Consider the following 72,089-nt stretch of genomic DNA (forward strand, 5'->3'; position numbering starts at 1 on the left):
TTATAAATGTTCGCCTAGGGCGCCAGATCTGTGGAGGCGCTGCGCTGACAGCTCTGGGAGAAAAAATAAATGTTTTGACCGTTGGTGCTCATCCTAATTTTCGGCCTTAATGTAACAACATTCATAATTAAGTAAATGTAACACCCTTTTCATCCCGGTTACACTTTTCATTTGCCCTGTACGATGGGCGCTGCAAGTGATGAAAATGGGGGATGTTGGCTTATCTGGCAACCGCAGCTCACGAGGGTGCACTGGAACCGGCGCTGTTGTTATTAGCATCTGGTGCTAGCTGCTCTTACGGAAGAAGAAGATGTTTCTACAATGATGTGGAGGGAGAGTCCTCTCCAGTCAGACTGAGAGGCTGATAACTTCAGCTCAGTGAGGTAAAGGACTCTCAGTGTTTAGATAGTTCACTTTAGTCTAAGTTATCTCAGTGGGTCTCAAACGTTTTGATCACAATTTATGTAAACACATATTTCCAAGGCACTCTTTTATAATTATTGGGATAAAACAGGTTTGAAATCATTCCAATGTATACTATAGGACAGTAAACCAGACATATCGTTTTAAACTGGAGATAAAAAAATATGCATAAATAAAATAGTATGGAAGCCCATTTCCGCCACTTGAAAAAAATAAAATCCCCATGAAAAGTCATTATGAGATAAAAAAGTCGAAATAATGAGATAAAAAGTCATAATTATGAGATAAGAAAGTCGAAATTATGAGATAAAAAGTCATAATGAGATAAAAAGTCATAATGAGATAAAAAGTCATAATGAGATAAGAAAGTCGAAATAATGAGATAAAAAGTCATGAGATAAAAAGTCATGAGATAAGAAAGTCGAAATAATGAGATAAAAAGTCATAATGAGATAAAAAGTCATAATGAGATAAAAAGTCATAATTATGAGATAAGAAGTGCGCATGCGCTGCAGTGGCGCTGTCTTCAAAGGTCCCTTCATCACCTTGCTGCTCTCCACCATGCAAACGGCATCTAGTAGAGATGTTAAGATTCACCGATTCGCATCGGCATAAAGGTTCAAGATGCGAGTGCACCGGTTGAAAGAGTGCACATCGGCTACAGTTTGGGTTGAACCGGGTTGAACTCGCGATGCATCGATTGCGTAGCGTCTTTGCATCGGTAAAAAACCGATTCATTCATATAAAATCCCCTCATCCTGTCAACGCTCAGCAGAGACGATCTTTGATTTGGATATTTGCTTCGCCCGAGGCCGAGAGTCTCAGTTATCAACACACACGGAAGTTGAGGAGAAAGAGAAACACAGCGCACCGAAAAATACCTACAAATCAAACGTTTGGCAACACTTCGGATTGTTCAAGAAAGACGGTGTAATAGTCCTTTTATGCTATATAGCTGACCGCAGGTCATGGAGAGTAATAAGGTATCCGTAGACCTTTGTATGAGGTATCTTTATTACTCAACAGGTCTACAGCCATGATACATAGATCCGTCCTAGATGCGGGCTTGCATACACACAGTATCACTCCGCAGCCGCACCCCATCAGTAACGTCCTGATGGTATATGTGCGCGGCACTATATACTACAGTCAACTTGAAAAATCGCTCGCAAATTGTAAACGATGCCGAGCCGCTTTAAAGTACACACGTAGTACGAGGAACTTAGCGACGCACATAAAGAGGCGACATGGGGTCTGCGGCTGAAAAGAGAAACCTGAAAGTTAGACATATGAGTTAAATCACTCAGTGAGGTGTTCGGTCAGAGAGAGTGGTGTTTAGTTTACAGCAGCCTGTGACGGTCAATAATAATTTAAATGTCTTCCTTACTGTAAGCAGTTATGAAATACCTGTTTGTGAAAGGTTATTTGTATTCTTTATTGTTCCTATAGAACCCACTGCTTTCTGCTCACTGGTGAGTCAGCCTATGAATGAGTGTTAAGCACATCAGGCTGGCAGCTGTATGGGCATTGCACTATGGTAGCTGTTATTTGCACATTGTTAATCATGAGCAATGCATCCTTACATTGTTTAACTGTGAGGTGTTATACAATTGTACTGTAGCCTACTCTGGAGAGCTTTTAAAGTTAAAAAAATAAACGGCATGATGGGATGTGCAGTACCAAATATGTAAAGCACTTTTTTGTTAATGTATGATTTGCTGCATATAAGGAATAAAACAAAAATCCTCTGTCGTACCAAATTGAAGTATCATTATTTTTGCATTGTGTTGAATCGCATCGTATCGCATAATATTGAATCAAATCGTATCGAACTGTATCGCAACAGGGGTGAATCGTATCGTATCGTATCACCTGGTGTTTCAAATGTATCGTTAATGTATCGTATCGTGGCAACGTATCGAGATGCGCATCGCATCGGCCTCAGTGATGGAGATGCACATCCCTAGCATCTAGTCCTAAATAAGGTAACTATTACAGGTGACTTTTGTAAATGTTAGATGTTAAATATAGCCTATATTGCAGCTACACTACACTACAACAATGCAGTTCATAGCTTTGACATTACCTGTTATGAATATAATATATATGCCTATAGTTTTGTGGTAACGTTCACGGGTTAGAGTTAGAGCAACTCACAGCAGCAGTATGCTTACACTATTGTCATTAGTGGCGTGAACGTTACCACAAAACTATAGGCATATATATTATAGTTCATAACAGGTAATGTCAAAGCTATGAACTGCATTGTTGTAGTTTAGCTGCAATATAGGCTATATGTAACATCTAACATTTACAAAAGTCACCTGTAATAGTTACCTTATTTAGGACTAGATAGATGCTGTTTGCATGGTGGAGAGCAGCAAGGTGATGAAGGGACCTTTAAAGATAGCGCCACTGCAGCGCATACGCACTTCTTATCTCATAATTATGACTTTTTATCTCATTATTTCGACTTTCTTATCTCATTATTATGACTTTTTATCTCATAATTATGACTTTTTATCTCATAATTATGACTTTTTATCTCATTATTTCGACTTTCTTATCTCATAATTATGACTTTTTATCTCATTATTTCGACTTTCTTATCTCATAATTATGACTTTTTATCTCATAATTTCGACTTTTTTATCTCATAATTATGACTTTTCATGGGGATTTTATTTTTTTCAAGTGGCGGAAATGGGCTTCCATAAAATAAGATATGAATGAACAACAAAAATAAAATGCATTACATGTAGGCTATTTGTTATTTAATTATTCAAATGTAAACCGATCTTTTTCATATGGGTGTTTGGAGTTGTACCCCCTAGATCTAGTCTCTAGTAATTCTGCGTGTGCACCAGATTGAAGCATTTTACTTCAAAATGTTCAAACATTTCTTCCCGGTATGCCTGAGAGGCAGATATGCTTGTTTTTCTCAACAAGAACTGTTTTTAAAAGTTGGACTGTTGCACTGTTGTAGCTTCAGTGGTTCTCAGGTTAAAGTTACATAGCAGTGAATATAAACAGACTGATTAATGTGAATATTACTTTAAACTAACCTGTGTAAAAGTTTCTCGAATAAATGTAATTTTTTTGGTGGAAGAAGCATGTATCATTTTTTTACCCTGCCCCTCAAAGAATCGGAATCGAGAACCGTTAAGAACCGGAATCGAAAAGTAGAATCGGAATCGGAATCGTGGAAATTCAAACGATACCCAACCCTACTTGTAAGTGAGCTTCAGATTGAGGATAGTGGTGTTGCCTAATATGTCCTTTGGGGCGTATTAGCCTGTTGCACACATGTACCTGAGCTTGTCACATCCTTGAAATGCGGTACAGCAAGATGTGTTGAAGGCCACTCTCCTGAGTGATTCATGTAGTGGAAGGTGATGTAAGCTCAGAGAAACTCAACATAGATATTTGGCTTTGTGTAATTTTAGATGTGTTTTATAAACACAATACAATACAAAGGTGTCAGTGCCAACACCCACATATCTGTTTATAATTTCTTACTTTAACCCTTTTTTCACTTGACAACATGCTTACAGTTGTCTCAACACAAGAAAACGTTGCCTGCAGCATTATAATACAAGTAATTTTACTATATAAGCCTATAGTAAGTATTAGTATTGAAGTTTGACCCAAGCATCAATTGAAAAACTATTTGTGATTGTGATTGAGAGATGGGCTAACCAAATTAGCAAACATGTATTGTTTACTTGTGTCCTCTGAAAAGACTTAGAACTGCATAAAGTGGGACTATAATAATACAATATAATGATCTTGTAGAAATGTCAACAGATTTGTTGTTAGTTAACTGAATCTTTTCCTTTGACCATTTGTTTTTACTCATGCAAAAAGAGGTTTGCTCTTCAGAAATGGGAAATAAGATGTCTTTGTTTACTGTCTAGCTCTCCCTAACTTCCCATTTGTTTCATCAGGAGACCCCTATCCTCCAGATGTCCGGCAGGGACTCCTTCGATTTCAGTTTTGAACAATGACTCACTGATATCATGGGTATTTTCCAAGAAAGGACCTCTGAGCCTTCCTCCCCTGCAGCTGTTTACTTGCTTTCAGAGCACAAGGGCATAATATGGGGGCTAGGGTTACACACAGTAGAGGGAACAGGATGCAACGTATCATATATAATTATATATTACAGTATCTGTAACAAAATCATAAGATCTTGCTTGAAATGGACATTGAAAGGACATTTTTGTTGTTGGTTCACTTTGAGACAGAAACACTCATATTAATAACATGAATGTTGCTGCTGCGTTTGCTGTATACACCTGAATAGGTGATCAACTGAATTTAAGTCCCATCTATTTCTGGTCATGACATTACTGACACTGAATAGACGATGCATTTTGAAGCTCAATAAGAAGCCATGTGGCTGGCTGAATTAAACAAGAGAGGTCTCACCACAGCCCGTGGTGTGAATACAAATCATTTTTACTCAAAATACAGTGGCTGGAGTCAAACTGCAGCGAGTATTAACCGTGGTATTAACAGCAGCAACACACACTGCTGCTGCTGAGTGCAACCACACTCACAACTCGCGTGATTCCACAAGCGGGCGTCACGCACATTATCCGGTTAATTTACATACAAAACACCGCCCATGGGGACGAACATGATAATCTACCATCGACTGAAAGCGAACCGTGCGGAGGGGAGAAAAAAACAGCTCAAAAAAAGTTTGTACGGGAGAGGGCTGTTTTAAACCAGAGTGTTTCGACACAGACAACAGACGCTCGTCGGGCTCTTTGCCCCACTTTGGATTACGATATGGACGCTTTGAAATCCGCTGGAAGGGCAATTATACGGAGCCCCAGTATCGCCAAACAGTCGTGGGCAGCGGGGAGACATAAAAGTGAGTATACTCTGTTATTTTATACATGTCCACGAAGGCGTTAACTGGTGCTCATTTGGCTAAATGGACGCTAAATCAAGCTAGCCTCGACATGGAGCTAACATTACACCCAACGTTTACTTTACAACTCAGCTACAGTTGTTCGGGAGATAATAGCTGTCAGTGTAGGGGTGTTTCGCCACCATTACGAACAGTTTAACATTAGACTAGTGGTAAAGGAGAGTATTCAAAGTCTGAAATGTGTGTTGTGCTTTTGAACTTGACACTTATTATGACAGTATAGACACGCAGCTCGTCGTAAACTGACTCCTGTTGAAGCAGAAACTAGTTAAACTGCTGCTACGCACATCTAACAAGTCCATTGAGCTGAAGGGTTTTAACCACTCCGACCAGAAGCGGACACTGAAGTTTGCGAAACCCTTGTCTGCCACGTCACTCTGCCAACTGACACGGTTGTAAAATTACAACAGAGGCTCAGCAGCTCAGCGTGGAGATACAACACAGCGCCGTGTACCTCGAGAAAGCAGCAGGGGAGTCACGGGAGTGGACAGCCATGGACGGATGACGGATGAGTCTCTCTGGCTCTCCCTGGCAAGGCTGTACAATCCTAGCAACGCACTGTTGCTAGGCGATACACTATAGTGAAAAATAGGCTGTATGAGAGGAGTGGTTGCAGGGATCTTATAGGGGAGTCTAGTTCATACGACTGCGAAGCTTGATTTAGGGGTCTAATGAGCATTAAAGCCATGATAGGTGTTACTTGTATTTTTCCATATGATGCCAGGCTTCAACTGAGTATCATCACACTCACTGTGCTAGCTTGGTTTGCATACACAAAAAGGGAATGTCCCCTGCTCCCCTCCTCCCTTTTTCATTTCATAGACAATGGAGCACTTGGCAGCAAGATGTCACACGTGCCAGACAGTGCAATCGATGCTTTGTTTTGGTCCACCCCTCTCTTGGGGGTCTGATGCACAATCAGCATGGTCCCCTTTCCACATCAGACGGTGCGCTATAACGACCAATCAGTCCCTGCTGCTGGAAGCTCAGGCTCATGGTGAGCTTTGCCATGACTACACATCACAGAATATATGAAGCTAGCTACTCATTCAATCTGTGGCAATAATCACTTCCTCTCCTCTCTCTGATGCTGCAGAATAGCAGAGAGAAGCTGGTCCTGTCAATCACTTAACATCAATCATATCATTTATTCCCTCTCATTGCTTATTTATTGCAGTTTCCTGTTTCGTCTGCTTGTGTAACTGTTCATCTTCCTAGTTTTTGTTCAAAATGTTGAGATGATAACAGTATTTTATTTGGCACCAGTGAACTACACAGTCATGAATAAGAAGGCATACAGTTTTAATCTTGAAGTGTCAGTCGGTTTCTGTTACAATGTCAGCTTCTGTTTTCTACATTATATGTCTATACATACTTTTTTAGGAAATACAAATTGTGGTTATTCATCTTCTAGTGTGCCTTCTGGCTTTGGTTGTATTTGTATGGGTCTAGATTTTGACAGGTCCATAATGAGAGTCAGTTTTGTTCTCCTGTGTGTAGGCATGGCTTTGTCAAAGCAGCCTATTCACTTCTTTGGCATCTATCAGCACTGCATTCCTTTTCCCCCACTGTCAGTGTTGGATTGTGACAGGTTCCAGCATTGTTTTCATAAAACTTGCCTCTTTAATCATCACTGCATGTCAACGTATAAAGCGGACTGACATTAGCTTTGCCCTGTTTTCCTCCTTTTTGCAGTCTCGGGCCTCTTCACGAGGAAGAATGTGTCCGTGATGTCATTTCCTGCCTGGTTTTAAACAACACGGTTCCTTTTTGGCAGTCTGCTGAGCTGACAAATTCAAATAGATTCCATTTTAATGGTTGGAAATGGAATGTAACATCAACCATCTTTTTAAGTCATAAATGCCCTGGTTTATTTTTTGCTAATCTGACAGTGGGAGGCAGACAATCCCTGTCTGCATTGAAGAGAGACAGTTTCCTCCCACGTCCCCGGTCAAGGAGCTGTCTTCTGAGGGGTTGTCAATATTGAAGCAGCTCCGTACCTGTTGACCCAGGCAGATGGCTAATGGGAAGGAGGGCGTTTTGATCTTATACCATTTTTGATGTCATCATAATAACACCTGCAATGTTGTCCTCGGGTGGTGGTAGTTGCCACAGCTGTTGACTAATTTGCATTTGGTACATTATTCAGATAGCGCCACTGCAGCGACATAAGTTGGGGTTGCTGTAAATTATACATCTGTAGCTATCATTTAAATGCCATAATGGGTAATGACAGACACAGTAGTCCTTTAATTGCCTTTTTAGTAAGCCCCTGTTTGTTCTACCACAGACAGTGTGTGGTCTGCCCCTCTGGCCCCATTCAGCGCTACAGCCCCTGCAAAAAGTCACCCAAAGGGGTCTGCCAGGCTCTAATGGAGATTGCTTCTTGCAGGATTCCTTTATGGAGTTGTAAAGCTCTTACTGATTTATAGCCCTGTTAGATCTTCTGTATCTGTAAGCCTCTGTGTGTGTGTGAGTCATGTGTGGATAGGACTGCGCAATCATGCTCTGTCACTGTTTCTCCTAGAGGACCATTTTTAATCCTGCGGGGAAATGGATGTTTGACTTTCTCTTGTTTCAGCTGACACAGCAGGGAAACTAGGATACTTTAAGCGTCAGTAACTGTTATTATCACACCAGTAACTGGCACAGGCTGAGTTGAGCGCTAAATTGCAGTATGATGAATTTGTGAGGCAATCTATTTCCATCTGTTATTCACTGCGCTATATTGCATTCAGTTGCCTGCCTGTGATTAGAGCAATTGTACATCTATTCCCATATGTTATTATACCAGATTAAACATGATTTCCAATCTTGTGTAAACTGCATAAATAGTTCTGAAAAAACTCCTATTATTTTGTGGCAGATGCAGAATTAGAAAACCAAGTCTCAACAAAGATTGTTTATTTTTCTTATTTAAGTAAACGTCTCTTATTGGCCCAACTTTTCACAGTATAGGGATTACTTTGAAAGACTTTGCCATTCTGAGAAGCCAGAAGGCAAGTCTGTGTAGGAGGTACAGTGACTAACCGCTTCACCTTCCTGGTAAGAAATAATTCATGTAATCTCCTTCAGCCATATGCGAAGACATATGGTCAGTGTGGTAATGTAGTTCAGTTCTTAATCTTCATAGGAGATCTAGTTGACTAAGTACCTGCCATTTGAGTCTTTTCACAGCATGGGGACAGCACCGAAATCCCAATTTAAGAATCTTGAGGGGTTCTTTTTTTGGTCATTGGGTGTTTTCAACCATTTATTTCCCTTAATCAGTTGTGAACAAAGAAGAAAAACAGCAATGCTCTCCAAGTCTGAACTGAAGCATTGAAAAGTCATTCTTGGGCACCTTCAGCAGTAAAAAGCTTCCTCTTCTCGAACTTGTTAGTCAAGCTGTGGAGGTTTATGTGTGTCTTTCAGGGTGTTTGGTCAGTTGACATGTAGGAAACTCAACATTGTTTGTCGAGATTCCCCCTCCCACTGAAGTGAGCCCGTAATTCAGGTCAAACTTGCTCTTTTTGAGCACCAAAACTGTGTTCTGTTGTCTTACTAAACCTGACACACCCGTTACCCTTAACTTAGCCCAAACAAATCCTTTATAAAAATCCATATGAATGCAAGAGGGATTGTTTTTAATTTAATGTACCTGTCTTCCGCAACTGCTGCCAAAAATAAACGTTGAAACATGTCCCTGCAAATATTGAAGGAAGGGTGCGGAGAAGAGATTTGCAGAGCTGACAAGCACACCTCTTAATTCTCAGGGAGACATAACGTAAATCTGTGGACCTGTGTGTCAAACTGGTTCAACAAGAACTCATCAGCCCTTGGGGCAATCGGTGACTTAACAGAGAGTAACAAAGTCAACGGAATGGTTTATTCATTTTCATTATATATAATGAAAATTATATTTTTACATTTTGCTACTTTGTAACTGAGACTTCATTCTGGACCTCAGTCAGACCGTGTTCAAATTACCTTCAGTTTAATTCTGTCCCATTACGGTCCTTTTCTGTGACTGCAGGTCTCTGATTCTTTATGTGTCGGTATGTCTTATACCTGACCAGACTCAGCTCTGATCACACCTCCGCACCATAATCATTGCAGATAGGACCATTGACTTGGCTTTTTGATGGCATGTCTGTATTTGAGTTTTTTTGAACACCATTACCCAGTTTACAATTCTGTTGCCCCATATGAATCAAGCAGTTGGCGTGGCTGAGCACAAGGTGCTTTTAAGGATCAGTTTCATAACCCTGCTTCTTGTGGAGAGTACATTCTGGCCTCAGCTGGTCATCAGCTGTAATCCCTGACTGGCATGACTACTCATTTCTCCTCTCTCTCTCTCTCTCTCTCTCTCTACCTCTCCCTCTCTCTATCCTTGATTCCCATGTTTGAGTGGATTTAGCCAATACTGAAAGACACGTGTCTCAATGTTATGAATATAAGACTCTTATCCTCTGCAAATCCTTTCCTCTACCCAACTGGAATTGTTTTGTAATGGTCGTCTAATGAAATACTGATAGCTACACTTCCTTTGTATTATGCTCCAACAGAGGTATTATAATATCTTAAGCCTGCTGGAGTGGAAGATGAAAGAACCCAAGGACATAGAGAAAAGAGGTCACAGCAGGCTGCTGGACATAGCGGTTCCCCACTGACTCTTCATCTTACTTACTGTGTATCGATTGCTCCTTTTAGTCAACTGGCCTTTAGTTGATGTCTCTGTGGTAGTTTGTTTCTAATGCCGTTTGTGTGTTTGTGTAAGGCAGAGAGGCTTTGACCTGGTTTTCTGATAATATGTAAGACATTTCCTGTATCCTTTCTGCACAAGCTGGAGTTAAGAGGGGGTAACAATGGTACTGGATCAGTCTTTGTACCAAGCCGGGAACAGACAGTGACAATCCCCCCTGCGTATAGAAACACTCTTTTTCCCTTTGACTAACACTTGGTCTTTCTCTTCTTAACAATACTCTATTTCAGCCTTTTTCCGTCTTTTAGAGGTGGTGAAGATGGGGCTCTGACTTCCACAGCCTCAACATAAGATAACGTTACATTTACATACAGTTCATACCATTGTTATACAAGAGTCAAGACTAAACCACAGAAGATAGTTTGCAATAAAAATGTAACAAACAACTTTACTTTGTTCGCATAGTTGGAGTTTGTCCAAGGTTGTCAACAAGCTCAGTTCTGTGTCTCTGTATCCCTGAAGGCATCTTTCATCATCTGAGTCGGCAGTTCCTAAATTAGCCTAAAGTGTCCTGATTGGAACCTAATAATGCTGGAATCGGCAAATGTTTTGTTGCTGTAAGATTAGAAGAGGTAGCCGATAGGTCAGCTGAGGCCTTACTTACATAGCTGAAGACACAGAGCAACATTTCTTTTGGTGGCTTGTTACAGTTGAGTAATATGGTAGTTATTTGGAGCTATTGATCTTTTTGACACTCCCTTTGTTTACAAAGGTTGCTTGTGATTTGTTTTAGCACAAGTAGTAATCTATATTTTTCTTGTCAACAAATTCCATGAAAAAGAACACAACAAACCCAGGATTTATTCTGAAGATTGTGAATGTGTGCCGTAGACAAATATAAATCCTTCTGGCTGACATGTTCCTTTATTATGATGAAAACCATATGCATTCCTATCGATTCCGAATACCAATACAGTGCTTAGCTGTCGATGTAAATTCTTAAGATTTTTAAGAGCTTATTGTTCTGCCTTTGCACCAAAACTGATCTTTTCCATCAGATTGTTTCCTCCTATTCTGATTTACTTTATTTAAGAATTGCAAGGACACACAGAGCTGCTCTAGAGATCAGTTACCAAAGTGTCCATAGTTTAACCCTGATCCTCAGGGAGGAGCGCACTAAAGACAGCCAGAGTCCACACCTTTTCCCAATATCCCATAGTGACTCACAACTCAAACCAAAGCCAGACCCTGTGGTTTGCCAGGTTGTTGTGCTTGTATCCCTCTGCTAATGTGTGTAAGAACAACAGGAACCCCGGCTGGAGATGTATACACTAATCTTGTTCGGCAGCAGGTGGGCAGCCAGACACTAGGGCTGAACGATTTAATCGAAATCGCGATTTTAAATGATGCACTTATCAAATCGCAAAGCCTATGATTTTGTTTTAGTTTTTTGTAGTTTAAAAAACTAAAATAGTTCTTCTTGTGTGTCAGTCATCCACACCAATCAGAAGTGCTGTGCTCCACATGTACCAGTCATTGTTAACCAATCAGAAGTGGCCCATGATAGAAGGTGATAGACAGATTGATCCAATCACCTATTTTTGAAATACTTTTCCAAATGGCTTCCAATGGAGCTTTGGTTTGGTGAATCAAACCATCTGAGTCAGGTTAGTAATGCTCCATCACATGTTTTACATCTATTACAGGGTGAATCTTAAACTGAAGCTTGACTTTAAAGGAACCCAACGGAGGTTTCATGTAAGTTTAGTTCTTTCACTCGTAGCTCGGGCTGCGGGGGTGCTAGAGACGGGAGCACGTTAATACAACCTTCCTAACCGGAGATATTCCTAATCGGATCGCAATATCTGTCAGAAAAATCACAATTACATTATTTCCCCCAATCGTGCAGCCCTACCAGACACATTGGGACACACATTGGGACACACATTGGGACACAGAGGGCTCAGATGAATGCGCTGGGATTCTGTTCTCCCGCTCATTAACTGATGTGACACCACGCGGAGAGCTCTCAATGCTCACAAGCTCCTTTCAAACCACCACAAAGGGGAAATTGTTGATGCAGCAGGCTCGGCTCGTGGAGCCTGCCGGTGCTGTGGAGTGGAGGCTTTGCCTGTTGACCTGAAAGACTTTAGTTGTCTTTGTTTGTAAGGGAGGGCCACAAAGTCTCCCCTCCGTTTTTCCTAGAATCCCAAATAATCGTTCATGACAGACTCCGTTGAATATATAACTGGCTTACTCATGTTCTCACAGCTTTATTGAAATAATCTGGAATCACTTAGAATGATGTCAATAACAAGGATGTTTTTCCCAGATACTGTTAGAACATGAACTCCTAGCGATGCGAAAGTTAATCACTGTAGGAGTGACTCAGTCACGCCATGTCACCTTTTTAGCTCTGTTGCCTCCAATTTGGTTTTGAGTGAGAAATGTGTCACTGACTGCGACGATGAAGAGGGCATTTTTAACCTTTCTCTGTCCTCAACTGTTGGGATTGTATTCAGATAAAGATTTTCTTTAGGGCTGGACAATATACTGTGTCAGCATCCACATTGCAATGTATCGCAGGACAACGGCAACTATCTCTGCTGCTTAATACAAAAGGCACATTTACACGGCCATTTTCCATGACAAGAATACAAGAGACGTTTCTCTGATGCCACATTATTTACTTGTGGATACATAACGTTTGTTGCGTGTGTTTTACAGTCCTCATCCAGGCCAAAATGAGCTTGAAGGAGATGGCAAAACACTGACATTTTGTTGAAAAAATCAAGGCAACATCAGTTGAACAGAAATATTTTGTCTACTGAAAGAATGATGTTGTAAGTACTTTGTCATCTGGTGGAAAATCCCCACGGTTTTTACATATCAAAGAAAGTACGGAGGGGTGTGGCGCAGTGGATAGAGACTTGGTGTTGGGATCAGGGGGTCACAGGTTCAAACCCCACTGCAGTCAGCATGTCGTTGTGTCCCTGGGCAAGACACTTCACCCCAAATTGCTCCTGTGGGGATTGTCCACAGTATTGAGAGTATGTAAGTCGCTTTGGATAAAAGCGTCGAACAAGTCTAATGTAATGTAAAAGTAACTTTTGCCATTATGCTGGAGCCTTAATTTCCATCCATTTCCAAGCAGTTAAACACTACTTATGTTAGATGAAGCAAGTAAGATGGTGATAAAAAGACTGAAGTTGTCAGGATGGCTCTGTGATTATTTGTGTTTGAATGTGCGTATCGCTGCTCGTGCATCTCCCTCTCTGCCAGCCCCTTAACTTAGCTACATCGTGTAGCCGGCACTCGGCATAGGGGAGCGTTCCTGCTGTTTCCAAAGTGATTCAAGTGTTGCTTCTCTCTAAATGAACATTATATTTGTTGGGTGTACATATGTGAATGTATGATCGGCAAGTTGACTCACTGCCTTATTTTGCATATTCCTCTTTCTCTTTTATCTGCTTGTTCTTCAGTAATGAATGTCTCTCCGCCTTTATTCGTCTTGTCTCTGTGCGTCCGGCTGTCCGTCTGTCCTCTGGACGTCTTTAGGCTGAGGCAGATCTTCTTTTCTCATTACTGTTGCTGGCTGTTGACAGAGAGAGCGATATCTAGTGATCTTCTTTGACCCTCCCTTTCCCGCCGGCTTCATTTCCTCCGTGTTGGCTTTGACCAAAACACCCATCCCCACCACCTCTCCTTCTCATGATCCAATGGCGCACAGGCTCAGCATTCAAATCCCTTTGTTTATAATTCCAAAAACCTCTGCTGGGTTGCCTCTCCAGATCTCTTGTTGTGCCAAAAGGGCCTGACTGCCTCCGTGCTTTTAGCTTCATTCAAATTTAATGAAAAGCCTCGGCTCGTGCTTGAATGATTGGATCTTAAAGAAGAGGCTAAGACCTTTTTCTAGAGCGTTTTTCTTCCAACAGTCTTGTGTAACCACCAGAGGAGTCTGATGAACCCAGCCTGGCCTGAACAGACGGACAATCTGTCTGGATTTGTGACCACAGGTTCATTGAACCCCACAGCTTCAATAACCTGATGGAATTCTGGAAACTGTTGTTAGTCAAAGCAGATGTAGCAAAACACGTATGGGAAAAGATTGGATGATATGGCGCAGGCTTGAATCAATCTTTTCGTTTTTTAGATGTTTGTTTTCTAATATGCGTGCACTCTCATTTTGCTTGGAGTGGTCATAAAGTTTAAAAGCACAGTTTCTTAGAACTTGAAAAGTGGGTTTTGTGATATTCTCACATAATCTAAATTCTACGTGACATATTCACTTTGAATTAGGGCTGCTCAATTAATCGTATTTTAATCGCGATTACGAAAACAACGTAATCGAAATTAAAAAAAAATTTTTTTTTTTTTTAAAAGATTTATTATTTTTTCAGTTGAATTATACTTAAAGTTCAGGTTGAAAACATACTGTTCAATTTTCTTTCAATAAATTGATTTTTTCAAAGTAAATGGATAATTGTTTTTAATAATCGAGATTATGATTTGTGCCATAATCAAGCAGCCCTACTTTGAATAATCCTTTTTTGATCTCTTAACACTTATTTACATTTGTACTAGAGGTCTGATGTTGGTGTATGTCATTAAACCTGTCTGCTTTTTACACCGTGCTCAGTTTTAAAGAGAGATGTTAAAGGTTTGTAGACTTGCACTAAAGTTCAGATGAGGTGTACTGCAGGTGCTGCATGTGTTTTTCTTTGCGACATCTTCTCTGCTCTTGGCTCAGCCTTGTCTGGTGAAGTGTTGATACTTGTCTGAAGCAGGAGGAGACGGAGGGGATGGAAGCAGGTTTCCATCTGACTGGAAGAGTGGACTTCACATTGGCTGTGTGATTACAGGCTGACAGCACTTCGGAGAGTGTTGGCAAACGTTTGTTTCTTTAAAGGTTATGAGAATGGCAAACTGCTACTTCAACTGTTATCAGGTTAAGAACTAGCTAGCCTTAAGATAGTTGTACAATTAGACGAGGTCAGATAACTAAGATATGGTTAGAGTCCTAAACATGAAACACAACTTCTTATTCTGTCATGTAAGAATTTCCCCATTCTCCTTTTATGCTAAAGTTTGGTGGTGCTTTAAAAAAAACAAAGCATGACTTGACCTTCAGACCAATTCGGAGAAAACATTATTTGTGGACATTGACACTAACATTTGTCTTACAAAAGTTATTATATCTTATCTATGAAAAACGCTACCATGACATTGATACTTCAGTAAACATGTTTGCCAAGATAAGACCCTTCTCTTGATGATGATGATGATGATGATGATGATGATGATGATGATGATGATGATGATGGAGTGTTACAACTCATTCTGCATTTAGTCAAAGTTAAGGTGAAACTTGTAAATGAAGTGTGTTTTAGGGTAGGTTTTCCTATAGATCAAACAATGAGTAAAGGCGATTGTCACAGTTCTATTTAAGGGGCTTCGATGTAACTGGGACTTAATCCAAGGTTGCCAGATGCTGGCAGTGGTACATTTAATCCCCCATCATTTGGCAGTCAACGTGCAGATATTTGATGTGTTCCTGAGTTTTTGTCGTTAACACTTATTTCCCTTGTTCTGCATTCCATCTTTGCTGTAGTGTGGTTCAAATGTTTAGTAGTGGTTGGTCCGTGGTGATCTGGACACCTGGCCCTGTGAAGACTTGCAGAGCAGGAACCAGAACAAGTTCATTATCCACGCTTCCCTTTGAAGATAATTGGCTGAACTAACCCTCACACGTCTTCCACCCACTGATGCAGTTGCTGCCCTCCACCTGCCTCCCCATGCCCCTCCCCACTCAGCGAACATTAGTGCTCCCTTGCCGGCTCTCTGGCTTATTTACAGGTGGTGTCGCCCATGTGAGCAGCGCTCACTGACCAGCCGTAGCTCCAGTAGCCTTTGCTCTAATCAGCACCGCAGCTGCAGAGAGCGGCCAGGGTGGGGGCTGGTACTGCTGGTGGTGTTGGTAGTGGGTGGGAGGTTGGTTGTGTAAATGCAGTTGTGACCAAAATGGATTATTATATCATATAGAAAACAGCACTCTGGGTATATGCACCAGTCTAAAAATAGCTCTGGTTTACGAGTTGCTCATTTGAACGGCCAAGCTGTTGTTTCATTGCTCACTTATTATTTGTGCCAAATATTCATCTACTCATGTGATTCAGGCAGGCTGAAGATCTCTCTTTAGCTGCCAATGGATTTGCAACAATTTGTCAACCAAACGTTTTGTCAATCAATCGGGTGAAATGGGTGAATCGTTCACATTTTCTACGGGAGTTTCCTGCATAATATGTTACTCTACTAATCTTATTTTGGCCTTTTTGTCTGCACTGTTTCTTTGCAGTAGTATTGCACATTTCATGCTGTGGGACTAGGAAAGGATTTCTAATTCTTCATTTGCAGTTTTTTGATCCTAGTCAAAGAGAATATCTTTGGATATTGGACCAAACACATTTAAAGACACCGACTTTGACTGATAGAAACATTGAGATGCAACACGTTTCTGACATTTCATGGAACATTCTAATGTTTTATCCAAAAAAAGAATAGCACATTTTTTATAATGGAGATAAACTGTAGTTGCAGACGTTGTCTAATCTTATACGATAGCTTCCTCAGTATCTCATGGGATGGGGGATTCTAAGACTGCAGTCAGTGTGAACGGCTGGTCATCCCTAGAGACTTGCCTCCTGCACGCATTAGTATGGGCTTTAGATATCTCTGCCGGACCAGCACAGTCTTTTATGCGAATGACATCTCGCCTAAGCCTTGAATCACTCTGAGTATTTTCAAAGCACTTTTGACAGATTCTTAAAATTCAGTGAGGCAGACCTGTCAGCATTAGAGGACCGCAGTGACGCGTCCTAAAATCCGGAAGTAAACTTCTTCCGGTTCCTTCGTGAAAAACCAATGCAAATTCTCCATAGGATTTTGGAAAATAGCTTGAAATAAGGTCTGTGGTTGACACACATTTAAGAGAGGGATCACGTTTTGTTCAGCCGGATAATATCCACATGTCAACCTACTTTTATAATTTTTGAATCATAAATCTAGTCGCCAGAAGCAAAATGCTAACGTTATGCTATAAACGAACTACAAGCTAGTACAGCAGCAGTCAACGTCACGCCAACTTAAGATCGTTTCAACTGACTTGCACTGAAACTGCACTTTGAACACTTTAAATATATTATTAACATTTTAAACTGTATACCCCGGTTATCTAGGCCCTTTTTTGTTTTGTTTAATGTATACCACGTTTATCTAGGCCCTTTTTGTTTTGTATGTATACATGTCACACTCTGGGAAACGATATTTCGATATTTCTGGATGTATAACACATATAGAATTGTTGACAATAAAGCTGACTTTGACTTTCGCGCGCTTGCATATTTTAACAAAGCTTTTCATTTGAGCCACACTGAATTTAACTAGAAGTCATGGCTGTGTCAATTACCAGTCTGATATAGTTTTACAAAGATGACAAGAAGAGTGTAGATAGAGGAGAGAACCACTACAAGTCAGGGCACGTAAAACAGTGCAGCCTAGATGAAGGTGTGCTTACCGTTGTCAGGGCTAGCATGAGGGACAAGGTTTATAGTGTCGGTGAGTAGTGATAGCAAGAGTACCGTTAACCTAGAGTTAATTTATTCACATTAGTGACATTAATTCCCATCAACAAATCTATTTTATGTGTCACATGAAATCTTTATTACAAATATTACACACCAGAAAACACAGAAATATCCATGAAATAAAAATACTGTAGGCTATAAACAATTAAAGGGATAATGGGGAAGGCATTACAAATGTAAATATATTTTAAATAATTAAATAATAAAACAATCCCACCACCACAGGTATCTACAGGAGAAGAGGGAATTCTCTCTACAAAATGTGAATGCCCACGTGGAGAATGGAAATGCAGTCATGCGGCTGCATTAGCCATCTTTGCCATCCACAATTTCAGCTGCACTGACACCCCCTGTCAGTGGAAGAAGCCAAAGGCAGCTAAACGTACGCATTCAGTGGAGGAGCCATTTCCTCCAACTAGGGATGTCCCGATCACCTTTTTTTGCTCCCGATCCGATTCCGATCATTTGATTTTGACAATCTGCCGATACCGATTTTTCCCGATCTGATCTTTATGCAATGCATTAAGAGAAAAAAAAGGTAACAGATAACGGCTGGTCATCCAACGCGATGAATTCAGCTATCTTGGCTGTTATTTTTTTGGCCTTTTCACTGTCCTGGGGCAGTTTCTCTTTCCTTTTTAAAAGTCTCTGAAAGTGTCGGTTGTTTCAGTGCCGTTACCTGAGTGGCCGCTGTGTACTCATCGTGTTGTTGTTTGTGTTTGTTTCTCAGGTAGCGTATTAGATTGGTCGTGTTGAACGTAGCTCTGTTCTTTCCACCACGCGGACCCTCTGCCTTGCAAACATTGCATCTGGCTGTTACACTGCCTTCGCTTTCAATTTTATAATACTTCCAAACTCCTGACATTTTCTCTGTCCCGACTCCCGAGTCACCAGCTGAACGTAGCCTCTCGTTAGCTTACTGCTACTATTAGACACTGCGCCCACTCTGTTGCCAGATTTCAGAGAAATAAGCAACCAGGTCTATGAAAACAAGCACAAAGAAAACAACACATACATGATGTTGTGTAATTTTAAACCAAAACTAAGTCCTCAGGATGACTTTAAGACGTGAACATGGTCATTTTTGTTTTGTAACATTAAATAAAATAATAAAAATATTTTATATTATAAAAAAAAAATATATCCCGATCCCCGATTTTTTTCCTCCCGATTCCGATCTTTTGAAAATCTCGTGATCGGCTCCGATCCCCGATCACGTGATCGGATCGGGACATCTCTACCTCCAACCAATAACTCATTCAACCTGCTGACAAGAGAGCCCACCTCCGAAGATCGTGACTGGCTGATTGACAGACTCAGGGACAGGTTCTCAGGAATTTCTTGGCTTCTCTCCCCCGAGCCAGAAGAGGAACACTACAGCTTACTGTTCCTGAAATTCTCAAATCTGTTGGGCATCAGGGACCTGAGGCAATTGTGTCAAGCATGGCATTGTTTGAGGAGCAACAGAGGGCAATTCAGGTGGCTACCACTGGTCAGCAAACTAACCCAAACTGGCATTTGTTCAGGAAAGGAAGGTTGACTGCCAGCAACTTTGGAGCTGTCCTGAGGTCAAAGCGTGTGACTGCTTCCCTTATTGCCAGGGTGCTAGGGCAACAACAGGCCCTTGATGGTGTTTTGTCTGTACATTGGGGGACTATGAATGAATGTGAGGGCGTCAGGGCATTGACCACTGCAACCCAGATGCAGGTCCATGAGTCAGTTTGTGGCTCTCCCAATCAGGATTGTTGGGGGCATCTCCAGATTGTCTGGTAGGGTCTTCCGCTGTGCTGGAGGTAAAGTGTCCCTACGGAGCCAGGGAAATGACAATTAGTGAAGCATTGCAAGTCAAGGGCTTCTGTGTCAGTAAGGAAGGAGAAACATTCAGCCTGCGTGAGGAACATCCTTACTGACACCAAGTGCAAGGTCAGCTTCACCTCACTAGAAGAAAGAAGAAGAAATTAAGAAATTGTGAATCGTTTTTAATTTACATTTACTCGCCTTTGCAATGTTGTTGTTGTTAGAGTGTTAGGTTTCCTGTCAGCTCGTCTGTTGGGAAAATATAAAATATTAGTTTCATGGAAGTCACACCGTCACATATAAGAGCATTAAGACATACAGTACATAGGCTAAAACAAAACATCTAAAGAAATAACCTTGCACTTTGATAAGTCTCGTGAACATTTTCACTATTTTGACATTTTTATAGATCAAAATTGAACTAAATAAATCAATGGTAGATTAATCCATATTGAAAATAGGTGTCAGCTCCTACACTAATTATAATAGTTATATTTCTTAATTAATTAAGATAAGATATTACTGCCATCTCTAAAACGGCGATACAGTCAGTACCCATCATTTAAATTTCACCGTGACATGGACAAAAATGTAACGTCAGCTTACCTCATGGCACAAATCCAGACTCTCCTTTGGAAAACATTGGCCGGGAAACGATAGAACGAGCACGTTTCATGCGAAGACCTAACCCGGAGCAAAGCAACAAACCATTGCGTAGCTAACTAGTAGCGCTAGCTTTAGCTAACGTTAGCCAACGAAACGAACTGCAGAGTAAGATTGGAAAACACTGGTAATTAATTGTTCTATAATTTGTAAAACTACGGTGTTAAAAACGACAATTTCAAAAATACAGATTCTAATGGTCAGATATAGATATAAAGATACTACAGATACTAAAGATAGGCAGGTACTTGCTTTCAAGCAGAACACAGGGGAAAACAAATTTAGCAGGAGTGTTTACGTGTGTGGTGTAATGACGTACAACGGCCTCGACAATTTCTGTAGTCCTATTCAGCCACTCGGTAACAACCATCGTTTTTCAGACACGTAAACTCTTCAAAAATCACCAGTGGGGTCACTGCTGATGTATTTAATGTCGTAGAACAAAACGTGATTTATCTCTTAAATTTGTGTCAACCACAGACCTTATTTCCAGCTATTTTCCAAAACCCTATGGAGAAAATGCATTGCTTTTTGACGAAGGAACCGGAAGTGCTAAAAATGCTAATTTACTTCCGGGTTTTAGGACGCGTCACTGCGGTTCTCTATGTTGCCTTTGGTAAACGCTGAAAATCTCTGGACTCAAGTTCACTGTTGATTGAAATAACAGGAGCTAGCACTAAAGGTTATAATTTCATGCTAGCTGAGGATGAGCCTGTATTATCCCCATCTTATTTGTGTCTGCTAATGTCTTAAGTGGCCACACCTCGTAATGGACACTCATTAGTCCACTTGGACCACTTGGTTACTTGATTTAGTCCGTGAATAGGAGCTAATGATTCCTCGCCTGAGGTCATATTACAGTTAGGGTGATACTTATACAGGCACTAATGTAACCACAGGACTACAGCCTGGTGGTGTGTTGAGCCCAAAGACCTTGACCTTGAAATGAGTGTTCATTTCAGACACACCCATTACTTAAGGATGGGTTTGGTTGGAGCTGCATTTAGAGAATTATTACCATAACCACTCAGGGTTGGCTTGGTTTGAACGTTGTAAAAGGGAATATAATATGTTAGCCTCTGCCACAGGTTCCAAGCGGTTCCCTATATAATAGGGGTTCTTAGGCCAAGTGATGGGGTTCACAAAGTAAAAAAAGGATTTATATCACTTTAAAAGTAGTTTTTACTTGCCCGGGTACTGGACATTTTGCAGATGAGAAATTAGTAGCACACGTCTTCTATTGTTCATATACTATTTTTCTCACTCTGAAATGGTGTTTCCGCTCTAACTCTTTGGTCAGTTTGAAAGCTGCTGAACATCTTGGTCTTATTGATTTGATGTAAAGGCAGGTCAGGTCTCACAAGTTCCTCTATTCCCTTTCACTGCTCCATCGTTGTGGAGTAGTCCTAGGACCAGCAGGCGCCCCAGGCTTTCTTCAGATTATTGATATTATATGGAGAGAAGAGCATCGCCTCAAGCAGCTCACAGTCTTCCTCCGATAAAAGAAATCCAAACCACAGCCTCAGAGTTTCATGCCACAGACAAAATGTACAATATTGAGTCCTGAATAAGCGTCACTGTCTCGTTCGCCGGAGGAGATATCTTTTATGAATGACTTCACCGGCAGCAGTTGGCAGGATTGTAAATGAGTACAACAATTCAAGAGGGACCTGTTTCATCTCTTGAACCTGTATCAAAACGGTGAAACTTTTTACATCGTGGACCAACATACAAAGAAGTACATCATCAGTAATATTTGTGGAGAGAAAGAGTTGACCATAATGTTCAGCCTGGCACAAAAGCAATGTAGCTGGCCAAATAGATGACCATTAAAACTAAGAGTATGCTCACATATGTCTCATTTGTTCAGCCAATATCCATTACATAGGAGCTCTTGCTTTTGCCTAGAGGAATAGCAAGAGCTCATTTACACGCACCCATAATGAGGATATGATTTGGCTGCTGTTGTATCCAATCCAGTTAAGTGTCATCATATCGAACGCTGGAGGAGATACATTTACCAATAACTTCGTCGAACAAAATTGGCAGGATTGTAAATGAGTGTTGGCAAACAGTTAACAGGGACCAGTTTAATCTCTTGAACCTTTATTTAACACCTTTTTAAAAAAAAGTTGTAAAGTCATCAGCTGGGTGTTTAGATGAGGCAATTAGGGATGGGGGGGGAGTAGGATATTAAAGTGAATATTGGATGAAAAACACTATCTTGGTAGAGGAGGGAAAGATATACCCTGACTAACAAAACAGGAATACATGTGACAGACAAAAGTGTGCTATTCTTCAATTTTGTGTTTTGTATCCTTTATTAATGTGAGGGTCTTTTTTTATATATATATATTTTCATGTATTAATTTATTCATAATTTATTTTTATTATAAAAAGTCACCAAAAGAAAAGCTCTGTTTTTATTATAAAAAACCAAATACAAACAATTATTTAAAAATGTAAGATTTTTGAATTGGTTTTCCACCCGAATAGATGTCCTTTCTGTGATAAATGTGTCACTGTAAATAGAGTTTTGTAAACTGTTGTATGTCATCCTTATTGTTGTTCTGTTGTTTTTATGTTACATGTGTAACTAATGTCCTGCAGGCCACCCTTGAAAAAGAGATCTCTTGATCTCAAGGGGCTTCACCTGGTTAAATAAAGGCTACAATAAATAAAATTACCCGTTTCTTAACAAAATGCAAGGCGGTAAAGTGATTCTATTTTAGGAGTTTTAAGAGTACTATTGGGTTAATAATATTCTGAATAGCAATCATTTGTGCGGGGATAAAGGTGACATGAAGTGTTCATTCAGTGGTCGTCCCTAGGCTGACTGCTGTTCTGTCCTGACGTGTTGTCTCACAGAATCTCTCTCAGCCTGCCTTACAGTAGAAAGTAGCAGCCGGGTTGCTGATGAGCACGGAGTCACTGATGCGTGTCTCTTATGTCTCCTCTGCAGAGCTTCCAGAGAACTGGACGGACACCAGGGAGACCCTTCTGGAGGGGATGGTGTTCCAGCTCAAGTACCTGGGGGTCACAATGGTTGAGCAGCCCAAAGGAGAGGAGCTGTCTGCGGCCGCTGTCAAGAGGATAGTGGCCACGGTGAGAGACCACGCACACACACACACACACACACACACACACACACACACACACACGCATGTGCACACACACACACACACACACACACAAACACACAAACACACACTGCCTATTCACAAAATGTGTTTCTCTCCAACTCTCCACTTTGTTCCCACCTCCCCGCCTGCACAACTTGAAAATCATACTCACCCAGTAGCTTCCTCCTGCTTCTGACCTGGATGACACCTCTGTGAAAAGTGACTGTTTGGCTCCCTGCCCTCCTCCCCCGTGGCCCCCGATGACATTTAGAAGAGGATGCGATTAGTTTGGACACTGTTGCTCAGTATATGGCTCAGCCTGCTTTATCATGGTAGAAAGGGCTTAATGTTATTGGATCTGGCAGCTCACTGGATAATGAAGTTAGCGGCAGCAGAGTGGTGGGACTCCCGACACGGTGATGTATGGGGAGGGAGACGTGGGCTCTGATTGGGCCTAATCTGTTGGCCGCCCTTGGAAGCCCTCTGAAAAAAGGATGTTATTCTGCCGAATGGGATATTTTTAAGTTATCAATTTCCTGTAATAGGTCCTGTAGTGCACTTGGTTTAAAGAAACATTTTGTCAGGCCAATAGGAAGTCATTTACTCTGGATATCCCTCACTCGCACACACTTAATTTCTGAGGAGGTGTTTGTAGGGTTGTTAAGAGGGGACATAAAATAAGGTACATTTTATTCATGTTTTCAGAAATATTTGATTAAACATGCAAATGTGGCTTTCTCTTCATTAAACAGGTGCTTATTTGCATACATTTCTGGAATAGAAATCTGAACATTTCACAAAGCCACCCTGAAAATGCTTCTTTCCGTTTGTTGACATAATAGATTCAAAGGTTTTTACACAGAGAAATGTTAGAAATCTCTTGTCTACATAAAGCAGAAAGTACTGTCAAAACAAAGAAATATTTGTTGTCATTTTTTTTAACTTTTCACTGGATTGACTTTCCTTTTCCCTTTCCTCCAGGCCAAAGCAAGTGGGAAAAAACTCCAGAAAGTCACATTAACGGTCTCCCCAAGAGGAATCATCCTTTACGACAGTGCCTCCAACCAGATGATAGAAAATATCTCCATATACAGGTCAGTGCTCCTCAACTACACATCCTGTGTCCCTGACTCAGCCGGCTGGTCCCAGGTCTGAAATACTTTAGCTTGTCCTTATCAGCTAAATAAAAAAAATTGTTGTTTGTTCTCATCCATCACGGGGTGGATGCAAGTTTAAGAGCAGGTATGGTATTCCCAGACAGTGTAATATGTGTGTGTAAAGACAGCAGTATGTCTCATCAATCTAACCTTGTATGCCATCAGCTGTATGTCTGACTTTGAGACAGACACCAATTCTCCCTAGTAAATGTAAACAGATCTCACTTGCCTGCTGCAGCTTGCATGCTTAAAGCTGCCTAACCTCTATTGGCCTCAAGCTTACAATCCAAGTTTGAATAACTTTTCTAAAATTCTACATTGATCCAGGAGATGTGGGACTTTAAATCATTTTTACACGCAAAAGGCTTATGTTGAATAATTTCTCCTAAATTCTGGCAGATTGAGGACAAATCTCTATTCTATTCTTAAGTCATCCTAGAGTTAGATTTCTTTTTTACTTCATCTTTCAGGCTTTTCTTTGTCACCTTATGATTTATGCAACAGTTACATTTCTCCCACCTGCTTGATTTGACATCCCCTGTCATGGAAGAACTGTTCCTGGCCGTTAAGAATGATCATTTGGAGCTCACTTCTCATACAGGATTGTCTTCCTGTACATCGCTGGGCTAACCCGACAACCTCAACCTTTGAATTTATTGCCACAAGCTTCCCTTTATTTGTGTGCAAAAAAAAACAAAGCATACAACCCCACTCCTTTGTGATGCTTGGCCAGAAAACTGCTACACTGCTAATACTCTGATATATTCTGCCATTTGTAGAACATGAGGTAAATACTGCAGCAATTAGAAGGCCGACTGCGCAAGGTGAGTCCAGCTGTGACCTCAGGATGGTGTGGAGACGTAAAGCATCTGGCTGTATCTCGCACCCCATTGGATCGGTCCTCCCATGGACATCTGCTCATAAGACAGACGACCAATAAAAGTAATGGATTTGCCTAGACACCTAATTTCCCCGTCGCCCTCCCTCCCAAACATTAGCCCGTAAATCTCCATTGTGCAGCCTGCAGCTACGGTTCTTAAACCGCCCAAACTTTTCCTCCTTTGTTTTTATTTATTTATTATATCCACGCCTCTTATCCCGTAGTCATTAGTTAACCGAATGTGAGACTATCCCGCTGTGAAGTTTGAGCACAGTGCTAATGCTCCAAGGGGAGAGGGAGGACAGATGGCACACATTCATTATAGCCTTCCTCCATCGTTGTGGGCCTTCCTCCCCATTTGGCCCGCGCACCGGTCACTTTGGTATACTACACGGCATGATCATCAAACGATGGAGAAAAGCTATTTGTGGAGCATCTCAGTGTCATTTCAAATCCCGACTCTGCACCTGGGACTGACGAGCAAGAATGATATCTCTCCTAAAACTCTGGACAGACAACCTCCGTCCCCCGGGACAAAAACAATCACCTGTGTCTGCGTGAGTCTTTTCATGTACCTTTCAACAGGGGCCAGGCCCAATCTGAGCGCTGTCATTTTAAACTGTGTGTGTGTGTCCTAGCATTACTATACTTGTGGGGACCTACATCTGTTTACACAGTCACGTGTGGGGACTCTCCTCCCTTATGGGGACAAATTGGAGGTCCCCATAAGGGGAATCATTAATTTTAGGGTGAAGACTTGGTTAGGGTTGTGTGTGGTGTGTGTGTGTGTGTGTGTGTGTGTGTGTGTGTGTGTGTGTGTGTGTGTGTGTGTGTGTGTGTGTGTGTGTGTGGGTGTGTGTGTGTGTGTGTGTGTGTGGTGTGTGTGTGTGTGTGTGTGTGGTGTGTGTGTGGTGTGTGTGTGTGTGTGTGTGTGTGTGTGTGTGTGTGTGTGTGTGTGTGTGTGTGTGTGTGTGTGTGTGTGTGTGTGTGTGTGTGTGTGTGTGTGTGTGTGTGTGTGTGTGTGTGGCAGGTGGACACAGAGGGAGTGTGATGTAGCGACTTGTTTGAAACTGCATCCCTTTTGGGAAATCGCACAGATGTCCACTCACGTGTTCAGTTCAAAAACACGACATTGTGCAGCTCTACCTGCAAACAGCTGTGCGTGTGCGTGACCATGTGCAGAGCGCTGAGATTGTGCGTGCAGCTGGTTTCATGAATGGCATTCTTTTTCCTTTTTTTAAGAATTGCTAGATGGAACCGTTTTTAAATGAGATTGCTTGGACTAGCTTAACGGCTTAGTGCAGATGAAGTTGCACGATGGCCCTGCATGACTCTTTAAATCTTGCAGTTTTTATTAAATGTGTGTTTCCCCCCCCCCCTCAGAATATCATATTGCACAGCGGACAAGATACATGACAAAGTGTTTGCCTACATCGTCCAGAGCCAACACAACGAGACGTTGCAGTGTCATGCCTTCCTCTGCACAAAGAGAAAAATGGTACGTAAATGATTTTCTGCGTCTACATGTACCTGAAACACCACTTGTGTGCACAGTAGGCTGTTACCAGATCTCCCCCTTTCTAAATAAAGGAACACTTGAACATTTGCTTTCTTGCCAAGACTAACATTCATATCACCTTTGTGTATTTTAGATATGAAGCAACAGCCAGGTATCAGGTTAGCTTAGCATACAGTCTGGGATCAAGGGGAAATGGGTATCCTGGCTCTGTACCAACTGAAGCCAATAAAATCCTCCTATCAGCACTTGTATACCTCCCTAGTTAATTATTCATCATGCAAGTCCAAGAACACAACTTGTTTGAACATTGTGTATTTGTGCAGAATAAACAAAAAAGTAACCTGTCAATAAGTATGATTTATTAGTTCTGGTAGCTAGTTTTTCCCACCGTTCTGAAAAGCTGTAACCTTATGTTCCTTTTTGTATTACATATTCACCTCCTGGCTGCGGCTTCATATTGAGCAAACCAAAGTGCCATATATATTTTTAACGAATTCCCAAGAAATGAAATTGCCCACCACCTTGAACTATGCATTTAATGCCATGGGTTACATATAAATAAATGTAAAGTGAAAAACAGCTTCAGGCTGCAGATTCTGTACGGTGCAGGATTCTGCATTCAGGTGTTTCACACAGCTATTGCTCCTGGCAGCGTGTGGAAAGCACTCTATGCAGATAGTGTGTTGCAGAGAGACCTCAGGACATCTGCCACTTTGAACCACTTTACTTATATGTATGCAAATGTCCAAGTATTAAGAGAAAGGTGAGGAGTGAGAACTTAAAGGGGCCCCCCGAGAGAATGCCACAGAGGGATGACAGGGGCTGTCATCCCTCTGTGGCATTCTCTCCATCCCTGGAGGTTTGCAGAATGAGGGAGCCACTCCCTCCTTTTCCTTCCCCTCACTAATTTAGTTCTGGCAGAAAGGCCACGTATCCTCCCTGTTACATAAACAACTCGTCATGGAGCCTACGGGTTTCTTTTCCTCCTGTAGTTTTACTGTATGTGGAAGCATTGCATACTCATCTTCCCTTTTTGACTTCACCTTTTCCCTCTGCTCCTCCCCCCCCCCCCCCCCACAGGCCCAGGCGGTGACCCTAACGGTGGCTCAGGCTTTCAGAGTGGCATTTGAATTCTGGCAGGCTGCCAAGGAAGGTACGCATGGTCGCCCCAGACAACCAGAGAAGTGTGACGGAGGAGTGCAAATGTTCCTTCCCCTCTCCTCCCCCGCCGTTGTCAGTCTCTCCATTTACTGTACACACACTGTGTCTTCCGTCTTAACAAAGGTCCTGTCTTTTTTTTATCCCGATGTTTTCCAAACAACGTGGAGGTAAAAATGGCTCTCAGCCTTGACAGGGGTCGTGTGATATACTGCAGAACTATTTACTGACTTCTCACCTCAAACCCTCACATGCAGTAGAGGAATGTCCCCGGTGATTAAAGACGTCGCCCTAACAGTGGTTAAATCATTATCCTGAGAACAGAGACATGCTTTAGTTTAGTGAAGCCTCTCTATTACAGACAGCTCAGTCATGGTTAAAGAGTCATCTGGGTATCGACACCGGGGGGGTGGAGAGGAGTTAAGGTGAGCCCGGGGCAGAGGTGGGCTGACTGGAGGTAAATCTTCCTTTTTACAGTGAGAGCAGGACTCAGCCGTGTGGGAGGCTGGGATTTCCCTCGGATGGGTTTCATCTGAAGTGCAAACATGTTCATTTTCTCCTCCATTACATATTTATATTTTCACGTCAGACTTGTGAGGCATGCAACCTCTTTTAATGGCATTCATTTTAATAGTAGACTACGCTGAGGAAACAAGCAGACAGTGCATGTTCAGGCACCTCCGTGGACACAGCAGGCAATCTGTGCACTGTAAGCCTGGTGTCACACACATTCTTCTGTACAGCTCAGCAGAACACGCATGTGATTTACTGCATGTATGACTCCAGTGTAAATGAGCAGCTCGCATAATACAGGTTTCTGCACCCCCCCCCCCCCTCCCCTCCAATCTTCTCCACGAGTGTCGAAGGCGCCCTTTTGAATTTATTCGTGATTTATTCCTTTGTTGCCGTCTTGTCTTGTTTTGCACCTGGCACCTTGACCCCGCCCCCTTTGTGGAGTTATTCCTCTTTCCCCTTCTCCTCCTCCCCCCCCCCCCCCCCCCATCACAGCGCTCGCTTCTGCTTCTTAGAAGGAGGTTAGGCGAGGAGAGAGAAGGAGGGGGGGGGATGGTTGATGAGGAGAGAGGGCAAGAGAGCATGAAAGGCGGGGCAGCGGGGGCTTCTGGGACGGGGGGTGTGTAAAAGAGAAAGGAAAATGATTGTGTGCGTGTGTCAGCGGGATCTCAACCCCCTGGCAGATTCAGTGTCAGTGCCATTGATCCTGTCTCTGCGCGAAGGCGAGTTTATTTATGCCGTTCTTTAGAGACACACACTGGCACTGTATACATCCTTTTCTATTCACTCCACATTCCTACATGTTCTTCTTCTGCTGTGTGTTTTGATGCACATTTCCAATCTAAGGGAGGGATTATTTTTCCTCCAACATCAAGGCCACGGGCTCCTTTCCTCACGCCTCTTCATGTGGTTGTTTGTAACTTGGAGTTGAATATTAAACCTGCTGCCTCCTCTATCACCCTTTAAGTTTTCTTCTTTTTTTTTTTCCTGCCCTCGCCGTTCTTCGCCGTCGTCTTTTTCTAAGCGGGCCTACTAAGCAGTTACATTTGCCGAGCTGTTCTCTCCCAGTTCAGTGCGGTGTCACTGATGAAGGAGAACTCGTGTCAAGCTGGTGGGGTCATGGCGGGGGGAAAGGATATTTTCACAAAGAGAGTAGAAGAAGAAGAAGGGGAGATAGGGAGAGGGGGACACATCCATTGGAGTCTGTTTCATTAAAGTGACAAGACCCTGGAGGATCAGAGCAGGAAGAGGGGATATCTACTGTGTCTAGTTTACTGCTGCTGTTTCTTACCGACTCTCCTCCCACACCCACAGTGGTTCTCCGCAGCCCACCACGCGTTCCTGACCCACATTCCTCTGTATATTACTGCTCTCATCTCTGCTCATACATCTGTGTTCATTGAATATTCACTGTAAACACTACAGCTGGCTTTGAACTGAGCAGATTCGTATGTTGCTGCCATGTTTAGCTGGCTGAAAAACGATGCTCTGGAGAGGCAGAGGGGGGATACAGTCGCTCCAGGGGAAAGTTGTGTAACACTGTCATCACTTGGCTACCTGGGCTCATGGGATGTGGTGCTTTTTTTAGACTTAGGATGAGGATGAAACACAATCTCCTTCTCGTTAAACAGTCATGGACATTTAATCTGTACTTACAGTATAGGAAGCTTGAGTTACAGTGAGTGTGCATTTCTGTTTTGGTAAGAGTTCACACTTATTCAAAAGCTGTTTCCTGTGTTGGCGTCTGCCTAGCCTTCATACCCTGGGAAAGGTGATGTTTTAGGAAGTAGACAGTGTGGAAAGATGCATTTCCACTAATAGGAGCAGAAGTAAAAGCATTTAATCTGTTAGCAGCTATAAGGAACAAGGAACTTTCATTGTGTGTTTTATTTTAGACTCTGCAGACCATTTACATGCAGACAACCTGTATAACACTCCCGACAGAAGAGTCCGAACCGGTTAGAGACCTGGAGATGGTATTCATTCAGAGAGTGAGAGGAGGGTGTTTTGGGACGCACAAGTTACTCACGAGAATATTGAAGACTTTCTATAAGATGCACAGGAGCAACCATGCCGCCTCAGCAGAAACGGATTCCCTCACAATGTTGTGCTTTATCGTGAGGAGGAACAAGCCGCTGCACAACAGACATTATTCTGTCGAACACTTTGGAAGTAATACATCTAACTTTCATGGCCCTTATGAGCCTCCATGATGCACATGACTCCTCAGTGAGATTAGGTGTAACTTAATTAAAATAGGTGAAATAGCTTTATAGGGTCTCGTATCATTTGTATTTGGGCTATTTCAAAAAATAATGTAGCTATTACATTTGATGATATGGGTTCAAGACTGTATGACACAACCTTTTTCACTCGTTATGTAAAAAAACAACCGTTAACAAGGGGTGTAACTGAAAGGCTTATTAAACAGTGTACGACTTGTTTTCATCGGGACGTTTTACAGATGAGTCACAAGTGTGTGAAGTCCTGGGTTGACCTTCAGTGCAATTCCAAGGAGACATTTTGAAAATGCTTGATAAGTGCGATCCCTCTTCTCTAGAATGAGTTTAAGAGAGGGTGAAACACAATGAGAGCTGAAAGCCTTCTTCTCAGCAGGTGAGAATGTTTGCAGCGTATTATCCCTCTGACCCAGATGCCATGCCTGCTCTATTTAAATGCTGCACTTAATGTATTTACTGCTGTGTGTGTTACAGTCTTTCGAGGTCCCTCTAGGTTTCAGCTGGCAGATGGCCTGAGTAACGGCCTTGTCTGCCAATTTACGGCCGCTAATTTGTTTACACTTGTGATATGCTTGGTTAGAGAAACATTTTAAGCAGCTAGAAAGGTAAACGGCGCCTTAAGTATCACCCTGTGGTTACAAGGTCCTGAGTCACAGTTTGACTGACTGCTTGTTGTCCTCCTCCACCACTCACACAGACAAAGAGAAGAGAGTGAAGTCGGGTTCAGACGGAGAAGCAGCCAGCAGCTCGCAGTCGGACAGCTCGGCCAGCCTGGGCAGCCTGAAGGGAGGAGGTGAGTCATGTCACCCATCATCACGTCTTTCTCTCGCCCTTTCTGTCAGGAATCGTAGCTTCGGGGGGGGGAGAAAGAGTAATCAGCCAGGTTTGCTTCTATTGAGGATGCAGGTCAGCTGACAACAATCTGCGTTATTCTTTCACGCTAGCTTCATTGCAATAAACAGCAAATGACATTTTCAGTGGTCTATTTATGTAATGATAATGGCAATGATGATGATGATGATGATGATGATGATGGTGGTTTTAATTAGGAAAATTGAAAGCCGTGTTGTGGATCCATTACAAACAAATCCTGGTTCACCAATCCCCGTGACATTTACAACAATAGAGAACTGTTCACGGAAAAACAACCATATTCTTTCTGCTTTTTAGAAGAACAATTACAGCCCTGTTTGCATGGAGAGCATGAAAGAGGCCATTGTTTGAGTAGATGAACTAAGATGTCCAGGACTTTAGACGTGGCTCAGGCCTTTTAAACGAGCTGTTGGCGTCCAGTGAGCCAGACAACCTTAAGGCATTATTAGTTCCATGTAATGCCCTCGCTCTAGGAGTCAATAAGCTGAGGAGCATCTTGATGCCAGTGGCACAATGGCTGTTCACTTATTTCTCATTTCTCTCGTTATCCTGTTTTGTTCGTGCCTGTTTCCCTTTCACACATGAGCGGTTACTGTACAGTTTCTTTTTCAAGCAGAAAAACCTTAAAAAACATCTAAAAACATCAGCTTTGCACTGATGCAAACCCCCCCCCCCACCCTGCCAGGTGGCCTCCAGCCAGAGAGTGATCTCTCATCATAAATCTGATCCGACACTATATTTGGGGCTGTGGCCCACACGGGCTGTAAGGATGATCCCCATGAGGCTCGGTGTGCGTTATTGGAGAAACGTTATCCCACTGACCGTACGGTGGGCCATTTGGCTGCCAGCAGATTGTATTTCTGTACAGCAAATTGGCGTAATTGTACAGCAGAGTTATACACGGGAGAAGCTGCCGAGTGCCTTTCAAAACAGGCTGAGCATTGCCGTCCTTCCCTGAAGCAAAGATTGGGGACAGCCGAGCTTTAGAGCTATCAGAAAGCTACTCCTATGCACCATGTATTCACTTTGGCCGAGCGAATGGCATGCCACTGAGTCAGACTCTCAGGATCAGTTGTGTTGTCAGAGGTGAGTCAGATGTATTCATGAGACATGATACCCTCTGCTCTCTCCTGGCGCCAGGCCTCTCACAGAGGCTACAAGATAGGCATGCCACTTCTTCCTGTGTCGCCCTGATTGGTCGGGATTTAGCCGGATCATCCCATCTGTTATCGTCTTTAAAGGCTTACATGTAGCAATTAAAACGCATATAATACATCTATAACAATCTGCAGACAAAGAGTTTATTCATAGTCGTTGTCTTAAAAGCGTCATTACTTTTTTATTACGCATTTGGCCTTCAATGATCATGATCACCAGTGGAGAATATCTGATCAGTTGCATGAACATGAAGGACTGGTGAAGATTGGAGCGGGTGCAGAGCTGTTTCTCTTGGCAGCAGGCATACACTCTCCGTGAGAACAAAGAAAGACAAATGGCATTATGGACGATTCAGCCTGCTTTCTATCGATTAATCATTCACTATATAAAACGTCAACAATTTGAAAAAATGCTTTCGACAATCCCCAGAAACCACAGTTATATCTTCACATAGATTTGTGTTGGTCCGAATAACAGTCTCAAATCAACAATGTATAATTTACTTTATTTAGAGGCCCTATTCTGCTTTTAGGGATTGTTCTCTTTCCTGTAGTGTTACATAGGTTGTTGTGCTTGTTAATGCAAAAAAGATCTCGGAAACATAATCCATATTTTAAAAATGATTGCCAATTAATTTGTTTGCGATGCACTAATGGACCACTGCTTGTAGCTCTAGTGAAACATGCTAGCTTGGCGTATGCCCTGAAAGCCTCATTTCCACCTTAACAAACACCGAAGTCGCTCTCTGAGGGGTATTACCATCATATGAGTCTTAGGCTGCGGCCCCACGAGGACGAAAACGGCTAAACGCATAGGATTAACGCAAACGCAATCGCAAACGGCTTCCGTCCACATGCAATAATTATCCGGATAGTGTCTGTCCACACGAGACCGCTCCGTTTAGCTCCAACCGCTGGAGAAGCTGCAGTACATATGCAGGAGCCTCTACGTGGCGCTGTAACTTCCTCCACAAAAGCAGCGAAGAAGCATGGTTGTCATGGTTGCCCTTCTGTTTATTCTCCGCGGTGGGGGCCGAGGGAACCGGGCAGAGTTTTCGCCAGTCAACGTGTATTAAAGTTGAAATCTTCCGGACAAAATTATAAAAGTGCCGGTCAAAGGTCTTCTTTGTTATTTATTGAGCTTTAAAACAAATGAATAACGACTCTATATAATATAATGATAAAATACACGGAGCCTCTCTTTTTCCTCCCTCTCTTCGGACAGCGTCAGTGTCTGTCTCATGCAGCAGCTGATCCAGTAATCAGTGACCCGGCCGACAGTAAAAATAAACATATTTATAACTAGTTTAGGGAGTTTGAGAGGTAATTAAAATAGCTAAGGGCGATGATCTGACTTGAAGTGTGTGTTTTGCTGCAGCGGGAGGAGCTGCAGGTGAGCAGAGCTGCGTGTCTCCGTCCTGTCAGATTAGACTTCACTCGCGAGAGAAAGATAAATAATCTGAATTCAGGATGCAGTTTACTTTGACGTGGGGGTGAGCAGCAGAGGTGGGGAGAGGCGGGGCTATTGCCTCATCATTATTGCTGTAGATGTTGCACAAACAACTGTAGCATGGTCAATAGCGTCCGGAGCACGATAGCAACTCTGCGATCCGCCATTGTTGTTGTTGTTGGTGGCGAAACACTTCAGCACTGGCGCGGGGTAAGCGGAGGTGAGCAGAAGAGGTGGGGAGAGGCGGGGCTATTGCGCAATCACTATCAGTGATCTGAAAATGTATTTGGTCGTCCTCGTGTGGCCGAACGGTCTATATGACACTAAACAGTAACGCAAACGGCCAAATTCGTCCTCGTGGGGCCGCAGCCTTAACCCCCCCCCCCCCCTCTCTCCCACACTATTGCCTTCTTCATAACAGCACAATACTCCAACTGCCTTAGAGCTCAGTGTTGACAGAGTGGACAAGTCCAAGGGAATTGCTGTGGTGCTACAGTACAAATCATTGAGCTTTTACTGTTCGCTCGATGGACAACATTAGCCTTAAGGCTAGACAGAAATTAGTGTTGACACACATTAATCATCGGGCACGGCAATCTGATTACAGATCAGTGGCGTCACCTTTTTTAGGCGTGCGAGTCAGGAGGTTACTCCATACTCACTCATCACAATGACACCCACAGATGGCTGCATCGCTGAGGTGCATTAGAGGCTGAAGAAGAGAAGATGCATAGACTGTACGTGCGTGCTGCTGTAGTCTGTTGCCTGAGTATGAATATTATAATCGCAGGATCTCATCAAAAAGTCATTTAACTTCATTATTAAACAATTGTCTGTAGGCTTGGAATTTAATGATGAATGTGAAAGGTTGCTTCACTTACTTTATATGTTTAATTACTTTTATTATGCCGCTACCTATTTTTTTTTTTACCTTGAATTTAAACGTATTCGATATTTTCTTTATTAATGTGTACTTGTTTCTTCATTTAGTGTTAGTCTACTCTACGCATGCTTTTAAGCTGCACTGTCCCCTGTAACCATGTACATGTATCTACTGTGGGACCAATAAAGGATACTGATTCTTATTTGCATGTCATTTAGATGTATTTACTTTTTTGTTTTGCCTTCCAGAGGTGGCCACAGGAACACTTCTGGACTTGGCAGAGGGAGCCAACATGGCGCTGGTCCACTCAGGAACAAAGCAGACTGAATCGGATCCCTTTACGGTGCATAATCATGCCACAGAGAACAACAATACTGTATGGGTAAGAGTCGGGCTGGTCAATACATTTCAGCTGTTCAGGCTCGATAAGATGGGGACGAGAAGAGATACACGCAGTCAACACTGATTAATGAGGTGCCTGGTACCTGTTGTGTCCAAAGGAGTGGACCCTACAGTTACACAGCTGCTGCACAGTCACACAATAGTCTATTGAACAGAGCTGGCCTTATCAAATGGTCACATAGCTACAGAGGTAGTGGAAGTAACTGAGAGAAACCCCCTGAGACCATGTGAGGCAAGAGGAGACTGCTCTTGTGCAACACGTTCTCACTCCCAACTCATACAGATGCTTGGTCAGCACCCCTTTAGCATCATTCACCAGCTTTTAGTCGGATAGGCTTAAACATGTGCTTAACATTATATTACTACTTGATGAGGTTTTAATCAATCAATCAAAGTTTGTTTATATAGCCCAATACACACATTTTACATTATCACCGGGGGTTTTACAGTCTGTACAGAATACGACTCCCTCTGTCCTTTGACCCTCACATCGGACATGGATAAACTCCCCACAGCTCATTGTAGAAGTATAAGAAAAGGATGAAGATGGGTCCAGGTGGATGTCAACAATCCTCCGGGGCTGTAAATGGTTAGGTGAGCGTCAGACAGAACCACAGCCACAACTCATGATCCAGGCTCAGAAAATAATAATAATAATAATAATAATAATAATAGTAATTATATCAGTAATTTTGGTACTTGATATACGTGTAAAAAGTATAAAGTAAGTTAAATAGCTCAACCCGTAAGAAGGTTAACATTTCAAATCCTCAAACAGACAAAGTCCAGAGGGTAGACTGGTACTTTTAAAGGTAGGGAAGGTAAGAATGGAGAAACCAGCTCGAGTGCACTAGAATTTGAAATTACACAACCGGAAAAAATCTGCCCCTTCCTTCAGAGTTCCTTACAGAGCCCCTCCTCCAACACACACAAACGCGCACATGACAAGTTTGTGCACAGATGGAAGGCTGACAGGCAGGTAGGCCATCCAGTTATTTTAGCCGAGCCGGCTCAGATGATTAGTCGTGCTTTTTACAGCGCCAGGGGGGTGTCCGGTGCCTTGCTCAAGGGCACCATGGCAGGGCAGGAATTGAACTGGGACCTCTCCAAGTAGCAGTCCACACTCCATATTTCAGGTCTGGTCGGGGACTTGAACCGGCGACCCTACAGCTCCCAGTCCAAGCCCCTACTCACTGAGCAACTGCCGGACAGACTTATCATCTCTTGAGACTTCAACGTTATCACTAACCAACATGTGTGTGTGTTCTGTGTTTCAGGAGTTGGAGGACGGTCTGGACGAGGCGTTCTCAAGGTGAGAACACGTGAGATTTGGGTTTTCCCTAAAGGCTGCAGCCACACAGGCTGCTGTTCTGGAAATAGCTACCTGCGGTCTTGGTCTGCTCTCACAATACACCCAGCCTCTCCCTCTGCTGGGTTCACCACGGTGCGCTCCCACAGGCAGGAGTGTGGCTCGGTTTACAGGCCCTGACACAGCCGTCCCTCCCCCTGAGTCATGCTGCTTCTGTATGCTCTGTTTACCATCGGCTCAGGCCCACACACTGCTTTTATATGAGCTCAGAAAGACAGTGATTACAAATGAGTGCTGCTGAGAGTACTTGGTATATATATTACAAAGGAAAGACACTTTTTCTGTTTGAATACATTCAGAGAAAGTCTTAGAATTTGCAGGTTCAATGTTGACAGGAAAGTATGCGTTGATTTGGAATTCCTTAAACTCTGTCTATGCCTTCAACAAACTAATCTGTATAGAGTCTAATGGGATGTATGCTGCAATTGAGTCTAACTCAGCAGAACACTCGGATAAACTGCGGTAGTCTCCTGTCACGTCGCACCGCGCTTTTACAGCCATTTATTTCCAACAGCCATAAAAGGACTCTTCCGACAGTTTATTGGTGCATTTATTTCCTCTGGCCCTGCCTTTTATTCCCTCTGCTAATTGGAAAGTGGCCTTATAATTCTATCACTTTCATTTAGTGAGAGGGAAAATGGGTTCCACGGTATCTGTAATCAAGCACTAAGAGGCCATTTTAGCCCCGTTATCAGATGAGTATTTGTCTGCACACTGTAATTACACACCAACGCCATTAATCTCCCGCTCTGTGATTAATGACGATGCTCCCAGCGTAAGCACACACGCATCCACGTGTAGATTTGTTCTAATGGACATGAGTTCGGGCCGCCCGAGGGTCCGGTTTGAAGTCTTTGTCCATCAGGAGAAGCTGATGTACTGGGTGAAGTCGGGGTCAGAGTGAAAGTTATTAAAAATTAAGAGAAGACTTATGATTCTGTGCATGAGAATAGTAAATGATGGTAGCTGGTAGGTTCTGTGTGGTGCAAACCGTTTTGCGTGAGGACTGACATCAGCTTTGGATTAATGGATAGTTGTGCTCTGCCTCAATATTATTTCAGATACAAATTACAGAGATGTGTGTAAATGTTATTAAGCTTTAGAGAAACAGGCATTATTCACAACTATAAGTGACAAATGATGCACGCACATTTCCCCCCCTCCCAATACAAATAGAGATAACTGCAGACCAAAGTTTTCATTCTGAGGTTAAACATGGCTATTCCTAACTTTAATTCCTGTGAGGTACATTGAATTTCCTTAAATGAGACGTTTTATTGTACTTTTTGCTACGAGATGAAGATAAATCCATGTGTTGAGATTTATTGTATTGCTATTTGAAAGACAGCACTGCCATCTGCTGGCTGTGGGGTGTTTGTCACCATGTAATGTTAGAGCTTTTAAAGGGCTTTATTATACACATGTTCAGGTTCGTATTTGTATTGTGTGCCTGTGAGATGTTTACTTACTTTAATGTTCAAAAAGCTCTTTGTTTTTCTCATCCTGCCTGTGCGGCAGCCCCTTTTTCACCCTCTGTCTGAAACCAGAGCCCAGTCTGCTCTGATTGGTTAGCTGGCCAGCTCTGTTGTGATTGGTCAACCACTTAGAGATGTAAAAACCTTCACGTACAAAGTTATAGAAGCGCGAGGGTTACATACTGATGGCACTATGTTACGGAAGTAAACGCAGTAGTCCAATGGAGGCTATTCCCTCTGGGGGGAACTTTGGAATTTTAGCCTTTGCAGACCATTGACATGCACAAAAACCTATTCTTTCACACACAGTGACGTCACGAGCTACCCACAATGCAACACGCGCCATATATATATATATATATATATATATATAAATACGCCCTTTTCCTGGAGGTGCAAATATCCTGGAAGTGCAAATATAAACAGCTAGCTAACGTAGCCTGACAGGCAGGTAGGCCTGACAGGCAGGTAGGCCATCCAGTTATTTTAGCACTAGGTTTTTTTTCTGAATTAACGACCGAAGAAATCGCTGCATGTCTTCGGATGACATCTCTGGACTTGAGGGGTGTGCTCTAGGTCGTTACCAGCGTAAACTAGAGCTGTGTGGGTTGTCGGATTGCCCTTACAGACAGCCTGCAGATGTATGGAAAAACGTCTAATTTCGTCTAATTTCTGGAAACATCAGGTGAATACCCCACTTGTCACAATAATATTATCATGCCATTGCATATATGTGGTATTTTAGAGTTGACTAGGTATTGATTAAGGCAATAGACTATGATATTCAGTACAGGAAGCTTAGCAACACCTAGACGGTGTACGGCTGCCTGCTTGCATCTCGCGTAAAACGGCGGATACCGGAAGTACGGTGTCGCCCTCGGCCCAATACCCGTATGTGTGTGTGAAAGAATAACAATCTACACGAATGGGAAAACCCCAAAGGCATAATAGGGCCCCTTCAAGGCGTTGACGTGCCTGTTGATCTTAGTGAGGAAAAGCCAGTTTGATGTGCATGTGTTTTCTGTGTGGCAAATGTTGAGGAAAATGGGCCTGACATACATAAGATTTCTCTTTCTGTTGAAGCTCAAGAATATAGGCATTAGGTCGCACTGTGGTCTAAATGTATCCACTCGCTTTACTGCAAGGCCGTTCAGAAGAGTTGAATTGTTGCCTGACTTGTGATGTTTCCTTTGCACCCCCAGCCGCAGTTTGGATAGCTTTGAATCCTACTCAGGTAACGATGTCATTCACTGGACATAGTGACTTCCACCTCCATTGTCCCCACAATCAACCCACTATTCAAACCGCTCATCTGTCTGGATGTCAGTGTTCATCCAGGTTGATTAAGACTCATTTAGTTTCACGCTTTCTTTTCAGGCTGTATCCCATTAACAAGGGTTGTTTAACTTTATTAGAGACGCATCACGGGGGGAACTCTTCCTCATTGTCACTCCACAGTTTGATCCATCACCTAGCTTCACTGCCACAGAACCGGAGTGTGTGTCCACGTCTTCATCACAAGTGTTTTATGTGTCTCTGCCTCACAATGTAATGTAGTAGTGTCTCTACTACATATTTCATCGGTAACAGGGTTCTTATGAAACCAAAAAAAGCTTTGCTTGAAAAGGAAATGTGTCTGGTGTTGTAGGCGAGGACTTAAGCAGCCGGTAAAATAAACACTCACTTATATTACAATTACTGTGAGTGTAAGGTAATTATGTTAAAGGTGGGGTAGGTAAGTTTGAGAAACCTGCTCGAGATACACTTTTTGTTATATTCCATGGAATGCTCTTAACATCCCGATAGCAATGAATATCTTAAGTGCTTTGACAAAAAATCCATAAAGAAATGTCATCTGTTGAAGCCGTGGCGCTGTAAAAAGCACGACCAATCATCTGAGCCGGCCCGGCTAAAATAACTGGATGGCCTACCTGCCTGTCAGCCTTCCATCTGTGCACAAACTTATCTCGTGCCCTCATTGGTCATGTGCGCGTTTGTGTGTGTTGGAGGACGGGCTCTGTAAGGAAGTGGCAGATTTTCTCCGGTTGTCTATTTTCAATTTCTCGCGCACTCGAGCTGGTTTCTCAAACTTACCTATCCACCTTTAACTTTATGTTTTGCGATTGCTTTTATAGATACAATTTAGAAGTGATGATAGGGGCTTTGAGAGTCTGTACATTTTTGGTTTAGGTACTATGGAAGTGCTTGAATCTCCATAAGCGTTACGACAGTGTTAGGGCCATGGCTCCGTAATATGAGATGTCACCATGGATGAATCTGCATTGTTTGTATGTGCAGGTCTGGCATGTTTGTTTGTGTTCTATTTTTTATTTGATCATGATGTTCTCATTGCAAATAGGAATGCCACTTTGTTTATTGGCTATGTTGTTGTCCATACTTTCTGTACACATTCTACCATTGTTCACACATTGGTCACAATATTCTTATACTTAACCCCTGAAATGATCATGTGTATATCAATTACTCATACATTGTTGAAGAAAACGTATTCATTTTCTTAAAGTAAGGGCTGCATTTAAAATGGCAAAGCTATATGAAATAATCTGTTAACACACTTTCACACAATTTATATAATCACACAACCAGTATAATCCAAATCTCCCCACATGCATTTTCGCTAAATCAATATAAAGCTTTACTCATCCATGTGAGTACTATTTATACAGTAGTGTTTTACATGGTTAGGTAAGTGAAATGCATGTGTTTGTTAAGAAATAAGAAGATAGGAATTAATGAATCATGTGAGTTCTTGATATAAAAATGTGGGGTTGAGTATTGTATTAAATGGTCATTCATAATATCAGTATTTTCTTTTATCACTGTTCCATGATGGCATTTTCTAATCAAGTGTGTTTTCTTGTGTTCCTCCAGACTCGCTGAGTCTCGCACTAACCCCCAGGTCCTGGACATTGGGGTAAACCCTCAGGACTTCAACACTGAAGAGTGCCTGTCCCCAGGCAAATGGGACCAAGAGGACATAGACTTCCCCCCACAGAAAGACACTTTCTAAAAGTGGAGCCTCTGCCAAGAAGGACGACAGGGAAACGTGGGGGATAGATGTTGGTAACACATGGTTGGAAACTGTGAGAAGACGAACATTTCGACACGTTATCAGTAAGGTTTCCCGCCTTCTCCCTGCTGCCACGCCCTCTCTCTGGTGCGTCTGCAGACCAGAGACGGAGACACGAGCAGGCTGCTCACAGAACAGGCCAAAGCAATACAAACCATTTTATCCCTTTTCTATGAAAGACACATGCAGTCATTTAATGTTTGTTACAGTCAGTGTATTACTTCCTTTTTCTGTCTGTTTACCCATTCACTGTTAGTAATGTGTTTGTGGTATGTGCTTGTGTACATTGCGTTAACAAGTGTGTGTACAGAATATAAATGTACAAAGTGAGATGTGAGAGTATGTTGAGCAGGTTGTTACATGAGGTAAAGGTCAACAAGGGTGCTGTCACATATTTGATTTAGCTAGAGATGGAGAAACTGGATAAGAGGGAAACGTCACGGGTGGAGGCCAGAAATGCAAAATAATAAAGTTACTACCTATGTGCTTCAAGAATTCAGCCTTTTGTTGGGCAACAAAAGCTTTAAAAAAATATGTGTGTGTATTTTGGTCAAAGAGTGCTTGTGTGAAAAATGGATGCGAACAAAATGACAATCTTATTTTTATTTTCTATTGCAAAATCTATTTTTTGCACTCATCCACTTTGAAAAGCACATATTTAATGTAAGGGTATTTAACTTCGATAAGCATCAAGCTCATTATTCAGGCTTATATACAGTGCCTCTGTTAACTCTTTTCATGTTTAGTTTTTTTATCTGTAAATCACGGTATTCATAATGCTTTTTTCCAACATTGTAGGAAACAAAAACTTCAAATAGCGCCACATTTGAAACAAAACCAGTCTTTCACCCCACTGTGGCTCATGGACAGACCTGGATGTCAAAGTGGAGGCAAGTCATGTCGTTTTTTTTTTACTCACATTAATATGACAGTCTCTACCATTACATTGCATTTAGCTGACGCTTTTATCCAAAGCGACTTACAATAATCTACCTTGTCACCAAGTTGCTTTTAATCACCTGTGATTCATAGTTAAAAAAATAAAACATGAAGTCCAAAAGGTTTTTCATCGGCACTCGACCACTATATGTTAAATTATATTGTTGCATTGACTTTGCAGGTTTACTTTTTCGGGGAGGGTTCCCAGTGTTACTTTTGGCATTGTTTATGTATGAATTTAATTTAATTCATGAATTTACATAAAAAAAACTATAAAAGTACAAATGTATTTGTGTGATGTTTATTACAAAAATGTTTGTCTACTTATTTTGCTCACTGTTCTCTCTCCATATGTAGCGACAGCAGGAAACAAACAAAGTCGCTGAGAGGCTGAGGCCGGGCCTGTTTGATATTGAGTGACACGCGCTACAAAAAAGTACTTGCTGAGATCAAAAACTCTATTGAAAAAATAATGTAGTTTAATGAAAACTGAGATGATCAACTTATTATCCTTGGACAGACATTGTTATATTAACCAAAGCAATCATTTAAACTTGCGGTCAACAAAAAGTACAACGGCCCTGTGTCACCCTCTCTTCCACACACACCTCACGCAGGTGAACAGGATTATAATGAGTGACCATATTCATGTAACCCAAGCTAACCAATCAATAGTGATCAAACAAATATCTTATATTAAAACAAAACTCATTACTACGTTTCATGGCTCCTACACCATATAATGGTTGTTCTTGCATCCTTTGTCTGAAAGATCGAAAGAACAACAATGGAAAATATGTCAGTTATAATCCTCAGCTAGCAAAGAACACGTTTTGTTGGAAGCTCATAATACCCTGTTGAGAATGTTATTGAACTATCAGGGAAAAATATGAAACTGATGTTGCATGTTTTTAAAGGACGCATGTTCAATAAGTTATATGTTGTATGTGAATATACTCACTGGCCACTTTAATAGGTATATATAGGCTACACCCAGAGATGGGGTCGTTAATAAAAAAAAAATAATATATTACATATTACTTTAAAAAAAAAAAGTAATATATTACACTACTTCGTTACTCTCTACATAAAGTTACTCGTTACTTTACTCGTTACTTTACTCGCAGGGCCGGCCCGCCCCTCCCTGCAGGCAGATCACGCAGACTGCTAAAGTTTCAAATGTTCTCTTTAGTTCAGTTTCCATTGTCGCATAAGACTGATCCAGATCCTGAATGTTTTCCTATCTGACCATGGCTGTCCTCTGTCTCCTGCTATCTGTATATTTTGCGCAGTCTATCTCTGCTCACGCTGTTGCGTCGGCGTGTTCTCCTGCGTGTTGGCCATGTGTTGCACTGGAACCAGACACCGCAAAGACAGCCGAGCACGTACGAACTGCGCATGCGTGAGTGGCAATAACTCTCCTTACCAGCAGGCGGCGGTAGTGTGTATTCGTCATTCAAAACAGGCAACAACCGGAAAACAGAAGAAGAACAGACTACGTGATATAAACAAACAACAAATAGCTGTGCGTTAGCTTCACCTTAGCATGTGTTCTTTGCAGGTGTTTGTTGAGGTTGGCCGAGGCTATATACAGGACGGTCCTGTACACAACGCCAAATGGCTATATACAGGACCGTCCTGTACACAGCTCTCTGAAATGGCTATATACAGGACGGTCCTGTATATAAGGTCTCTGAAATGGCTATATACAGGACGGTCCTGTGGATAAGATATCTGAAATGGCTATATACAGGACCGTCCTGCAGCTAACGTCAAATGACGATAAAGACTGTCCTGTATATAGCCATTTGGCGTTGTGTACAGGACCGTCCTGTATATAGCCATTTCAGAGACCTTATATACAGGACCGTCCTGTATATAGCCACTCCCGTTGAGGCCTGATTATGACTGATTTTAGTAAGTAACGAAGTAACGCATGTCGGGGCAATGTTAGTAACTGTAGTGTGATTACTGAATTATAAAAGTAGCGCGTTACACTACTCCGTTACCAACAAAAGTAATATTATTACAGTAACGCGTTACTGTAATAATATTGCTTTTTTTATAGGCATTATAGGCGCGTTACACCCAACTCTGGCTACACCTGTTCAACTGCCTGATAATGCAAATATCTAATCAGCCAATCACATGGCAGCAACTCAATGCATTTAGGCATGTAGTCATGGTCAAGACGACCTGGTGAGGTTTAAACAGAGCATCAGAATGGGGAAGAAAGGAGATTTAAGTGACTTTGAACAGGTTATTTTAATATAAAATGTATTACCAACAGTGGTTCATACGATGTAAGATCCAGTGCACCCTTATCTGAAATATGGCTAAACCTATGGGCTTCTTTCTTTCTTTCGAACGGCTAACTTTGTAAGCCAACTGTATATTACCACTTGCTGTCGCTCTTTTTCTTTCCATTTAGCTAAAGAAAACAAGAGAAAATATAAGATAAGGGAGTTGTTGTGACTATGAGGCCAGGTTTAGGAGATGTGCTGTAGGACTGTAAATAGAAACGGGACAGCTTCAAGACAAAAGAAAAAGCTTTATTAGAAGTTAAAACAGTTACATTTAAGTCCAGTTATGGAACACACTTATAAGGCAAGTGCAAATGAATTATGTATTTCAGTTGCATTTACCTTGTGTGATATCTTCCAGACTGAGAGGCTCTAGCACAGGCATGTTTGTTTGACCATCACCACAAAGAAAATCTTGCATTGTGAACTTTTTGTGATGAGTTTTCATGTTACATTATTTAGCCCTCGCAGAGACCACTGCATCCTCCTCTGCTTCTCCATCTACATCTGTTGCTCCAGGCATTTCAAAACTCTGAATCAGGAGCTGAATTAAGGTGACCATGTGTAATGATGTGCCGTTGGTGAAACAGCAGCAGACATTTGAACACAATGCGTGAAGACACTTAGAAACACTTTGTTGTTGCAATATTGTGCACTTTTTAAGGTAAAAATACTCACCACCCACTTCACAATTGTAACTTGACTACGTGACCGATTTGTGACTTTTCATCATCACATGATGAAAGACCATGCCTAAGGTCTTACTCACAGCTTGCATCAGCCTGCCAGCAGAAAGTCGGCGTTTACCAGCTAAGGCTAAAGCAGTTTCCGGTTATATTTTCAAAATAAGATTCCTGATATGCTTTTTGAAGAAACACACTCCTCAATGTCAGTCTTGGTACTTTATTGACAAAGATGACGACACCCTGAAACAGAGCAATGCCGCAGGATAAGCTGACAAAGTATTACATACATGCATGTCATGACCAATACACATATATTAAATTACATATATTAAAGACACACTAAACAGTAGTGGAAACAGTCTTACATGAGTGAGTGGATGAACGTCTCAACTCGAGGCGGAGTGAATGAACAACATGTGAACTAAAATGGCCGCTAAGCACTACCGGGTCAAAGCACGGCATATCCGGGCAGCGACAGCAGTGACGCTGCCCTCTTGTGGCCGGCGATAAACTCTTCATCCCCCCCAGACCGGAAAGCTATGGGACGGAATAGGTTAACGGTCTAAATCCAGCTGCCGGACTCGGGCTCGTAACGTGCAGGCGGCCTCCTCACGCGGCCTGGCCGATTAGGCTGGGGCAGCATTGGCGGCGACTGTGGCACCGGTGCGCCCAGGAAGGCACCCGTAGGAACGGTGAGGTCAGAGGACGCCTCACCGGCAGGTGCCGGTGGGGAAGCGCCCATAGCCGGGTCGCGGGGTCCAACAGCCGGCCGCTGAGCGATCCCCTGGGGCGTCGCCCAGCCCGGGTGGATAGGTGGGGGCTGATGGTCCAGAGCAGCGGGCGGCGGCAAGGGCGCAGCCGGCTGCTCACGGGCGCAGGGTGTGGCCGGCGTATAGGCACGGAGGAAGCGCCGGTTGCGCAGTGTCAAACGTCCCGAACCGTCAACCCTGATCCGATACTGGTCGTGGCCCGGCGACTCCACCACGATCCCTGACCTGTCCCATTTATGGGGGCTTGGGCCTTGCTGGTTCTGGAGGAATACCCTTTCGCCGAGTGCCAATGGGCGGAGCGGTCTTGAGTGAGTCCCCAGAGACTCGGTGGTACGGGACATACGGGTCCGAAGGGCGTCCTCCTTCGCCGCCCATGCCTCGCGCCATAGCAGGCGGATGTGCGGGTTCGAGAACTTCTCGAGGCGGTTCACGAAGGAGAGCGAGCCACGAAGGGGGCGGCCGAAGATGATCTGCGCTGGCGAGAGGTTGCAGTCGGGGTCAGGCGTGTTTCGCAGCTGCAGCATAGCACGCAGGAAGCGGTCCTGATCAAGGCCGCCCGACGGGCCGGTGTTGGACATAAGGAGGCGCTTAGCGGTCTTAACCGCAACTTCTGCCCTCCCATTAGACTGCGGGAAGCTAACGGACGACACACGGTGTTTGACGTGCCATAAGCGGAGGAAATCCTCAGTGTGGCTCGCCTTGAATTCCGGACCACCGTCGCTCGAGAGCTCCTCCGGTACGCCGAAGGTGGCGAAGAATGAACGGAGGTGTTGGACCAGGCCAGCTGAGCCCGCCAGGGCAGTACCCGCCGTAGAGCTCAGGACCTCTACCCAGCCCGAGAGACGGTCCCCGACAACTAGGTAGTGGCGGCCCCCATAGTCGAAGAAGTCAGCAAACACCGCCTCGAATGGCGTGGACGGGGGTGAGGACGGCAGGGGGGGTGTAGCCGCCTGTGACGGAGCATTGCGGTTGCAGTCTGCACATCCGTCCCTGGTGGCCTGAATGTCCCCGGACATCCCGGGCCAGTAAACTATGGCTCGGGCATGCTGCCCCATCGCTGAGGTTCCCTGGTGGGCGGCATGGAGATGCTGAAGGACTCTCCCACGGAGGGATGGGGGGACCACGACGCGGTCCCGATAGAGCAGGACGCCGTCCTGTGCGTAGATGGACTCACAGACCGATGACAGACTCGCCAGGGCAGGGTCATTTACGTCAATCCCACCCTCCTGCTCGATGAGTTGGAGGAGGTGGCCGAGGCATCCGTCAGCTGCTGTCTCCCGTGCGAGGAGGGGCCAAGAGACGGCTCCGAGCTCCCGTGCGTCGTCGCGGATGGAGACCATGAGTGCTGACTCCACGGCGTCAGGCCCGCTCGGCAGCCCCAATGAGAGGCCGTTCGCTGAGCCCGAGGGGGAAGGATGCCTCGACGTGGCATCAGCGGCATAGTTGCTCTTGCCAGGCAGATGCACAATGTCAAAGCGCCATGGGAGGGTGCGCTGCTTGAGTCTAAACAGACGCGAGTTTGTGATCTCATCCAGCGTACGGTCGCCAAAGATCTTCACCAACGGCTTATGGTCGGTGACCACGACGAGGTTGTCGGACCCCTGCGTGAAGTACCGCGTCTGTTCCAGACCCCAGGCCACAGCTAAGGCCTCTCCCTCGACGGCCGCATAGCGTTGCTCCGCAGGGGACAGGAAACGTGAGCCCGCGAGGGTGATCCTCCATCCACCTGGACAGCAGTCCGGTATGCCCGAGGCACAGTGACAATGTTGCTGGAGCAGGAAGTAGCCAATGCCACGCATGGACCAGTCAGGGCGGAGGCAGGTACGCTTCTGCATGTCGTAGATCTCCACGCCCTCACGGATGGCCTCCATTATGGCTTGCTTGGACACCTGGAAGGCCTCCTCCAGAACGGGGGACCATAGGAACACACAGCGTGGGCTGAGGAACGGCTTAAATGGAGCCATCGTGTCACGCAACTGGGCGTAGTTGGCCACCTGGTTGACAAGGCCGAACCAACTCCTGATGTCCGTCGTGGAGCTAGGGGTGGGGAAGTCCCGGATGGCGTCCAAGTATTTCGGGAGCGGTTCGATGGTAGATTCCGACACCCTGAAGCCAGCAAAATCGACGCACCTCTCCGCGAACTGAAACTTGTCTGAGTTCAACACGATTCCTGACCGGCCGACACGCGTCAGGAAGTCGATGGTCCTCCACCAGTGTTGCTCCAGGTCGGTGTCATAGTGGATGGTATCATCCACGCAACGTTCCTTGCGTTCATAGTCCGAGAGGACGGCATCAAACCGACGGTTGTAGCCATCCCCTGATGACAGGAAACCCTGTGGTGCCCTGGTGTAGCGCCAACGGCCGAAGGGTGTGATGAAGGTAGTGAGGTGGCGATCCGACTCACGCAGGGGGACACTGTGGTAGCCGTTCCAGGCGTCCGTGACGGTCTTCCAGGTGCCCTTCGGGACGCGGCGTGCAAGGTGGAACGGGGACTCAGTGGCAAAGGTCTCACGTTGGCAGAACTTGTTAAGGGGGGAGAGGTCCACGGTCCTGCGTGGGGAGCCGTCGTGCTTCCGAGTGACTACCATACGATGGCACCACGTCACAGGCTCGCCGTATGGCACACGTTCAATGACCCCAAGGGCTTCGTCCCGCAGTAGGTCATCGTGGACCCTCCGCTGCCAGTGTAGAGGCACTGTAGCCGCGGTGTGACATGCCCTAGGCGTAGCTGCGGGGTCCACGTGCATCTCGATAGGTGGCCCCTCCATGCATGGTAGTGCTCGATGGGGGCAAGTATTGAACGTTGACGAGGCATATCTCCCGAGTAGCCAATCTTTCATCCTGTTATTGTTCTCTGGCTTACAAGGGAACGGCAGTGCTACGGGGCGTGCCGGGGGGACCGTACGCTGAGGACATGTGCACTGGGCGTCCCGGGGGTCACCTGGCCCCACACAGCCGCCGTTGGCTGACCTCGTCGCATTGACGGACAAGGGCTGGTCTGGCGTGTCAGGGCTACGCCTTTCCTTGTGCCCCCCTGCAACGTCGTCCGATGGGAAGTTCACGGGCAATAGGCCGAGGTTGAGCAACGACTCGTAGGAGAGGTACATGGCCCGGACCGAGCTGCTCACATATACCATGGAACGGCAGGATGTGACACGCCCCCCACTGCAGGTTGTCGAGAGCCTAGCGAAGAACGCCCCCTCGATGGATATAGGGGAGCGGTTGGCGGCTGACAGGCTGAGGCTGACGGGTCGCAGGTCGTCCCGCGAGAAACTGCAGGCCAGGAACTCCTCCAGCGACCAAAGGTCCGACTGCGCGCCAGTGTCCGCGACGGCGGATATCCGAGTTCCGTCGGCCGAGCCCCGGTTGCCGGTGCCATCCCTCAGCCCGACTGGCATGTCCATCGAGATGGTGATTAATGCTCGGGGGTGGTCTCTCAGCCTGGCCCGTCTCCATTCGCCCTTGGAGAAGATGTGGTGCTCGAGTCTGATAGGTGCTTGTCTGTTGACACATCCGTGCGACGTCGGGGCGCGGCGTCGGCGATGGCTCCTGTGACGTCGGCCAGGGCGGGCCCCAGCTTGCACCGATGAGACCTGGGAGACCGGCTCCGACCCCATGGCGGCCTGTTGACTGTCGGACGACGGCTGTTGACGCCTCTGTCGTCGGCGGGCCCTATAGCAGCCAATGCACACCTGGTGAGGCTTAGGATTCCACCCGCGAGGCCCCTCCGTGAAGACGTTAAAGACGCTCTTACATTCCGGGCACGAGGCACGTTTAGCCCCGTCCGCAGGGCTCGGGGCGGGGCTCGTCTGTGGAGTCGTCTTCAGGCGCCGGAATGACGACATGGCTGATAGGGAGGACGACGGGAGAGCGTTACGGGCCATCTCTCTGTTCTCGACGAGTGCAATTACGTTATTAACTGGCTTAACCAGGACGTCAGGTGTCCCCAGCGTCTCGCGGCGTATGTTCGAGTCATAAATGCCATTGAGCAGAACATCACGGATGATGTGGTCGGTATAGTCCACGTCCTTACCACACTCGCATACCGCATTATATGCACATGTCTCTGCTTTACCCTGCACTCTGGCAGCGAATGCACGGAATGTCTCATCGCGTTCCTGGCGGAGCTGAAGTAGCTCGGTGCGCAGGACGCATGTAGCAACTGGGATGACAGCTAGGGAACGCATGACGGTGATTAGGTCTGGCAAGGGTCCGGAAGCGGCGTCGGGAGCGGCTTTCAACAGGCTGTCTCCAAGTACAGGTCCAGCGCACTGAAACAGCTGGAAGGGGGCCTGGGCATCCCCTATGCCTGAGCCGGCGCGGAATACGTCCCATCGGCGGATGAACACGTTCCATTCCTCTATCGACACGCCCACATCAACTTTGGGCCGATCGAGTCTCGGGCCGTGAGGGGCTGGGGCCTGGTCTGGCGCGGCCATGACAGGCGCTGCGTGCTGGTGGCTAAATCCATGAATCGTCAATATAGCAATGACGAGTGCTTCAGACAAATCTTGGGATTCGAACTCGCAGCCGGGGACAGGGCATCCAACAATGACCATGGTGTCGTCATGAAGAAACACACTCCTCAATGTCAGTCTTGGTACTTTATTGACAAAGATGACGACACCCTGAAACAGAGCAATGCCGCAGCATAAGCTGACAAAGTATTACATACATGCATGTCATGACCAATACACATATATTAAATTACATATATTAAAGACACACTAAACAGTAGTGGAAACAGTCTTACATGAGTGAGTGGATGAACGTCTCAACTCGAGGCGGAGTGAATGAACAACATGTGAACTAAAATGGCCGCTAAGCACTACCGGGTCAAAGCACGGCATATCCGGGCAGCGACAGCAGTGACGCTGCCCTCTTGTGGCCGGCGATAAACTCTTCACTTTTGTGCTTGTTTGCATTAAAGGTCCCATGTCATGGCCATTTCCACTGATCATAATTCCATTGTTGAGGTCTACTAGAATAGATTTATACTGTGCAATTTTCCAAACTCACATTGGTTTCGCATACAGCATCTCTGTAAAGTATGTGTATTCACTCTCTCCACTAAACGGCTCGTTTCAGCTCTTGCCCCCCTCCCCTCCCTGTGAGCCCAGTGTGCTCCGATTGGTCGGGACCAGTCGGGACGTTGTGAATCGCGCTGAGCTCCGTGGAGGTGTAATTTCCTTGTTTAGCGATACACAGCGAAACACAGCCAAACTCACCCTGAGCACACACAAAGTCACAGCCGAAGTAAAAACAATAAGTGTGGCTTGATATTGAGTAAGAAAAAGGTTGATAAACGGTGTGAGAATGGGTCTGTAGAGAGAATTTCGCCCGCGATCCCAACTGTCTGTTATCAGCCTGCAGCCAGGGAGGAGAGATCAGCAGAGCTGCCTGCACTGAGTATGTGTGAGGAAGTCCGTGGATTGGTCAATTTGGACCAATCAGCGGGGGCTTAATGTAACGGCTCCGCGGATGTAACGTAACGGCTCCACGGATTGGTCCATTTCGTTCCGGGTACGACATGATATCAGATGTCCCCGAAAGAATCAAATGGATGATGACGTTTCACCAACGAGGCGTTTTGGGGAGGTATTTTCTGTTTTAGAGTTTTACTCGCTACAGGGTGTACTTTGAGGGTTTTGACTCTGCAGACCGTTTACATGCATAAAAACCTTCATAACAGTAACACACAAGCGGACGGGTGATAACCGGAAAAGCATGACATGTGACCTTTAAGTTATTCAATGCTTGCTAGTATTGGAGAAATCAAAAATTAAAAGCATCAAGGCAAAACAAAAGAAATCTATTTTAAAATGAGCCAAGATAATAGAAATAGGCCAAGAAGAAAGATCTGTGTAAGAAATAAAAAATATTTGATCTAATAAAAGTTGCAGCTGCAGTTTTCTGGGAGATTTGCCCAGGAAATGGAGCATACAAACTGAAGACTGCCATGTTATGAATTGTGTATGTTCATGACATCATTTCAACACAAGTGGCTTAAAATCAATTAAAACATGTTTACCTTCATTATATGTGGGCTGTATACAATTATATAAAAATCAGTGGCTTATCTGCTTTAAAGAGGCCCTATCATTATAATTAAAAAATATGCTGTTTTTGTCTTGTAATTTCATTGTTGAGGAACCTGTGACCCACTTTTTTCATTCATTACACAACTACACTGCAGTACTGTATATATGATATGACATTAAACCTTTTGAATCTTTGAATCTATTATGCTTTTGGGTTTTCTCTTATCCTGACCTTCTACATGTGCACCATGAGGATCCTGATCTTCTACAGGTGCATTAGAGAGGATCCTGATCTTCTACAGGTGCACCATAGAGAGGATCCTGACCTTCTACAGGTGCACCATAGAGAGGATCCTGACCTTCTACAGGTGCTCCATAGAGAGGATCCTGACCTTCTACAGGTGCATTAGAGAGGATCCTGATCTTCTACAGGTGCACCATAGCGAGGATCCTGACCTTCTACAGGTGCACTAGAGAGGATCCTGATCTTCTACAGGTGCACCATAGAGAGGATCCTGACCTTCTACAGGTGCACCATAGAGAGGATCCTGACCTTCTACAGGTGCACTAGAGAGGATCCTGATCTTCTACAGGTGCACCATAGAGAGGATCCTGACCTTCTACAGGTGCACCATGAGGATCCTGACCTTCTACAGGTGCTCCATAGAGAGGATCCTGACTGTTATTTTGTAAAACTTCAAAGGATAGACATAACTTTAACCTGTCCTTGTTGGACATGCCATAAGTCTATGTGAAAGTGTGAAACCCTTTTTCCTTTTGGTTGATTCTCGTTTTCGTTTTGTCCTGTCAGTGTAGGTAAGAGTCCTCTGTTTATTTTCTTATTTGTTAGGCAAGATTTTTGTGTTCAGAGATTTGTTTGTTTTGTGGGTTGGTAAACTTTGGTAATTAAATGTACCAAACGGCATTCACTATCTCATTGTCTATGTTCTTGGGAGTGGGAAAAGAGGAGAGAGTGCACACTTTGTGTTGCGCCTAGGTTTCCCTAGGCCTGGGCGTAACATGACCTTCTACAGGTGCACCATAGAGAGGATCCTGACCTTCTACGGGTGCACCAGGATCCTGACCTTCTACAGGTGCTCCATAGAGAGCATCCTGACCTTCTACAGGTGCACCATAGAGAGGATCCTGACCTACAGGTGCTCCATAGAGAGGATCCTGACCTTCTACAGGTGCTCCATAGAGAGGATCCTGACCTTCTACAGGTGCTCCATAGAGAGGATCCTGACCTTCTACAGGTGCTCTATAGAGAGGATCCTGACCTTCTACAGGTGCTCCATAGAGAGGATCCTGACCTTCTACAGGTGCTCCATAGAGAGGATCCTGACCTTCTACAGGTGCTCCATAGAGAGGATCCTGACCTTCTACAGGTGCTCCATAGAGAGCATCCTGACCTTCTACAGGTGCACCATAGAGAGGATCGTGACCTTCTACAGGTGCACCATAGAGAGCATCCTGACCTTCTACAGGTGCTACATAGAGAGGATCCTGACCTTCTACAGGTGCTCCATAGAGAGGATCCTGACCTTCTACAGGTGCACCATAGAGAGGATCCTGACCTTCTACAGGTGCTCCATAGAGAGGATCCTGACCTTCTACAGGTGCTCTATAGAGAGGATCCTGACCTTCTACAGGTGCTCCATAGAGAGGATCCTGACCTTCTACAGGTGCTCCATAGAGAGGATCCTGACCTTCTACAGGTGCTCCATAGAGAGGATCCTGACCTTCTACAGGTGCACCATAGAGAGCATCCTGACCTTCTACAGGTGCTCCATAGAGAGGATCCTGACCTTCTACAGGTGCTCCATAGAGAGGATCGTGACCTTCTACAGGTGCACCATAGAGAGCATCCTGACCTTCTACAGGTGCTCCATAGAGAGGATCCTGACCTTCTACAGGTGCTCCATAGAGAGGATCCTGACCTTCTACAGGTGCTCCATAGAGAGGATCCTGACCTTCTACAGGTGCTCCATAGAGAGGATCCTGACCTTCTACAGGTGCTCCATAGAGAGGATCCTGACCTTCTACAGGTGCTCCATAGAGAGCATCCTGACCTTCTACAGGTGCACCATAGAGAGGATCCTGACCTTCTACAGGTGCTCCATAGAGAGGATCCTGACCTACAGGTGCACCATAGAGAGGATCCTGACCTTCTACAGGTGCACCATAGAGAGGATCCTGACCTTCTACAGGTGCACCATAGAGAGGATCCTGACCTTCTACAGGTGCTCCATAGAGAGCATCCTGACCTTCTACAGGTGCTACATAGAGAGGATCCTGACCTACAGGTGCTCCATAGAGAGGATCCTGACCTTCTACAGGTGCTCCATAGAGAGGATCCTGACCTACAGGTGCTCCATAGAGAGGATCCTGACCTTCTACAGGTGCTCCATAGAGAGGATCCTGACCTTCTACAGGTGCTCCATAGAGAGGATCCTGACCTTCTACATGTGCTCCATAGAGAGGATCCTGACCTTCTACAGGTGCTCCATAGAGAGGATCCTGACTGGCTGCATCACGGCCTGGTACGGCAGCTGCACCGCCCTCAATTGTTGACTCTACAGAGGGTGGTGAAAACTGCACAGCACATCACCAGGACGGAGCTGCCATCCATGGAGGACCTTTGCTCCCAGCGGCTCAGGAAGAAAGCCCTCAGGATTATCAAAGAGCCCATCACCCCAGCCACAAACTGTTCTGTCTGCTGCCGTCTGGCAGGCGTTTCCGCAGCATCAGGACTAAAACCACCAGACTCAGGGACAGTTTCATCCCACAGGCCATAAGACTATTAAACACCTGAGCTTACCCTATTTTTATTTTTAGGACTATTTTATTTTAATAAAGATGTATGTCTTGTAATTGCACTGTGGAGGAACCTGTGACCTAAGTCTTTAATTCATTGCATAATGACACCGTAGTTGCGTATAGGACAATTATTTTAATCTTGAATTTAATAAAAGTCAGCAGCAAAAAGTTAGCAGCCAACTGACTGGGAAAATATTCCCAGATATAGGTCGCAATAAAACTGAACACAGATTCACTATTTTGAGACATAGACTATAGTTAAAACTTGTGTTTAACACAAGATAACCTAAAGCTCTGAAAGCTTTTTAATGGCTCAATTTTTATTGGTTGTATACACATTTTATGAAAGTCGGTGGGCCATCTGCCTTGTTATAACTCAAGTCTACACTCCTTTGGAAAAAAACTGTTTTTAAGAAATTTTTTACTTTGAAAGACAACTCACTTCCTGTGAGCTTTGAGAGTGTCACTACCTGGTCACTCACTACCATGCTCACTACCATGCTCACTCACTACGGTTCCGGAAGATTACTTGAACAAAACCTGGTGCTCAAAGCGTTAACCTGACAGTTGACAGGATAGGAAGTATGAATCGAATCGTGAATTGGTGCCTCCTTTTATGTAAGTATTGATTTTTGTAATTATTATTTGAAATCGAAACCTGTTAACTGCAGAGCGAGGAGTTTATTGTTAGTTAGGCTACTCAGAAGTTGACTCATTATAATATTGCGTCACTGTCATTTACTCATCTCTACAAACGTACTCGGCTTGTTTTAGGTTATGGTACAAAATGGGAATTCATTGTTTTAGAATAATGCATGCCGTAGGGCTATAACGTCGCGCGACATTGTTTGGGTTAGATCAGAGCCCTATCACTAGGACTCTGGGTTAGATGAGTAATGCTTAACCGGTAAGAACAGGTTTGAGGGGGTCAAATTATTAACTATGTAGCATTAAAAACATTTTCTATATGTTAAGCCTTTTTATAGTATATTCATATTAGGGCACTTTATCTACTATTGAACTTCGCCGGTGTGCCTGAAGCATGCCTGGAAGATTCCCCTATCTGGAGGGGATTTTGTTTTCTGATGAAATCGACAAGGAGGGAATGGCCGGGGCCCGGGGGGAATACCTATACTGTACTGGAGTAGAGTCTGAACACAGATGAAATGGATACACGAACGCTACACCATGTGATACAAATTGAGTTTTAACTTTGCACGTTTAATCCTTACAACTCCGTGTGTGTATTTCAGAATAGATGGAAAGTCAGGTATTATTTTAAAGTAAAGGAAGGATATTTGGCGCAGCACAACCACAAAGGGCTCAGTGATGTTTAGATCTAATTTCTCAAAAGTTAAACCAGATCATTTGAGGAGCTTTGTAAGGAATCAGACTTCACTTTTGTGCATGCTTGCATTGTCACTTTCATAGTTATTCAGGGGTCCTTTATTTTATTGATTTACTTGCACTATTATCTGTTTTATTGTGTGCACTGTTGGAGGAGCATGTGCCCTAAGATTTTCATTGTCATAACTACACTGTAGCTATGTACAAATGACAATAAAGCCTTGAATCTTGAATCTTTATCAATTTCTATCTAGCATTGATGCTAATAACTCTTTCAAACCAAATCTTGCTTCTGCTGATATGTTTCTCTATTTTCTCCCAGCTGCCTTTATACAGATTTGCGGTGCACAGGACATTACCTGCATTGTGGTCCACGATGGAGGCCACACAAAGTACAGCATCTCAGACGGCCATCGTGTCTCTGAGGAAGAGGAATTTGGCTACTCCTGGGCCAATGGCAGTGTAAGTTAGACAAAGCAGCATCGTCTAGCTCAGCGTTTCACTTCTCTGACCAACGAGATTTTTGTCTGTGGGAAAATCCCAGTTTAACAACATCAGATAACTGCTTAAAATAATACTCATTTGTTATAATATCACACACGAAAATATTAACGCTTGTATGGATGAATACAGTACTGTATCCTCACTTGATCAGACATGTACGTAAGGTTGTTTTACTGTTTGTGTTATAAACAGTTTTTTTTACTTTTTAGGACCATGTGATGGCAAATGAAGAGGACAAAAATCTTGAGCTTGTGGTGAACAACAGTGTCAACGATCTCATAACCCACAGATGCTTTGAAGTGGTGCTCTTCAAACGTACATCCAAGGAGGTATTGCACTTTTACCTTGTGAAAAAAATTATAGATTTGCCATTTAAACAGATAATCATTTGAAAATGTCTCCCCCTACTAAAGTAATCTCACGGTATTGTCCCTTTGCTTCCTCTCTATAGGGGAATAGTTTCACAGCTTACTGTACAAGTGAGTACCATTTCCTTCACTTTACTCTAATGGCGCATTTCCACTACACGGCCTCGCTCAGTATGGCTAGGCCTTGTTAGGACTGGCTCACTTCATGGCGCATTTCCGTTACAGTTTAGGAACTGGGGTAGTATCTAAACCAGTGGTTCTCAACTGGTCAGGCTTCGGGACCCACTTTTTACTTGGTCAATACATCACGACCCAACATTTTGAAGCACTCAAATCTATTCAACAAAAAAACGTGCTGTAATATATACGCTTTTCAGCATACAATATTAATACAAGTGAAGTATAGTGCATATACTGTATCCCTTATATCCCTTCACAAAACTAAAGTATGCTTTTAAAAAAGGTTTAATGAGATGATGGAATCAAAGCTGAACTATATAAAAAGGCACACATGCTGAAAACCCAACCCCAGCAGGGGGGTCTGGGGGGATTCTCCCCCATGAGATTTTTAGAAATACTAACATAAACTATGCATTCTGGTACACTCTGAGAAGAAAATAAATACATCTATTACTACCCGACATGTTAATAATATTTTATGCCATTGTTTGTTTTTCACTTTGTTCTGACATCTTGGAGATAGTCTGTGTGACTTACTTTAAATTGTGGGTAAGGGTAGATAGCTCCCATTGTTCTGTGACCTGTCAATCATCAAACCGAGGGTCATATTTCATTATGTGTTCATTTTTATCTGAAGTTGTACCCATGGATGTATAAAGAAGAGTTCTACCGCAAAGTTATTCTCCGTGGGGACTTCCGGCAACAATCTTGATTCTGATTGGCCAGAAGACTCAGCAAACAAATATCAGCAAAGATACTTATTGAGAAGATGATCACTACGTGACCGTTTATGGTCTCCAGTACTTCCAGTCCAACGCCAACTGCATGCACAGCGTTAGAAAATCGGGCCTTCAAAATAAAAGTTTGACTTTTCCCCCCAAAAAAAATAAAATTCAATTTCTTTTTTCAATTTTTTTTTCTTCGCTCACACATCCGCGACCCACTCCAAACGGGTCCGCTACCCACCAGTTTAGAACCACTGATCTATAGTAACGCAGTGTAGGCTGAGCCGTGGCATCATCTTCAATTAGAAAAATAACATCAGCCATTAGCTGTTAGCACTCAGAGCTCACAGCTCCTCATATCTGTTCAGAAACTAGACAAAAGTTAAACAAGTACAAACCACAGACTGCTGTGTCATGGCAAATACAGGCGCTGCTTTATTTATGTCTGTAGGCCGTTGTTGTGAGTGTGGACGGTCGGAGCATATACTGCGTTAGCTTAGCCGATCTCCATTTAGAAAACACGCATTTAAAAAGGTTTTTCGCCTGCCGTCTGTCTGCAGACTTGTCAAAGCATTAATTCATGGTTTTTACTAACCGGTATCAGTATGTTGTTACTTCGGCATCATTATGAAACGTGTATTACAATTAAATCACGGTCAAATATGTTCATCTTGTTGTAGTTGTAGCCCCCTTGCCAGTGATTCTCTCTCTAGTTTAGCATACTCAGCCCGACTCAGCCTGGTTGTTGGCCCGGAAAAAACCTCGATTTTATGGGGCCAGAAAAACTGTGAAATAGTACTCGCTAGCCGGTACTACGCCAAGTGGAAACGCAACCAAAAACAGGCCCCGCACGGCTCGGCACGCTTAAAGCGAGCTACCCGCTGCAGTGGAAATGCGCCATAAGTGTGCAAAGATCTTGCGGTCTGCCTTGTGTCCGATTGTCATCCATTTGTATGTTTAATATAATTGTTGAATGTTGTCCTTTATTTTGTATGAAGTGAAATGTGTTTCCAATGTTCTGATTTCTTCTTTTTACAGCCAACTGTACTCAGAGTGCTCCCAGACAGTCTGAGGGACACAACGGTAAGGATGATTTAAACAACATAACTGATGTTAGGTAATCTTTGCCATCAATGCGGTAGATATCGCAAGGTTACATCATGTGTGCACTTCCTTTTAGACGGCATGAATGAAACAAAGACTTCTGTTTCCATTCACAACTAATAGAGAGCAAGTATTTGTATACAAATATCTCCGGGCTGTCAATTCTATGTATATAGGTAATACACTGTATACAGTAACTGCATATTTAAAATAAATATTGACAATACCCATTCCAGTATGCACAAATTATATAGTAGAAAGCAACAAAAAAAGCATGTTTTTGTGATACATTACATTTGAATACATGTAATAACTAGTAATCTATTGGTATATTAACTGATTCTCTTCTCTTGACAGTAACGGTTCCTGTTGTCATTGCTGTTGTTATCCTGCTGCTGGTCGTGCTCTGTGTCTTCCTGTCCTACAAATTCAAAGTTTCCAGGTTTGTTTTTAAACAAATCAGTTTTAATGAAATACCATGTATTTCTCTCATCTTGCAAGTTTTTCAGTATGCTCTATTTTCATTTCTATGCAGCTGTCTCCTAATCAGATTGATTTACACTCGTGTGAAGATGCAGAGGGACCATGACGTGGAGGTGGGGATTACATACATCTCCCCTGTACTGCCATCTTAACAATCTTTTTAACAAATATACTGTAGCATGCAGCATTATGTACTATTGATGCTTAGAACTTTATTCCTGCTTTAAAAAGTGTTTTCCTTTATATTTTTTGTAGCAGTTGGCGTGTTGCTGTATTCCTGCTGCACTACTCTAAATGCGTTTGTTGTGCCTGTCTTTAGGGAACCACCTCTTCCCTGTTTTAAAGAATGCATTCCCTTTTAAATCCATATTTCTGCTAAATCAGTGTTAATAGTACACAGGATTGGATTTGTAGCCATAACATCTATTAGCATAGCTGATCTGTTTTTAATATTGTCCCATCAACCCTAATGCCCCACATCAACATGCCACTGCAAGAACAAGTTGCAGGGAGATATTTTTAATATATATCTTTATGCTTTTTTATATTATATAGGGCTGCACACTTTACAAATTGTCTTTTAATGAATCAGTTGAGGACAATGTGTGCACACATGTGATTTGGGATCACAAATGATTCATTTGTCAAACTATCACTGCCTCACTAGTTTAATCATATTTGGTGAGGTCAGATTTGTATTTGCCAAAGCAGCTGAATATGCTAAACGTTACTTAAACAGTGATGATATTTGCACAGCCATTAGGTTAGCTATCCTTCTTGGTGCACAGGTATATAGTTAGTGAGGCTGTGGAAGCAGACAGAAAGCAAGTAGGACCAAAGCCCAGTAGCCATGCAGTAACCCCCCCCAGGTCCAGTCAGGACCCCCGAATTGGTGTTAACGTGACCCTAAGCTGTGGAAGTGCGGAGACTCGTAATGCAGCACCAATGTGTGCCCTTTCAGTGTCCTGTCATCCTTAAGTCATTCCCTGCACATATAAATACTGATATATATATATATATAAAATATTTCTAATATATATTCCTAGGTATGTGTATACTGTTGGATATTATAGTAAATAAATAATGTTAGCATATCTATATCTATATTAGATATTGTGTATTATTTTATACTTTATACTAGACAAAATGTATGTATATTTTACATATTATAATATATTTTAAATACACTGCAGGGTTTGAATGCAATAATGTGTGCAATGTAATTATATCCGATACAATTGATTTGCAGGATATGGTGGTTATGTCCTGTCATTGTATGTCTTTAATCCTTGTGTTATTATACCAAATGATTTGCTCATTTGTTTAATATTCATTCATGAAATCACGACCCATTCTCTATTAAAGCCAACTTTGATTAAAAAAACGTTTTGTTTTTATTATTGTCGTAAAGTGTCGGCGAGTGTGTGTATTTATAGTAACAGGGTGTGTTCTAATCTGGTGAGGTGCCCCAACCAATCAGAGGTGGTCTATTCCTATGGTGTGAGGAGTTTTAATAGGTGGTGATGAAAGTTTTCCGATATCTGTCATAGGAAAACCCCATAACAGCTGAACTGTAACAGTACTCACTACTCTCACTACTCTCTACACTGCCTGCTTTCTCTCTCTCTAGGCATTTGAAGATTAAAGTCAGCTGTACAAACGTTATCTCACACGAGGGTTGAGAGCTTGTAAATGTTACTTTATATTGAGTGAGAACTTAAAGAGGTTTTTTTCTTGAAGTACTTTATATGAAATAGTCTACAGTACATGTGTCTCAGCAACACATACTTGTTAGTGTGGAACCTATACACAGTTATTTATTATTTAACACACTTCTGATTCACCCACACTGTAAAACAGTTCATGTCAGTTCAACTTGCAAATGAAAGTCCACCTGCTGCCTTGAAAAAGCAAATCAAGTCAACTTGAAGACAATCTTTGTTTCAACTCATTAATGCAAGTCAGTCTCGTTGATATGACTTGAAGGTTCTAGTTGTATTAACATTGTTTTTTAAGTTGTCTAAGTTGATTTAACTTTATACTTAGAGTTGAGACAACTACCAATCTTACATTATTAGGGCAAGAAAACTTTATTTACCTAGTCAAATAAACTCACATTTCAGTATTATAATAACTCACACTTTCAAGTTCTACATTTATATAACTCATAATTTCAAGTTAGGAAGATTGTAATAATGCATTTGTTTCAACTTAGATATATTAGTTGTATTGACTTCGGATAGCAAGTTTACATAAATGAATAATAATTCTTGCAGCGCATTTGTTCAGATATATAACATTTATTTAAAAAAACATGTTATACATCAACTTATATCCAAAATGTAATTGGCAATAGAAAATGAAACCATACAATACACTTGCATGACCATGCTGCTGACCATACCTGAGTTAGTCAGGTCTCTCGCCTCACTGCAGTAACATACACACCTGAAACGTTGAGGTATGCACAGTTGCACACATATTCACTTAAAAATGAAACCCGAACAAGACATCACACTACTTTTAAAACACCCATCAACAGAGGATGACAGCTGGCCCCAAGGACACTGGTCATACGACACACGTTTTCTCATCTCTGACACTGACTGCGTGACCTAGGCATTTTTTAATTTTTGCTTGGGTACACTGAAGCCGAGATGGAGATATGCAGAGTAAGATCTATGGTCTGCTGTCAAAACTTTACAAACTACACTGCTGAAAACAAGAACAATATATAGAATAACAGTCCAAAACAGAAACTCCCTTCTTCCAGGAGCTATGACAGTCATTTGTTTAGAGGTGATATCTCAGCAGTTTATTTCTGAGTCCATGGATTCTTGCAGAGCACTGGTCTGGTTTGATGGTCATGATGACCTTTTGAAGGAACTCAAAAGAGTATTTCATGTTGCGGGGGTACTCGAGGTTGAGGCAGTAGATTGCCCCCATTAACATGGCAAAGCCTGTGGGCACATCTCGGAGGTCATGTAGGATGATCTTCTCTTCTACCACCACGGCCACATTGAAGACTTCCAGAGGAAATGAGTCAAGCAGAGGGCCTTCATGTCCAATCAACAGTCCAACCTGCATTCCTTTCAGGATCACATCGAGAGTTTCTCCATGAGCCTAATAACAAAGACACATACATCTTAATTAACTGTTCCAAACTTGAAATAAAAACACGACAAATTGCAAGGTCATCATTTTTTCAGTAATTATTGCAATCCCTAAATTAACAATAGTAATACTTAAACAATACACACTATTGTAACAATGAACATTATATTGGCTATGGCAAAACCTCAAATTAAGCGAGAGAAAAGTAAATGTATAATATAAGTAATATAGTGACTTACATCACACATCCTGATAACGTTGGAGGAATCCTCTGCAAAAAATATTGGAAGACCGAGTAGGGCAGCCGTTCTTCTGCTCTGGTTTGTGTCCTCCAAGGGGAAAACAGACAAGGGTAGGTAAATATGATAGCCAAGCTTGAATCCTTATCTTTGCACATTTTTGGTAATAGTTTCTCTGTAAAATACTTGCCTCTTTCTGAAGACACTGCAGAACACCACTCATGGCCGACCTTCTTCCAGATGCTACAGCAGCTTTGTAAGCCTCCAACAGACTTGGAACCATGGCATCTAGTCCTTCCAGCAAAGATTTCAGCAGGTCTTTGGTGACGATTCTGCTGAACTCGGCACATAGCTAAAACAGACAAAAGAACAGAGAAATTACATGAGTGAGAGAAAAATAAGAGCACCATGTAACAGCTGTAGTAATTTAAAGAGAGGAATCCAAAACATAACGGCAAGAAATAGTACATGCTTTATGTTGTTGACGTATAATATCCTATAGTTCAGTAATAGTAGTTGTACCACATTGAAAGTCCTCAATTATAATTAAATGATGGAGTATATGATATTATACTCCATTACTTATGTAATAGTATTATCAGCAACTTAAGTAGAATTATTCATCTTGCCGTAAAATATGCCCTTTTTATTTTTGTGTTATAGCTGAAGGTACAAAAATATATTGTGTAGAAGTAAACAATTGCACAAACTGCACTCGATTAGCAAAGGATTACCTGTCTCTGACCAAACAATGCAGGCCATCTCTCCATGACAGCAGAGATCAGTGGCTCATCACCGATGATCTCCTTTCTTCGCTGTGAGAATGTTGCGATCATCAGTTCACCCAGAAGCTGTAAATCGGAGTCCTTCTTCTGCACTTCCAGTGCCATGGTATTGCGATCTTTCTCTGACTTCCCAGTAGTCTGTCCCTCAGGTGGCTCTGGCAGGTAGTGGATCTCTCCTTTTTTTGACTTTTTGACTGGCTTGTGGTTTTCCTCGCCCCTTTTTCTTTTATTTACAAGAACTTCAGGGCATCCAGCTGCCATCATTCTCTGACGGTAATTGCCCATCTTGAATCTCAAACTAAATACCCAGCAATACCACCCTCTACCTGACCCTGGCTCTTTGAGACATGGGTGCTTTGCAACAAGAGCTTTTGCTACACTTTCATAATGGTCTTTGTTGGGATAGGCTGTGATTTTAGATATGATATCTGCAAGTCTGTCCAGTATTTCACTTTTCACACCCTTTGAGATGACCATCACAGTTTGATCCTGGGCATACGCATCATTTGCTGCTCTCAGCTGATACTCAACATCATGGGAGAAAGCTGGAACAACAAAAGGATCGGGCCATTCTGTCGATTGACTGCTACTTGGGGAATCAAAGCTTACAGTATCCAGTGTTGAGTCAGAAACCACCTCAGAAGATGTGAACAAAACCTTCAGAGTGGCTCGTTCCGCTGGTAGCTCCTTAATGTCTGTCAAATTGCAGAGCTGATTCCCAAAGTCCGAATCTTCAAACTGTAAAATGAAGTTCCCTCGGAGACCAAGAGTGTTGCGCAGTTTTGCACACAGATCATCAACTGATGAGGGAACATCTTCTAGGGTGACCCGCCTTATATCTTCAGGTGAGAGGATAACTCTGAGAAGCATCATTGAGGTGTCTGCATCAGCTGAAACACAGTTAACAATATAGAAAACACTTTATCATCAGGAAATAAACACTGGAAGTGAATTGAAAATAAGTTGAAAATAAGTTGCACGTAACTTCCATTCCTTTCGAATATTTTGTCCCATTTAAGTAAACAGTGGAGGTGAGAGAAACAGAGTTCAGATCTTGAAACGTACTCCTTAAGGCCTCTCTGATAGCAACATCTAAGATGTCCACAGATACGATTGATGATTTCCCGGTCTCAATGCTTGGTTTGAAAATTGTTGGCATCTCCAAATAATATGCCAACATCAGCTGATGTCTTGTGGCTAAAGTGTGCAGAATATTTTTGAAGTTGCCAGTATTGCGAACCACCTGTTTGAAGAAAGAATGTTTGGCCTCAAATCTTATTGTCCAGAACTCAATTGGTGGACCAAATGTCTTGATCAGTACAGGATAATGTTCAAGATAATGATGCTTGGGACGTAATCTTGTACCAGGAAATATTTCCAATAGCAACTGTCTGTGGTCAGAGATTTTTGCTTGTAGGTAGCACAGGGTTTCTGTTGTGAATGAGGGGCTGGATAGTAGCTCCACAATGTCTTTCAGTTCAAGGATCACAGACCAGGTTTTTTCACTTTCTGGAATTCGGTGGCCGATCAGCAGTGGAAGGAATCTCAAAAGTGCCCAGTTCTCATGTCCATTGCCACCAATAGTTCCATTTTTGGAAAAGTTTGCATGTATTGCTTGAGGCCTGTTAGTTTTGTCATTAAACTGAAAAGGGAATGATCCTATCCTTTCATTAAGGTCATTCAAAGTGAAATACTTTTTAGCAATCAGATCTGAAAGACACATGCACAGTTCCACAGGTACAATTGCTTCGAACAAATCATGAAGAAAATCAGGTGGAAACCCTTTTGCAGGATGAAAGTGAGCAAGTCTTCTTAAAGGACAGTCTCTTTTTAAACCATCAACACATGAGGCATCAGTTGTCTTGAGCAGATTAACAGCTTCATCATACAAATGTGGTGTTCTCAAAGTAAAAGTCCCACTTCTGACATCATACTTCTGAATATCTGCACGGCTAGCCAAACAAAATCTGCAACATTTCTCCACATTGAAAGACTCTTGGTATCCAGCAAGTGAGTGTGCACCTAAGTTATCAGCAGACACATACAAAACAGTACCTTTCACATAAGAACCAAGTCCTTGTACAAATATACCGATGGTCTCTAAATGCTCAAGATCTCTTATCAGTGGTTCCAAAACCTTGCCGTAACCATATTGTTTTAAGTGTACAGTTTTGCACAATATAGCTAGATAAATTGATGATAATGTTGATCTAAATTTTAATGGTATGTTGGATAACACCCAATAAATGCCACACACTTTGTGTTTCTTTTTTGAAGTCCCCAACAGATTACAAACTTCAAAATCATCAATGTATAAGCCAAGAGCAATTCCTAATTCTTCAGTGAGAAGTTTGTTTTCTTTAAAGTATTCACCATCTTGAAATGAACTGTAATGACCTTCCCGTCTTCCCGTTGACTTCTGTAATGATTGAAGAATCTCAGTTCTTTCAAACAACTTACTTAACAGCTCTAAAATAGGAACATAAACAAATGAATGGTTTTTTTCTTGTACATTTAGCACATACTCGACGGGTTCAATGACTGTAGAGTTTTTTTTATAAAATGACTGCCTTTTACGCTCTGTGCCCAAAGGTCCCTGTCTTGAAAGAAATGTCAGTGGGTTTAAAGATTGTATTTCATCAGACAATTCTGTAACAACAGAGGCATCAACTACACAGTTATTTTCCTCCAGAACCTTCTGTATAATTTCTTTGATATTTTGATCAGCAAGTTCTCCAATGTCAAATAACTCATCAATTACTTCCTGTATTGCTGAATTAGAAACATGTAAAATGGTTTGCATGCGGAGGAATAAGGATGCAAACTTATTTTTAATGGTCTCTCTATTTTCAAGAAGACCTTCAGCACCAGGTAGAGAATCATATGAAGGTGATGCCTCAGTATCAGAAACAGAATCCTCCCTGATTACAGTATTTGTATGTCCATGCTGTACACAAAGCCCTGGTCTAAGACTATTTAGGGTGGAACATTTATGATAGCGGCTTCTATGAGCAGTAAAGGTTGATAGTATACTCGACTTGAATGAGCAGTCTACGAATGGACATTTAACTGTTTCCCTGTTCCTCAAATGAGTCTTTAAATGAGCTAAATATGTGTTAATGTCACTAGGCTCTGAGAATGAACACAAATCACAGCATAATTTTGACACACATTTGTTAGCTTCTTTAACATGTTCTTTCAAATGTTTTTTAAGTAAAGCTTGGGTTTGAAAGCTGTTCAAACAGTCTTCATAAATACAGACAAGGCCTGAACACCTTCGATGATGTCCGTGACGCTGTTTATAATGCTGAATTATTCTTCCTTGCCAATTGGAGGAGAACGTACAAAACTTACATTTCCACTTCATGAACTGGACATGCTCGTTCACACCTGTAACACAAAATAAATGCACGTTATTTACCTTGATATTGACCTTCCACAAATATATTGGTATCAGCATTTATGTTTTCATATCAGCAGAGATGAAAAAAATGGCAATTTTTTTTACAATAAAGACAATTATGCTCGGGGTGATTCAAATGTACGTTCCAGTGTTCAGGTTACATTTTTAATGGCAGTTGCCCCCTATGTCTTCAAATCATACCACAGCAGTAGCGAGTTTCATGCAGCAGAGCGGTCAAAGATGTCACTGTTTGTTGTGTTTTTAATATTACGTTTTTATACAGGGCCGCCCCTCCTTATACGCAGATCACGCAGAAGCAGACTGAGGTGAGGCAAAATGTGGCTCATTTTGCGGAGGGAGCCTCATCTGAAGCGCACCGACAGCGCGCCACAGTTTCGCCGCTGTGAGGCTCCACTAGCCCCCCTGACTTCCCGCATACCTGCTGCTATCCCTCTCTCTACGCCCCACCCAGCTCCCGACGCTCTCTCATCTGCTCTTGGATGCCCACACACTACGTACATTACGCACCGCACTATTCCCGAAAAAGCTAAGCTACTCTCATGACATTTTGGTATGATACTTAAACTTATAAAGTAATAGTTTGAATATCAGACACACGAAAACCCAAAACAAATAGCCGCGTTCACACTGCGGTACTTTTCCCACAAAGGTTCATGCGAACTTAGTTCATGATCGCGTTCACACCAAAAAGAGCCGGTACTAAAAGTAGTTCATGCGAACCTTTTTACCCCCTCGAGCGGTCGTTTGTGAGAAAAGAGCTATATTCCTGATTGGCTGGGCGGATTGCAAACCACGCCCCGTAAAACTCCCAAAAAGTTTTGTGAAGCCGCAATTTTATTATCCTCGCATTAGCATTAGACCAGCGCAGAAACGCAGAGAGACTAACTTATGGCAACAATAAATAAAACATGGGAGCGGTGGAGATGAGGAGGTGTAGGCGTTCTGGCGATTTACTCGGAAGGCTTCAGTAGAAGCTGCTGGGACTCCCAGCAGCTTCTACTGAATCCAGTCCCCAACTCCGGGGACTTTGGGCGGCAGTATACGCCGTGAAGTGGTTTGCGGCCTGCCAGTAAACCCAAAGCAGAAGAAGAAGAAGAAGTGATGTCAGCGGCTTCATAATCCACCCCCAGGGACTTTTTCTGGTGTGAACGCGATCTGTACTTAGTTCATGCGAACTAAAGAGTTCGCATGAACCTTTGTGGGAAAAGTACCGCAGTGTGAACGCGGCTAATGTCGTCTCCGTGTCTCCTCTGCCCTGCCCCCCCCCACACATACATAAACGCAGAGCGGAGAGAAAAAAGGAGACCAGGTAGATTTCCCTCCAAACATTTGAGTTGCCTCCAGGGTCTGCAGCATGCGCCACATTATTACACGTCTTGAAGTGTATACAGTTCATAATACATTGTATTTTTTACTGGTCAATATTAAACCCAAAGTGCACGCACAGCCATTAAAAGTGACACAGTATCGCTCCCTTATCTCTGACTGTGTAGCTAGCTGACAGCGAACATTGCTAATGGCAATTTAAGCTAGCAAACTTACCACTTAATTGTCAAAGCAAACCTAAATGTCGAAGTAAATTAATAACTTTAGTAGCTCATAATTAAAATTAAATATTAACAGTTAAAAACAAACCCATTTGCTTACACTTTAATATGTTTTAGCTTTCTATCAATATTAGTAAGCACAACGTCCACAGATAACTTCATACTCTTTATTTCTTTCAAACCGTAGTAGTAGCAGGCAAAGAATTAAAGGTTTTGAAATCATTAAAACTTACCTCCTTACTGTCTTGCAGCAGAAATAAAATGCCCTCCGTAACCGTAACGGTCCTAGCCGGTGTTTCAGACTGTAGGTTAACATATCACTCCGCCTCCGTTGGATCACCGCTGCAGGTTCACAGAGTTCCTCTCATTTAGATCAAAAATGTGTCTTTAGTCCGAATTAAAACATGACATCTTTAGGATATACCAGTTAATTACATCCATGCTTAAACATTGCATTCAGTTTAGGGAGGAGTTTTTTTTTTTTAAACTCAAATGTGGAAGCATACATTTTGTTCTGTCGCTCTCAAACCTGCCTTCCCGCCTTTTTCTTTTGTTTCTTTTTTCAACTGATAAGTCAATGTGACAAAATGTTTAAGTTGTCAAGACAGTGAATAAATGTAAGTTTAACCTTCTAAAACTAGAAAAGCTGAGTTAAAAATCAAAAACGTGTCAGAGCTCTTTGAATTGAAGAGACAATGTAACTTGACATAACTAAATGGGGCTGTGATGTTTTACAGTGCATGAACTTTCATGACTTTAGTTTATGACGCAAGGTGAGTGTGACGGTAGGATGTCTGTGTATAAACAAGGCATGGTGAGGTGTGCCAACATTCACATGGTGTGACCTATGTGTAAGCAATGAAAAATAGGCTAGCTGTGTGTTATGATTTCAGTGAGTAGACAGACTTTTTTATGCTTAGTCAATCTAAATGAAATCGGCCTTTGTTGTGTTTTGGTCATAAATAGCAGGGGTATATACACTTTTGAATGTCAGTTAAGATTTCTCATCTCAAAATGTTACATGAACCGGTGGATAAAGTTGTGGAACTGGTAAAATCAATACTGGTAATGTCGTAATTTTCGGATTAGGCCTGCACAGGAAATCCAAACAGTTATGTCACATGATCCACTGACCAAACAAAAAGGGTGTGGCCTTCTGGGAAATAGTCTCACCTCAAAAGAAACCGTCATGTGAGGTTACCCTTCCAGGCTGCAAACAAAAATGCTTTAGCAATGCTGGAATTCCCCTTTTGTGTATGGTACATTCATGCATCTTTGACCATTCATCTGAAACTATAGTAGATTGGACTTTCAAACTTTGTCCTGCTCCTGTATCCCACCACAAGGTATCTTTGTCTGTGAGTGGTCGTGTGTTATGGACAACATACAGCAAGACATTTGGAAATGTTGAAGTGGGCTCTTGACCTCAATGGTGTTTTTCTGGTAAACAAGTGTTAAAATGAGCCACTTTCAAGGTTCAATAATTGTTCAAATGTTTATGGTTTGAGTCCTTGGTGTGAATAGAGCCACACACTGGAAAAAAATGCTTCTCCAAAAATAAGTTAAACACTATTGAAAACAAGCTGTTTTCACTTGAGATAAGTACAACAATCTGCCAATAGAACAAGTGAAAGTTTGCTTTGTAAGATTTCTTGAAATAAGATGGGATATTTAGATAAATCAGATTTTGTAATTAGATGGGAGAACTATATTTGACCATAATCAGGAACATGTTGTGTTACAATATAGGCCTCACATGTTCAAAGGTGTTCTGTTTTCAACCTGATCTCACCAGAATGCGTGACTCCACCACGACTCCTTAACACCACAATGCGTGGTGGAGTGACGAACTTTGTTACATTTGCGTGTCGGCACCACGCAAACAACCCCAATGTAAAGTGAATGAGGCTCCTTTGTCGTGGTGCACACACGCATTTCTACAACGTGCATTGTGTGTAATGCAACTGTTAATTTTATTAAATTAGTTTGTTTTTAAGGAAGGCCAGAGCTTCAGCTGTGTCAAATAGATTGTTCCCTTTAGTTAACGTTATTTAAAAGATAATGATCATGTCTTGTATTACGAGCGTCCATTCCCATTGGATAACGGAGAATTTTACACCCGGAAGTAAGTAGCCTATTCTCCTTACTGTCGATTGATTTTACAGTGATATCTGCACTACTCATCGACTAAAAAACACCAAATTGTCCTTGTTAATTACACAACATTGATTGGTTTGAATTGTGTGCAATGCTTTTGTATTTTCCCCCTTCGATTCGGAGAAACAAATATTTTCTCGGAGTTTTTGGACGGAGTTTTTGGACGGCAGAAGACACTACACTACCCAGAATCCTCAGCTATCGTTTGGGACTACACCATGAACCCCGTGATCAGTCCTCAAGTTCTTTGATTGGTTGACCTCCAACTGCATTCCATATGAAAAAAAACGTTTCGTAAAAGAGAAAATCATACTTTATTCAGCAGTGCTTGCTTTACTCTTTGAAAGTCATCACATGAATGCATTGTAATAAATGGTTTGGCTGCATTAAATATTACACATCTGTCTTAGTTCTTTATTTATCTACAGAGATCGGGCATCAGAATACACCGGAAACTATTCTTTTACCGTTCTGTTTTAATTTCACAATAAAGTTAGTAGTAATATTTTGTGTTGATATTATTGTTTTTTATTAACTACTAGACGACTGGGTCATGTTAAGACCATCTTTTTTTGGTTGCTATGGGTTTTTTCCATCGCTTTTGTGTTACAAATATCAAAACAATAACAAAATAATATTCGTCGTAAACTAAACCAGAAACAGCAGTATATTTTATTTTGTTAACACTGTAAACTTGACAGCCTTTTAACCCAAACCACCTACTGGTTAAAGCACGGTATTACACGTTTAGAGTAATTGCAATGCAGGAAGATTGTGTTGCTTTTTAATGACTGTTTAAAATGCCTTTTTCTTAATGTCTTTCATTTTTGTAACGCACTTTTGAATGCGTTATATTTTATGAAAACATTCAAATATTAAGAGTACATAGTGGGAAAAGTAGAAGGTCAATTATATAAATATAGAATAGAAAATATCAAGAAGATACTCAAATGATATCTAGAGTAAAACAGTTTAGTGCCTGATAGGAGGATGTGCTAACTAATAAGGCTTTATTTAAAGAAATGTGCAGAATACGACAGTGTAATGGTGGAAGTATACACACACATTGATAGATGTCTTGTAATGCACTGTTGATGAACCTGTGACCCAAG

General features: G+C 42.9%; 2 protein-coding genes across 6 annotated transcripts; one reads left to right on the plus strand and one right to left on the minus strand.

Annotated features, from left to right (window-relative positions):
- Positions 1–316: 316 nt before the first annotated feature.
- On the plus strand, positions 317–42,637 carry ldlrap1b (low density lipoprotein receptor adaptor protein 1b). 3 transcript variants are annotated; one of them, XM_071207150.1, is made up of 9 exons: positions 317–383; positions 23,115–23,257; positions 24,256–24,368; positions 26,695–26,809; positions 27,911–27,983; positions 31,439–31,534; positions 35,353–35,486; positions 36,784–36,818; positions 41,243–42,637. In XM_071207150.1, the coding sequence occupies exons 2-9, from the start codon at positions 23,162–23,164 to the stop codon at positions 41,379–41,381; spliced, it is 801 nt and encodes a 266-aa protein (XP_071063251.1). In that variant the 5' UTR covers positions 317–383; positions 23,115–23,161; the 3' UTR covers positions 41,382–42,637. The 3 variants fall into 3 exon arrangements, with proteins under 3 accessions (XP_071063251.1, XP_033967261.1, XP_033967260.1); XM_034111370.2 differs by lacking the exon at positions 317–383 and adding an exon at positions 4,989–5,305 and having other exon boundaries at positions 35,353–35,447; XM_034111369.2 differs by lacking the exon at positions 317–383 and adding an exon at positions 4,992–5,305 and having other exon boundaries at positions 41,243–42,636.
- Positions 42,638–62,003: 19,366 nt separating this feature from the next.
- On the minus strand, positions 62,004–69,521 carry LOC117467402 (sterile alpha motif domain-containing protein 3-like). Of its 3 annotated transcripts, none has more exons than XM_034111007.2 (7): positions 69,327–69,521; positions 69,054–69,162; positions 67,204–67,239; positions 63,799–64,739; positions 63,255–63,416; positions 63,065–63,154; positions 62,004–62,834 (listed from the first exon to the last, which is right to left on the minus strand). In XM_034111007.2, exons 3-7 carry the CDS (start codon positions 67,214–67,216, stop codon positions 62,505–62,507), a joined length of 1,536 nt encoding a protein of 511 aa, XP_033966898.1. In that variant the 5' UTR covers positions 67,217–67,239; positions 69,054–69,162; positions 69,327–69,521; the 3' UTR covers positions 62,004–62,504. The 3 variants fall into 3 exon arrangements, with proteins under 3 accessions (XP_033966898.1, XP_033966899.1, XP_033966900.1); XM_034111008.2 differs by having other exon boundaries at positions 62,005–62,834; positions 63,799–66,268; XM_034111009.2 differs by having other exon boundaries at positions 62,005–62,834; positions 64,835–67,239.
- Positions 69,522–72,089: the final 2,568 nt, after the last annotated feature.

This window comes from Pseudochaenichthys georgianus, chromosome 22 (assembly GCF_902827115.2).
Source record: "Pseudochaenichthys georgianus chromosome 22, fPseGeo1.2, whole genome shotgun sequence".
NCBI lineage: Eukaryota > Metazoa > Chordata > Actinopteri > Perciformes > Channichthyidae > Pseudochaenichthys > Pseudochaenichthys georgianus.

Coding starts and splice junctions, on each gene's coding strand:
- LOC117467402 (XM_034111007.2), bottom strand. Junction 63,155..63,254: donor TGCAGTGTCTTCAGAAAGAG/GCAAGTATTTTA, acceptor TTCCCCTTGGAG/GACACAAACCAGAGCAGAAG. Junction 62,835..63,064: donor ACGTTATCAGGATGTGTGAT/GTAAGTCACTAT, acceptor CTTTGTTATTAG/GCTCATGGAGAAACTCTCGA.
- ldlrap1b (XM_034111369.2), top strand. CDS start 5,221: ATGGACGCTTTGAAATCCGCTGGAAGGGCAATTATACGGAGCCCCAGT. Junction 23,258..24,255: donor TCAAGAGGATAGTGGCCACG/GTGAGAGACCAC, acceptor CCTTTCCTCCAG/GCCAAAGCAAGTGGGAAAAA. Junction 24,369..26,694: donor GAAAATATCTCCATATACAG/GTCAGTGCTCCT, acceptor CCCCCCCCTCAG/AATATCATATTGCACAGCGG.